The sequence below is a fragment of the Sinohyriopsis cumingii genome, chromosome 5, assembly GCF_028554795.1.
Source record: "Sinohyriopsis cumingii isolate HCF-2022 chromosome 5, ASM2855479v2, whole genome shotgun sequence".
NCBI lineage: Eukaryota > Metazoa > Mollusca > Bivalvia > Unionida > Unionidae > Sinohyriopsis > Sinohyriopsis cumingii.
In genome coordinates, this window is record NC_142965.1 from 134,557,214 (window position 1) to 134,627,862 (window position 70,649).

A 70,649-nucleotide genomic window follows, 5' to 3' on the forward strand; every position below is an offset into this window, starting at 1 on the left:
ATTCATTTGTTGGGTCAATCAAAGCCAAGATATAATCTATTCTAGAGACTTATTAAATATTCATGTCCGAGAGTTTTGTATCACTTGTTGGTGATTATGCCAAGCCTAATTCTATGAAAATATCAAGGGACATAGGAACTTCTCAGAGTATCTATTATTAAGTACAATGTCTTTGTCTAAGATGTCTTTTTCAAGGAAACGTTTTCCTTTAAATGAAGTAGAGTGCGGTTTCGCTAACGTTCCCATCTATTGTGGGCGTCATAACTTGGTTCCAGACAGTGACTATTGTAGCCGTGACTTATTGACGCATAGAAGGTATTCGTTTAACACTAGGCAATAATTTTGCTGGATATAAAGTCGACGTTATTCCACTAGAGCTGACAAGCCTTGTTTGGATAAAATGGTTAATCATATTTGCAGTGAAATCCCTGATTAGTATCCTACTTGTGCAGTTGCAAGAGCTCTGGCTAAGAAAGCTCTTGAAAATGATCATGATCAGGAAATCATTTCATTAGCTGTCATTCTATTGGTCTGTATTTGATGTGGTCGCTTTTTCTCTTGGTATAGATGAATCGAAATCTCTTGATCACAACCATTATCTTTCTATTACTGAATATCTCTATTATAATCAGGGTGACAAAAGATAGTCACTCGTCGAACAGAAACAACATCCTGAGATCTCATGTTTGTTTTAAATGGCGACACTGAGGTTACAAAGGATCCAGTTTGCTATTTTGTGACAAATGGGGTTATTATGAGAATATACAGACCACATGAATATTGAGACCATATGCTATGGTGACGGGTGGATGTAGAGCAAGCAAGTTGTCTTTCCCATGTCATATCGACAGGAAATTCTTTGTCTAATCCGTGAAACTCCCTTGGCTGGTCATTTTTGAGTTAAAGAAATTTATCTCAAGATGTTGAATCATTTTTATTGTTTAAAATTAGACTGACATTTCTAAATACTGTAAATCTTATGAAATGGTAGGAAAAACCCAGTCAGAAGATACATAAGGTTTATCTGCAACCTTCCCCAGCACTTGAATAACTATATAGCTCAATAATGCATAAGTGTGTCGACCTCTTACCTAAGACTAAGTTAGGTAATCAATAATAAAACTACAACTATAGTTAAAGCTTTGGTAAAGTTGTTTTACATTCATTGGCCTACTAAATCTGTCGAATACGATGGATGATCAAATTGTATTTCTGGAATTTTCCAATAGATTATGCACAAATTAGTCATGCAACAGTGCAAATCTTCTGCCTATCGCTCTGAAATGCAATGGACTTTCATCAAACTTTGAAGAGCATGACTGGGTCATAATGTTTTGATACAGGAAAGGAATGTGATGATGGTGTTCATTTGATGTTGTTTGCTGTTAGGGAGTCAGTTAATAATCGTCAGGGTTGTATACTTTTGAGCCGGCTTTTCTTTACATACTATAGATAGTAAAAGAGAAACTTGTATCAAATGAAGATTTCAAGATTAATCTTCTTGACCATGTATCTGCTTTCATATATAAGTTGACAAAGGATTGCAAAGTAGCAATAACTAATCAATACTCAGTCGAAAATGAAAGTAAAGTATTCGCTTGCGTATACTTCAAAATCCTTCTGGCTAGATTTTACGGTCTTTGTAAAGAACGTAAAGGACTTAAATTAGATCATCAACACTCCGGGGAGGCGGAAACAGAAACAACTGTTTCACATAAAAATGTTAAAGGAGTATTTTGGTTGATAAATCCCAGTTATTTATTCAGTCAGTTTAGACCCGCCATTCTCCCAGACTAAGTATCTGAAGGATGGAATGCAATCTGACTGTCGTGAGTGGTTTAAACAATCTTTGGGACTGAGATATATTAAACAATCCTGACCAGAAATTCCCACATCAAAAACAACATGAAATGAGTTAAGTAAAACAGCTATTATGTGAATATGAGGACGTGTTTCTTGATGTTCCAACACCACTTAGCAGGAATATTTGAAAAAAGAAATTCAGTGTTTAATGGAAAACGATTTTATAATTTTATAGAATCCTATAAAAGTAACTGGAGTTCTCTTTGTATTCTTATGCCGAAAACGGATAATATATTCCGTATGAGTACTGACTATAGGAAAGGTAACAGTGTCACCAAAATGGAGTAATTTCCTTTGCCAAGAATAGAAGATTGCATTGACTAAATTGAAAATGCAAAACATGTCACTAAGTTTAACCTTTTACTTTGATTCCGGCAAATTCCACTCATGGAAGGAGCAAAAGAAATGTCTGCATTTGTAACTCCAGATGGGCCCTATCTTATAAAGTGACGTCCTTTGGAATGAAACATTCTCCGGAAACATTCAAACGTCGAATGAGCACGTCAATATATGGTGTAAGTCTATGACTTCATCATCTACATCGATACCTGTGAAAACCGCTTGGAAACCATTCGAAGATTCTTCGATTGGCTCAGTCATGCAAATATGTCGGTTAATTTAGGTCAAAGTGAGTTTTCCGTGCTTGTCACTTATTTTAGAACATATTTTGGGACAAGATCGAGTTAAACCTGTAGAAATTAAGATCAGGCCTATCTATGAATTCCTAGTGCATATTAGTAAAAAGCAACTGATGCGATTTTATTGTATGGGTGGATATTATCGGAACTTTGTTCAGATGTTTTCATTACTATTGAGCCTCTGACAAATTTCTTGAGTAAGAAATCCAAATTCTATTTGTCTGACAATGTCAACAATGTTTTGCCAAATTAACGGCCATATTTAAAAGTGCTTCGGTTCTTTGATCATTAAAATTTTAGTCAATTATTTAAAATGTATGTTGAGGGAAATGATGTTGGGCTGGTGGAATGTTGGTTCAAGAAGATAAGAATGGTGTAGATCATGCAGTGTGCTTTTTTTAAAGTCACTAAATAATCACCAGAAAAAGTAGACCATAACTCAGAAGGAACGTTTGGTTTTGGTTTTGGCTTTGCTTTCTTCGGTTTTTGTTTTCAGAGGATATAATCCACTTACTGTCATCACAAAATGAAAAGTAATTACAACTGAAAACTACAAACCTTGAAAACACTAAAGGTCAGTGTTTGTGCAGATAAATCAAAACCTACTTTAGATTGAAATATATTTCATTTTTAAGACATCATACTAGAAATTGTTCTATAAATGGGCCATTTTCGCAAGTCATTGTGAGTACTGTTCTGCAAGGGATTGCTGCTAAAATCGGTACTATGCTATACTTTAAAGGTTTCACCCCTTACAGCAATCTAACATCAGGCATACTCATAATACCTTGCAGAAAATTGCACAAGCACACTTAATCGCGCATAGGTACTGATGCCTTCTTCACGGGCTGAGATTTTGGTGTTACGCTCAAAACGTCTGACAGGCTGCATATAGAACTAATATGGTACGAGGATCAGGAACATTATATATAAAATGAATAGCACCAATATATGACAGCCCCCACCCCCACGAACGCTTACACTGTATCCAGGGTGACCTGTGCATGTTAGTACCGTAATTTAAACTTTTCAACTGACAGGAGGAACTCACGACCTTTACATTATCGGTGCCACGGGAGGCCGAAAGGTCTTTTGGTGCATGCTTTACCAATCACTGCTCTGTCTGTGTGGGTTCGAGTCCCAGACACGGCCGAGGTGCGTATATGAGAATGCAGTCCAGTAGATATGCGTGGCTGGTGGTTCTTACCGATATTTCTAGAGTTCTTCCTTCACAAGTTATGCTAGCCTTCATGTATAGTATCGTGTGATGAAAAATGGCGTTAAACCAACAACTACTTTGACACTGTAGAGATACCTTCGCTTATAATTTTTGTAGCGGTGTACCAAAACCTGAAGCTCCCCCCTTGTCCAATGCTTGCAATTAGTCTAGGACAGGGTATATTAATACCGTAATTTATGGTCGTTCATATTGACATTACTCTGCCTACATTGACCTTATAGAGTTACCTCTATTTTTCTTTTCTGCGTAGGCATTTCTTAAAAGACCAGCAAGAAAAAGCAGAGCAAAACAAAACAAACTATAAAACTACGAACGGAAGAATTTTTATTAATTCCAAATCTCCCCAGCGGATTATGTTGATACATACACTAAACATATGAAGTTATTGTGCTTTAACAATATCAATGTATATGGAATACATGCTAACGATATGACTATTTTGAACAGTTGTCTGTGTGCGGGATATTATTATTAAATGGTCTCTCACGCGTGTTCGTTACCAATGAACTATTTGTTTTTCGAGCTAAGACCGGAACATTCTGAACCGTTGGTATAGAATAAAAGGATACCTTTCATGTAGCATTTCAGAATAGTAGAATTCAAGCTTGAGGTCAGAAGCCTTGTATCAGATGCCAAATTTGGATAACGAGGATGGAATTTTCATATCCTACACTGACGCATAACGAAGTCTTCTTGTCTTAACACAAATGATGGTCGAGATCAAAATCTCGCAATTCTGAATATTGTATGAAATAGTCGAACACCCATTGAAAATCTCAGTACATTAAAAAGTACTTAAAAACTTAGGTTTACACTACGAATTCAATCACAACAACGACGTTTCCTCTACTCGAAACTGGCCTACATGAATGAAGGTCGTTCAGTGCGAAATCGTGTGTTTCTGAAACACTTTACCGACTTCTCGTTTTGGTAACTAAATGTGTTACATATACTATTTTTCATTGGTTATTTGTTAACGAATGTTCAGTGATGGCTAAAATCGGGAAATGTTTGCTACTTTGTGTGTACTATGGTCGCAGCAGAAGGTCAAATTATTCACTGATATAAAGGTCACGTGTAAGGTAGGATAGAACTATCTGGCTCCTGTATTCATCGCTGGAAAACAATGATACCCACGTAGGAAGGTGTGAAAAGACCTTATCAAATCCAACGCAAAAACACTCTCCATGGAAATCGTGAATACTCTACAATACCAACACTGCATGGATATCGCGAGCACCCTATAACGCAAACACTCTGTACTGATATCCTGAAAACATATAACACAAACATTCTACATGGATATCGTGAATGCAATATAACACATACAGGCTTCTAATCATTATGTGTACATGATAAAATCAGTTTGAGAATGGTTCTCCAAAGCTCTTGGTATATATCAATTATACGTTGGACTACAAATTAAATTCACATTCATTGATAGGAAGTAAATCACATGGATATTAGAAAATACAAAATAAACTCGAAACTTCTTGGACATAAAATTAAAAGTCCATTCAATATATATCAATAAATAACTGAAGGAATACATATATAAGTCAAGTCGAGAAAATATATCGGACCTAATTGGGCCACACTGGGAATTGTATTCGGAATATGATGGCAGAAGGGACAAAAACTAAACATATTCGGTCTTTACTTTGGTACTAAATGTGGCGTATCCTGCCGGAGGGGAATCACCACAGCCATCCAATATATTTTTATTCCTGCAACTACATCCAAGGTTATTTCTCGACTTTACGGAAATAGTCAATCGATGTTCCGATCGGGTTTCGGATTATTGTCAGGAGTTCACCACAAATGATGTGACGAAGAGGCCGACCATCTTCTTTCGCCGTATATTGCGCCATGTTAGTAAAACTTTCCCGGCTCCAATAATCTTATATAGTTCAATCTTTAAAAATTATTCCAATTAACTATGTTGGGAGTCACACATTGGGGATTCCTACGTAGCACGTATTTTGAACAAACATTGGTAAAACGTCTACATGAACGCAATGTTGAAACTACGACAGAATTCTTGTTTTAGGGCCCTGTGTACCAATCACATTTTGTTTAACAACCATTTATGTAAGCCGAGGTACCCAAATGTGTAAACGTCATACCCGAAAAAGACATATGTTGCTAAAAGCGCTAAGAGACTTATATCAACGCGGCGACTTATGTCGCGACAAGCACTTTATGGGTTACACTTTAAATAAAAAGTGTATATTGCACAGAGTAAATTTCAACTAATTTGTGGAAGTTTTCACGAATAACTGATATCAAACTGCGCAAATGTGATAAAATCTTTACGCGATTCGCTCACGTGTGCGCAGCAACAGCATCTATGTAATCTACAAGTCATTGCAAAATGGGATTTATTTTCTCTTTTGTAAATTTAAAGAAGATTGCAATCTTTGACTTCTACACAAAGGAAGTCATGTGGTCTTTCTTCCAAAGTAAGTGAATGATTTGTCCAATGATTCGAGAGAGAGAGAGAGAGAGAGAGAGAGAGAAAGAGCCCATAACACTTGATTTTTCCTTTTTGTTATTAGTTGAACACCTCATGCGATTGAAGCAATCAAATAGATTTAAATTTGTAGAAAATCGGGAGAATATTGTTTAATCTCGGACCACCCAAGCGTTTGGTCACACCTGTAAAAATATTTCTGCTCGTTTCACGTCAATTTTCTGACAATAAAATCAACTATGAACAGCCTGACATTATTATGCCACTGTGACGTCATAAATCTCTATTTGATTTCGTGCCAGGGACAATTACATTTTCTGCTATTTTTAGACAACATTTTCAAACTGTTCCAGTAGACATAACTGTGCTGTCTTTTTAATTTTAGAACTCAATGGCTAGGTAGCGAAATTTAATTATCATCTTATTTGCAAAATCCCAAGCAAGGTCCGAACCCGTTCGGTGAATAATGTTACCTATTAAGCAGGGATAACAACGTTTGGTCTAAAGGTCTAAAATAAACCAATGATAAAGCTCTGATCGCAAGGATGTTTATTACATAATCTCATGTAATACTGAAATTTAAAATCATCATTTTGTGAAGCGTTAAGGTCGGTTTTCTGTCAATCTTTGAGATAAAAATATTTAATTTTTCAATCAACATAAAAGGTATACATTTAAAAAATAATCTTAAAACGTATATGGCAATATTTGTTCTTGGACATAAATCGATGCGTATTGTAGTTTGTTCTTTGACATAATTCTATGTGTATTGTATCTTGCTCTTGATCATAATTGTATGTGTGTTGTAATTTGTTCCTCGACATAAGCGTATGTGCTCATTTTATGTCATATTGTACAGACCTATTTCGTCGGCAATTTTCGTAAAACTGAACAATTATCAACTGAATAAAATGTGTGGCCTTTTTAACTACAAATTTAATTCATTTGATACTCTGAATTTATTACATCGATAAGAAATAAACTGCGAATTCTATGAGCACAATGGGATGCTTTTATCTTTTAACTTGCCGATGATTTCAGTTCAGAGGTCTGTAGTCTGTGACGTCGAGATTCTAGGATGAACGGTTTTACTAAAGTGATCGTTTGAATATCCTTGACCTCGGTAATGTGACGGGTATTGCTGCTGTCGACGATTGGCTGGTGACACGTATGACGTCTGCATTCCACCATATTGATTCCAATATTGTTGCTGTTGATGCTGTGGTCTATGTTGGTAATCATATTGACCTCTGGCCACATATTGATCATGTACAGGTTGGTGGTACTTCTGAGAGTAATTGCTTTTAATCACTGTATTATCATCGGTCCCTTGTGCAACCCCTTTGGCCATCATTGGGCCGTTTTTGTGTAGATACAGAACTGGCCAAACAATAAATACTTCGTACTTCCCGCTTTTCGTATATGCCTTGTAAAAAGCGTGGGAGAATGAGCCACCCGTGTTAGGGTCTGCCGATAGATACATAGGGGGATCCTGGACCGACATGTGTAGGCATGCGTCAACACACTTATCAACGTAGACATCAAAAATATCTCCTGGGTGTTTGAATAGGTGTGCTGCATCGGGGAATCGGCTTGGCAGACTGTATTTTATGTCCTAAATTGAAGTGACAGTTAAATAACATAATCAACACAGCTGACAAAAAGAGAAGCGTATTAAGCCAAACGTATGTTAACTTATGAACGGTATATTCTTTTACATAAAAGAAATGCTTCTTATTATTCAGATTTCTTCGACATTCTTTCAATTAATTAAAAAATATCAATTGGATTTGCCGAATGTTATGCATGTGTCTGACCTTAAATGCGCATTAGCTTTTCCGTTTATTTTCTACTGTTTCTATATCATATAAGGTTTTGTCTTTGTCATTAGAATTGTAATCCAGGTCGAGTAGAAATCGTTATTTCAGAAAACTATTCTTACATTTTATATCAAAGTATCATTACCTTGACTATAACAGGCATCTTATACTGTACAAGCATTTTGACAGCATCTTTCAGATTCTTGCTAACATCAGCTGGAATTTCCGATGGTTTCTACAATGAATGATATTTACTGATATGAATATTACAAGTTATTAAGCATATCATATCATATCCAAATCAGGATTCGACAATGGTGTCAGGAACATAAACACCATCACGATCAGATAATACATGAAAGAAAAATAATATTGACGTTGACTTTAGAACAAAAAAGTCAAAACGCATACAGTTAGCAACCTAATATCGGATTATTGTTTCTAACAGATAAAATAATTCTTAATATATGGAGGATATCTAAGTTTTTAGTAGATATAAGAAATATTTTGGAGTGGAAATTCTGTATTGCCGCGAGTCACATATTTCCTTATATCTACAAAAAACTTAAAAATTGAATAATAAATAAAAATATAGATTTATTTATTTTCCTTTTCTCAACTATATATTTGCTAGGCCAAAACAGTCCATTTTGATGAATCTTTTTATTCGTCATTCTGTAATAAGGTAATTAACGATTGCATGAACAGATCGATAACAGAATGTTACTACAACTGTGCAATACTTTTATGACACATTTAGCTCGTACATATAATGCTTTAAATTGTGGACTTTATCAAAAATTAATGAACGCTTTATTTATCGGAAAATGAAGAGAGTTCTTCGGATTGTAATATCTTTAAAAACTTTTAACATGATTCTGAGTTAAGGAATTGGTTCCTTATTTTGTTTATATCTGGATTCGCACTTAGCCTAGTTTTCATTCTAGTTTGTTAACGGACGTTGCACATACATTAAGATCGTCACTTAATTTCGGTTCAACACTCATCTCTTCCCAATTTTTCAATCGTTACAATACCTACTTAAGCAATTTTATTAACATAAACATGCCGTATGAGAGCAGTCATTGACAATTTGCACTAGTCATTTTGAAAACTGTTTTTTGTAAAGGTAAATACCTGCAGCCAACTTTTGTTGTTTAAAGTTCGTTTTAAAGAACTTTTCATGGCACCTCCTCTTCGATTACATCAAAGGATAGAACTCATACAGTTCTGACATAATTTAAGATTGGTTTATTCTGAGAGAGAGAGAGAGAGAGAGAGAGAGAGAGAGAGAGCATGCATAAGGGCAGGCAGATGTATTATCTAAATGGGAAAAGAAAGTTGTTCCAAAATTGATATCGCCACTGTAGCAATATAAATGTTCTCCCACTGATAGATTTCGAGGTCTCATCATATATATCATAATAAAATAATTTATTTGACCAGAAGGTTGTCATTTGGATAAAACTTTCAGAATATTACTTTTCATTTTTTCTAGATAAAATACTTGGAATATTATCCTTTATTTTACCACTAGGCTTCCATTCTTCGAAGACACATTCATATCTTTAATTTGTTACATTTGTTTTTCGGTAGATGACATATTTGGAGTATAATGTTTGGTTATTATTTTGCCGTGAAAAGTCACATATTTTCATTCTTTTTGATGATATCCCGCCACCGGAAATCTTGAAAGTTTTGATGTAATACAGTTTCTATAAGGAACTTATGTTATATTTTAAGAATTTTATAGTGTTTACCTCCTAATCGTTTAATTTTACGTAATGGTGACAGCTTGACCTTATGTCTTGTATTTTAGGCACTTCGTACTTACATTGGTTTCGAAGGATGTTTCTTCCTTAAATCATTTTTAATTCATTTATGATTTCAATTTAACTTGCATCTTATTGTACTTAATGTTTATTTTTATTTATAATATGTCATTTTATCCGTTTTTATATTTAAATATTTAAAGCTTTCCCTTCAATTGGCACTTGAAAACCAATCTTTTACAGACGTGTAGCAAAACTTAATTTATACATGCATGTTTCTGTTTCAAGTAGTTGAATCATTCGGTTTACTCGCACCTTATGATGCTATATCTTTCATTGAAATTCTCAAATGGTGTAAAATAGATCATAGGTGTCAAATCGTTGACGTTCGATTTTTTTTTTTACCGACAATTCTGACAATGTCTTCTTGAATTCTGTCTTCCCTCAAAACATATGCTGCTATCACAGTATGTTGATATTGCTCAGGGTTTAAAGGAGCAATGCGGCATAATATGAAAAAATACAAAAGTTCCAAAAAACTTTAGGGAATTGTAGTCCTTATAAAAATAATTTTCTGACCTATAAAGTACTGTCAAGCATTTGTGTATACATAGATAATCGAAGTCAAACTTCCAGATTTTCAAAAGCATCGATTATATTTTTGCCGAGTTTATAAGTAACGCACAGGAATAAGGTATCCATATTCGAACAAATGCGGCTGTTACCGTAGAAGCTGATGATTCCATACAAGCATTAGCGTGACGAAGACCAAATTGCAGAATAGGAAACGTGTTTTGTGGACTTGTCGACAGATTCTATATTTAGGTGAAGAAAACCCTATGTACGTCAAAAATTGACCGTCTTTAAACGCGATTTTCAGCCGTTTTAGATCGACAAACGCAAGGTTAATTTCAACATCTTTCATATTATGATTTCGACGATTACTACATGTGGTACGCCTTTTGGCACATAAAACACTGTTACTGTATTTAATGATATCTGTTGATGTGATGCTAGAAAACAATTGATAAAGTAATTAACTAGTAGTATTACATTTCTTAAGGCAAAGTGATAGTGAAATTAGTACACCTGTATCTTCATATCAACTTGATATACACTCGACATTTCGGTGAATTATTGCGTCTGGTCAACGTTTTAATCCGCTACGGTGAACCTGTAGTTAGTGTGGGAAAGCAGTTTACTGGAAAAATCCCTTACGCAAGTTATTTCCTACTTACCAGGGGAGAAATTACGTTGTTGAGCATGTTTTCCGATACTTTGTTGCACTGTTCATGAACTTCCTGTGTAAGAAAATTTTCACAAGTGGATCATTAGATAAATTTGGTAAAGAATCGGTAGGCATCATTGACGTGGAATTCTGTCTCCTTATTCTTAATGACAAAATATGTCATTATTTGGATTGCACTTTCTCAATAGTTTACATATAGGCAGCTTTAAAATAACAAATATCACATGAGCTAAATATGAAACTTTCCGAGTTAAACATTCCGTCTCATTGTATAAGTTTGGTGGAGGGATAGAGCAACAATTAAAATGAGACTAACTGTTCTTAAATATTACTCAACAAAGGGATAAATATTTTTAACCATGGCGTTTTTATGAATATGAATTACATGAGAAATATATACTGTACTAACACTCGTGTAAAATATATACTGTACTAACACTCGTGTGAAATATATACTGTACTAAAACACTCGTGTGAAATATATACTGTACTAACACTCGTGAAAAACTTTGTTTCTTTATGCAAGAACAGAATCATCCGGACCGATCCATGCACTACGAAGACTTCTTGAAGAGTACGGTCGTCTTTTTCCAGGTAAAATCTGCATACACTGTCAACCTCGAAGATCACGTGACTTAAAAGACTATGCGAATATAGTGGAAAACATTCTAGTTAAAATTAATGGCGATAAACATCGTAAACATATATTACTTACAATGAGAACATTAAGAAGCAGCCGTATATTGTCCTCTTCTTTTTCACTATAGTATTTCTCTAGGTGATCAAAGGCATCGGTCCACTCGTTATCATATATCTCAGACAGTTTCTCTGCTATTTTCGTCGGTCTGTTGGGGTCACTAAGGTCAGCTATATTGGGATTGTTGTCTCTAAGTTTGGATGATGCCATAGCACTTAACCTTGAAGTGAAAAACAAAATAAACTTTATTATTTTATTTGTGGGTCACTTCGGCATGATTTTTGCAATGTTTTGACTTGTGATTAAATGGGTCAGATGGTATTATATATCTGTATCAGAAGGTTGGATCATTGCATAATGTTTTCCGTCGAAACTAATTTATGTCTATGTACCGTATTTAAATACCCTTTATAATTGTTTCTCGTACGCTCGTATATCTTGGACGTTAAATATACAGAGTACATTTACCACAACTAAAAGCAACAAAAAGAGTTATCAGTTTCAGAATTAGTTATTATTTCCCGGCGTATGTGGAGCTTCTAGCTTGAATTTGATAAATCTAGGTGTTCATTTCGTCTTCAGTGATTCTTTTTATATGTACGCGTTATGCCACGAAATAGCAGCGTTTTGTTGCGTGTTTGTATTTCAATAGCATTATTCACACCATCTCTCCTGCTCAAGGAAGTGTTAAAGCAGGTAATCAAAGCCACTAGAGAATTATTTGGAATGAATATTGTCATCTGTGACCAAAAATGATATGATTTAACGTTTGATTATGACAGAAATAATTGCAGGACTGTGTCCATAATATGCTGTCTTTGTTTATTAAGGCAAGGTATTTACTGGGCCATGTATACTTATTTATATCTTGACAATATTTCCATTTTATGGAAGGAAAGAAGATTAAAGAAAGAGGACGCTCTGCTAAAATGAAAGCTAAATTATAAAGATACAAGTCTGGATTTGGAGAAATCGCAAAATGTATACTTCAGGATAATTATATTAATGTTTATTGATGAAGAATCCTTTGATTACCATCTGACAAATTACTCTTATATATCACCTCTTTCTATCATTTGTAGCAATATTAAACTCCGTTGAAAACTATCCATGAAATCGATAGTAAGTATCCATGCAATCGATAACAAATATCAATGCAATCGATAACAAATATCCATGCAATACATAACAAATATCCATGCAATCGATAGCAAATATCCATGCAATCGATAACAAATATCAATGCAATCAATAACAAATATCCATGCAATACATAACAAATATCCATGCAATCGATAGCAAATATCCATGCAATCGATACCAAATATCAATGCAATCGATAACAAATATCCATGCAATAGATAACAAATATCCATAACAAATATCCATGCAATCGATAACAAATATCCATGCAATCAATAACAAATATCCATGCAATCGATAACAAATATCCATGCTTTCGATACCAAATATCAATGCAATCAATAACAAATATCCATGCAATCGATAGCAAATATCAATGCAATCGATAACAAATATCCATGCAATAGATAACAAATATCCATGCAATCGATAACAAATATCCATGCAATCGATACCAAATATCAATGCACTCAATAACAAATATCCATGCAATCGATAGCAAATATCAATGCAATCGATAACAAATATCCATGCAATCGATACCAAATATCAATGCAATCAATAACAAATATCCATGCAATCGATAGCAAATATCAATGCAATCGATACCAAATATCAATGCAATCGATACCAAATATCAATGCAATCGATAACAAATATCCATGCAATAGATAACAAATATCCATGCAATAGATAACAAATATCCATGCAATCGATAACAAATACCAATGCAATCAATAACAAATATCCATGCAATCGATAGCAAATATCAATGCAATCGATAACAAATATCCATGCAATCGATAACAAATATCCATAACAAATATCCATGCAATCGATAACAAATATCCATGCAATCAATAACAAATATCCATGCAATAGATAACAAATATCCATGCAATCGATACCAAATATCAATGCAATCAATAACAAATATCCATGCAATCGATAGCAAATATCAATGAAATCGATAACAAATATCCATGCAATAGATAACAAATATCCATGCAATCGATAACAAATATCCATGCAATCGATACCAAATATCAATGCACTCAATAACAAATATCCATGCAATCGATAGCAAATATCAATGCAATCGATAACAAATATCCATGCAATAGATAACAAATATCCATAACAAATATCCATGCAATCGATAACAAATATCCATGCAATCAATAACAAATATCCATGCAATCGATAACAAATATCCATGCAATCGATAACAAATATCCATGCAATCGATACCAAATATCAATGCACTCAATAACAAATATCCATGCAATCGATAGCAAATATCAATGCAATCGATAACAAATATCCATGCAATAGATAACAAATATCCATGCAATCGATAACAAATATCCATGCAATCGATACCAAATATCAATGCAATCAATAACAAATATCCATGCAATCGATAGCAAATATCAATGCAATCGATACCAAATATCAATGCAATCGATACCAAATATCAATGCAATCGATAACAAATATCCATGCAATAGATAACAAATATCCATGCAATAGATAACAAATATCCATGCAATCAATAACAAATATCCATGCAATCGATAGCAAATATCAATGCAATCGATAACAAATATCCATGCAATCGATAACAAATATCCATGCAATCCATGACAAATATCAATGCAATCGATAACGAATATCCATGCAATAGATAACAAATATTCATGCAATCGATAACAAATATCAATGCACTCAATAACAAATATCCATGCAATCGATAACAAATATCAATGCAATCAATAACAAATATCCATGCAATAAATAACAAATGTCCATGCAATCGATAACAAATATCAAAGCAATCAATAACAAATATCCTTGCAACTGATATCAAATATCTAAGCTATGGGTGATTTCTTAAGTAGTAGTGATAACCGTGAAATTTAACGGAGAGAAAAAAACGAGGAAGGTTACGGTGGACTGAAGTACCAAACGCGGCTCACAAGAAATCATTGATCATTCTAGTTGATGATAGTCTGCTAAATATAATTGTAATAAGAAATATATTAACAAAACAAAATACCTAATCGAAAAACAATCCAAGGGGATCTGAAAAGAAACGAAAAAAGTCCCTATAGGTAGTTCCATCAGCCAACCAGAGCATGAAGTATAGAAAGTATCAAGTATAATAGTTAACAATGGCAAAAAGACAAAGAAGGAAAAAACAGCAGATGAATTTAAGTAGTCTGTCAATCATGACTCGCATTGAATGTACAGAAGATTCCTGAAATAATCCTTGGTTCAGTACACCTCACCCAGTGACATCTTCATAGAGTGTCAAGACAACATATTGGCCTTTTTTTGGAAGCCATGTTGTATCAGTGTAGCAAACTTACGTTTTTGTATAATTGTATAAGATTGGTAAATTAGGTTAATTTATGAAAGTAATTGTACAGACTCGCAGGAAGAATGAGAAATAAAAGAAAAACTAAAAGAAAAACAAAACAGTTTCCAATAGTTGGCTTTCGGACATCCAAACTTTGTACCTGGACTAGTTATACTACGAGTTATATGAGAATTATATGGGTTCAAGAGACTAGGAGACAAGGATTGGTTGGTGACGAATAGTACAAAATCCAAAGAAATGCATTCAGAGCATATCAGTCATGAAACTGCAACAGAAAGGATAAATGTTTTTAGAAATGCCTGGTCACCCTATTTATGGTTTTGAATCTAGCCATCTAATGCTGTAAGTGGGAACTGACTCCATCACTGCTATGTTAGTATGACCTAATTAGGCCAAGTTGTCGGAACGTACCTTCGAAGTGCATCTTCTTTATCTAATCTCTCTTTGGCAATCTGTGCCTCTAGGTCGGCTATCCTGTGTTGTAAATCTTTGACGTCATTTTGTGTTCTTAATGCAATATGAAGAAACACGACAAGTATGAGGATACTAAATTAGTATGAGAAATCATGTCCATTAATACGTAATTGAATACGTGCCATTGAATACTTATTTCAAGTGAGATATGGCTTATTGGCATTCAGATATTTCACATAAAGTTATATCTTATTACTTTTTAAGATATCAACAGTGCATTTAAATATTTTATTCCAGCCTCTAAGAATTGACAAGTAATGTTTGGTACAGCTAAATTTAGCATAAATACTTACGTGAAGAACCATCACTTTCAAGGAGATTGGAACATATGGATGTATAAAAAAATGTTCTCGTTTTATATTATTAGTGTAGTTCATCTGCACGTGTACACAAATGCACTCGTTTGATGTTACCTATTGTTGTTCATCTGCACGTGTATACAAATGCACTCGTTTGATGTTACCTATTGTTGTTCATCTGCACGTGTATACAAATGTACTCGTTTGATGTTACCTATTCTTGTTCATCTGCACGTGTATGCAGATGTACTCGTTTTGATGTTACCTATTGTTGTTCATCTGTACGTGTATACAAATGTACTCGTTTTGATGTTACCTATTGTTGTTCATCTGCACGTGTATGCAGATGTACTCGTTTTGATGCTACGTATTGTTGTTCATCTGCACGTGTATACAAATGTACTCGTTTGATGTTACCTATTCTTGTTCATCTGCACGTGTATACCAATGTACTCGTTTGATGTTACCTATTCTTGTTCATCTGCACGTGTATATAAATGTACTCGTTTGATGTTACCTATTGTTGTTCATCTGCACGTGTATGCAGATGTACTCGTTTGATGTTACCTATTGTTGTTAAAATACACGTGTATGCAGATGTACTTGTTTGATGTTACCTATTGTTGTTAAAATACACGTGTATGCAGATGTACTCGTTTGATGTTGCCTATTGTTGTTAAAATACACGTGTATACAAATGTACTCGTTTGATGTTACCTATTCTTGTCCTGCTTATCACGTTTCTCGTTGTCGACATGTGTAGTCAGTCTTCAAATGTCTTTCATGTAACTCAATAATAATAATAATAATAATAGTACTAATAATACAAATATTATTATAATTTTTGATAATAATAACTCTTCTACTACTATTGCTATTACTTAAATGATTATATGATTTATTTGATATGTTGCAAAGTGAAGTGTCTCTAGAAAATATGATGTAGAATAATCACATGATACGATAGTCTACTCGATATGATGTTGATTACTTGGCTATATTTGTTTCCAGCGTCCATCGTTTGATGTTACCTATTGATGTTCATCTGCATGTGTACACAAATGTACTCGTCTGACGTTACCTATTGTTGTTCATCTGCACGTGTATGCAAATGTACTCGTTTTGATGTTACCTATTGTTGTTCATCTGCACCTATATGCAAATGTACTCGTTTTGATGTTACCTATTGTTATTCATCTGCACGTGTATACAAATGTACTCGTTTGATGTTACCTATTGTTGTTCATCTGCACGTGTATACAAATGTACTCGTTTGATGTTACCTATTGTTGTTCATCTGCACGTGTATACAAATGTACTCGTTTGATGTTACCTATTGTTGTTCATCTGCACGTGTATACAAATGTACTCGTTTGATGTTACCTATTGTCGTTCATCTGCACGTGCATACAAATGTACTCGTTTGATGTTACCTATTGTTGTTCATCTGTACGTGTATACAAATGTACACGTTTGATGTTACCTATTGTTGTTCATCCGTACGTGTACACAAATGTACCCGTTTGATGTTATCTATTGTTGTTCATCTGCACGTGTACACAAATGTACTCGTTTGATGTTACCTATTGTTGTTCATCTGCACGTGTATACAAATGTACTCGTTTGATGTTACATATTGTTTTTCATCTGCACGTGTACACAGATGTACTCGTTTGATGTTACTATTGCTGTTCATCTGCACGTGTATACAAATGTACTCGTTTGATGTTACTTGTTACTGTTCATCTGCACGTGTATGCAAATGTACTCGTTTGATGTTGCCTATTGTTGTTCATCTGCACGTGTATACAAATGTACTCGTTTGATGTTACATATTGTTTTTCATCTGCACGTGTATACAAATGTACTCGTTTGATGTTACTATTGCTGTTCATCTGCACGTGTACACAGATGTACTCGTTTGATGTTACTATTGCTGTTCATCTGCACGTGTATACAAATGTACTCGTTTGATGTTATCTATTGTTGTTCATCCGCACGTGTGTGCAAATGTACTCGTTTTGATGTTACCTATTGTTGTTCATCTGCACGTGTATACAAATGTACTCGTTTGATGTTATCTATTGTTGTTCATCCGCACGTGTATGCAAATGTACTCGTTTTGATGTTACCTATTGTTGTTCATCTGCACGTGTATACAAATGTACTCGTTTGATGTTATCTATTGTTGTTCATCCGCACGTGTATACAAATGTACTCGTTTGATGTTACCTATTGTTGTTCATCCGTACGTGTACACAAATGTACCCGTTTGATGTTATCTATTGTTGTTCATCCGCACGTGTATACAAATGTACTCGTTTGATGTTACCTATTGTTGTTAAAATACACGTGTACACAAATGTACCCGTTTGATGTTATCTATTGTTGTTCATCCGCACGTGTATACAAATGTACTCGTTTGATGTTACCTATTGTTGTTCATCCGTACGTGTATACAAATGTACCCGTTTGATGTTATCTATTGTTGTTCATCCGCACGTGTATACAAATGTACTCGTTTGATGTTATCTATTGTTGTTCATCCGCACGTGTATACAAATGTACTCGTTTGATGTTACATATTGTTGTTCATCTGAACGTGTATGCAAATGTACTCGTTTGATGTTACCTATTGTTGTTCATCCGCACGTGTATACAAATGTACTCGTTTGATGTTACCTATTGTTGTTCATCTGCACGTGTATACAAATGTACTCTTTTTGATGTTACCTATTGTTGTTCATCTGCACGTGTATACAAATGTACTCGTTTTGATGTTACCTATTGTTGTTCATCTGCACGTGTATACAAATGTACTCGTTTGATGTTACCTATTGTTGTTCATCTGCACGTGTATACAAATGTACTCGTTTTGATGTTACATATTGTTGTTCATCTGCACGTGTATACAAATGTACTCGTTTGATGTTGCCTATTGTTGTTCATCTACACGTGTATACAAATGTACTCGTTTGATGTTACCTATTCTTGTTCATCTGCACGTGTATATAAATGTACTCGTTTGATGTTACCTATTGTTGTTCATCTGCACGTGTATGCAGATGTACTCGTTTGATGTTACCTATTGTTGTTCATCTGCACGTGTATACAAATGTACTCGTTTGATGTTACCTATTCTTGTTCATCTGCACGTGTATATAAATGTACTCGTTTGATGTTACCTATTGTTGTTCATCTGCACGTGTATGCAGATGTACTCGTTTGATGTTACCTATTGTTGTTCATCTGCACGTGTATACAAATGTACTCGTTTGATGTTACCTATTGTTGTTCATCTGCACGTGTATACAAATGTACTCGTTTGATGTTACCTATTGTTGTTCATCTGCACGTGTATACAAATGTACTCGTTTGATGTTACCTATTCTTGTTCATCTGCACGTGTATACAAATGTACTCGTTTGATGTTACCTATTCTTGTTCATCTGCACGTGTATACAAATGTACTCGTTTGATGTTACCTATTGTTGTTAAAATACACGTGTATACAAATGTACTCGTTTGATGTTACCTATTGTTGTTCATCTGCACGTGTATACAAATGTACTCGTTTGATGTTACCTATTCTTGTTCATCTGCACGTGTATACAAATGTACTCGTTTGATGTTGCCTATTGTTGTTAAAATACACGTGTATACAAATGTACTCGTTTGATGTTACCTATTGTTGTCCTGCTTATCACGTTTCTCGTTGTCGACATGTGTAGTCAGTCTTCAAATGTCTTTCATGTAACTCAATAATAATAATAATAATAATAATAATAATAATAATAATAAGAATAACAATAGTAATAATAATACAAATATTATTATAATTCTTGATAATAATAACTCTTCTACTACTATTGCTATTACTTAAATGATTATATGATTTATTTGATATGTTGCAAAGTGAAGTGTCTCTAGAAAATATGATGTAGAATAATCACATGATACTATAGTCTACTCGATATGATGTTGATTACTTGGCTATATTTGTTTCCAGCGTCCATATCTTGGTTTCTTTCTGTTGACATTTCTCACATTCTTCTGTGTCCATTTGGGGGAGATGTGGTCGCGATTTGGGCCTCTGTCTCTCAGACGCAATTTGCCTGCGGGTTTGGTTGTCATCTGGAGGACGTCCGGATGTTTCAAATAACTAAGGAGATAATACAGTTTGTGAAACTACCTCATTTCTAGAATTTTTGTAAACTTTCCATTTTAACATGAACTAAACAATGCGTAGTGTATGTGGTCTGTTTTCTTTTTTTTCCTACTTGAAAAGAACACTCTTAAAAGATTCAAAAATAGCCAATTGCAGCTAAAAGTCATCCTTTTAATTAGAGGTTTTACAGAAGTATAGTAAATACACATATGAAGATAATGCAGGCGATGGATATATTTTTATACATATTGAACTGTGCGTAATCGAAAACAGAGGTAAAAATCAAGTGAGGCAAGACGAATATAAGTGAAGGGCTTGACACCATTGAGAGCTAAACCGTGAATATTTTTTCTAGGTTTTTCTTCGGGAAATGTTGAATGACCTAGTTATATCGTGAATACTATAATTAACGATATGATCGATTTAAGCTCGCAAAATATAAAATCGATTTCTAACACAGATTGCATAAATTCGACAAATCGATAAATTCTGTTGAAAATGATATTTCATATTACACGGATCCACCAAGCGCCAAAATAATGCGTCCGTATTAAAAAGGTTCGTGCAATCGCACGTGATCAGATAAACTCAAGCAAGAAGATAATACTATTATTCGACCACTACACGATTCACACTGATTTCAGTTATTGTTTTATGGCATTCCAGAAATCATCTATGGAAATTGTTCCTTCAATAACGTATTGACTTGGAGCTGTGGCTCGGTGAAACTTTTGTTGCAACCTCTAAAAAAGAGACCAAAATACAATAGAAACTGGCTGAACAATAATAAAATTAAAATTAAGACTCGATTTAGCACGCGCTTAATGACTTAGTATCCAACGTATTACAAGTGTATAAGAACGGTATGGAGCATACATTTATGCAGTCGCAATATGCAGGAATCTGAAATACTCATCGGACAGATTCAACAGGTTTCACCTTGCATTGTCTTTTTTAATTTAAGATTTTTGCACAAAGAATAAAGTTTCGGATTTATTATTTCGGTTACTGACACACAACAAACTGATTGTTTCAAATATCAAGGAATGAAGTCAAGAATTATTATATAATCTGTACTGGTAAAATATGATGCTCTGCTCCTTCCTCCTAATATATTAATTAATATTCCCACAACAGTTGTGATATGTTCACTATTATGTTGGTTTAGAACACTTACGCTCTCAACAGCAGCCCGCTCAACAAGTATATCATTGTAAAGTTTTCTATACGCCTCTTTCTTCTGTTTGAAATCTTTGCTATCCTCCAGATAAGCCTGTTTCTTCTTTTCTTTCTTGGCTTTATTTTTCTCTTTTCTTTCAAGTTCTTTTCTTAAGATATTGAGCTTTTTGCAGGTGCGCTGTAGATTGGTCACATTAAGGTAAAGCTGAGTGGTATCAAGATCACGTGGGTTACTTCTACTTTCAAGTGGGTCACTTCTACTTTCATGTGGGTCACTTTTACTTTCAAGAGGGTCACGTCTTCTTTCCGGTGTGTGGTCATCTAATGGGTCATCTAATTTTCGTCTCTTGTTAAATCCACTGTCATCCCACGAGGTACTGGAAAGGATATGGTAAACAGTAATTTAGTTCCTTCCATTATTCCAAGCAGTACATATCTTTCCAAGCAGTACATATCATTCCAAGCAGTACATATAATAATAGATAGACAAGATGAAACAAAGGTCGCAAACGAAATTCTAAAAAGCTTTCTGCAAACATCACTCATATAATTTTCATCATCCGTGGTTTGAAAAGCATATAACATTTTTATCAAATCTAATTAAAATCAGATCTCCGATGTCTATCATGCATAACAGCGGAGAGTGATTTTAATCAGATTATATTTTTTAATTTTTTAAACCGAATAATCCAAAATGGAGCCGGCAGTATTAGTGAACATATTTAAGTTTGGTTTTGTAAATAGGCTTGAGGGTAGAAGAGGCTTTTTTAAAAAAAATTCCCAAATATTTAAAGTCCCGCCATGATACAATTTTAATAAAACTTTCAAATAATAAGCCTTACTCTAGATGTAGACAACGGGATTTATATGTATTGCCTCTACTGCATTACGAATATAAACAATCGTGTCTGGATGATACCGCCATGTCATAAGTGCACATCACGTACAACATTCACAATAAATGTTTGACATATATATTTTGTTTTTCATACGTTTATTTATTTCTTTAGATATTTTACAAAGTATTGTGTTACGAATTTCTAACGAAAAACAGTTATATGACCTTAAAGTTTATGCGAGTCTGACCCAGTATTTCCGGCCGGATCCTCTCTCTCTCTCACACACACACACACACACACACACACAAAAAAAAAGCGGAAATTAATATGTCATAAGTGCACATCACGTACAACATTCATAATAAATGTTTGACAGGTATATTTTGTTTTTCATACGTTTATTTATTTCTTTATATATTTTACAAAGTATTGTGTTACGAATTTCTAACGAAAAACAGTTATACGACCTCAAAGTTTATGTGAGTCTGACCCAGTGTTTCCGGCCGGATCCTCTCTCTCTCTCTCTCCAGTGTTTCCGGCCTCTCTCTCTCTCTCTCTCTCTCACACACACACACACACACACATACACACAAGCGGAAATTAATAAATAAACGATTTTATATTTCCCAAAACAATGGAAGTGTGAAAAATATGATCCTAACATTAAACATTACTGAGTTGAGAATATTTACTTCCTTTCAGTTAGCCTCTGTACGGTGTCAGGTATATTTGTTACACCTGTGATTATGGTCGGTTCAATGACCTACATATGAGGTCTATGTTATTACTTGAGTTCGGATTTGCTTATCCACCTTATGAATAATTTCTCCAATGTGCGCGCGTGTGTGTGTGTGTGTGTGTGTGTGTGTGTGTGTGTTTGAGAGAGAGAGAGAGAGAGAGAGAGAGAGAGAGAGATGACAACTTTCGTTTTGCTTTACTCCACCGTAATGACTGTCAGAATAGCATTTTTATGAAGCATTTAGTAGTGCAACATAACATATAACAGCCTGTAACTTTTGTTTACACGAACAAGTTGCCTCCTTACTGTGAAAAATCATTCTTTCTTCCATAAGAATGAGGTCTTGAAGCCATTCTTTGAGCACAGCCTACCAGGAAGTGATTTACTTGTGAGATAATGCATCTGACCTTTGAGCTTACAATGTATTTATCGTCCTTGATTCCCGGATCGACCTAGGTAGGGCATGTAAAGTCAGGTATGAGTTTATCATTAGTATTCACTGTAAAATATAGTTACTAAGTATCACCATAGCAAGATAGGACTTTCCTGGTGAAGATTGAAGTGAACATATAGAAAATGTTGGAAAATATTGCTAATACTGGGGCGGAAGTTATATAATCTGTTTGTAGGAGAGGTTAGCAATCACTGTGAAGCAAACATAACAGGTTGCATGCTGATTAAAGTCTTATCTGATATGTGTAAATTTATCCATCCCCCTATATGTGTGTGTGTGTGCGTGCACTGCATACATGAAAATAACTTGTCTTTTAAAGGGTTGGTATAAAGCTATTTGACAAATTAATTCTGTTGGTATATCAAATCGTGATGAGATCACGATGCATTAATGCGCACATATAAATATTAGGACATATTGTTTTAGTAAAAGTAATAAGATTGAAACTTTCTGTAAATTGTGTTAAAAGTAGCAGCAGAGGGGGTGAACCTATCTCATTTTAAAAGGACCATTTTGGAAAACTAAGGCTTTTACGAAAATGAAACAAATTACGCCGATAACGCGAAACCGAAGCTTCTAACTTTCCGAGAGTCTCCCTGTAGTGTCTCCAAGAGTCTCTCTTACAGGTTAGTGTTTTTGTTACTTTTTTTCGCGTTAGTGTTTTTTCAAGTATACACGGCTTTTACTGCGTTGACGTCTCACTGAGGTCGCACCCTCTCTGATGCTGTCTCTTATCCAGATATTTTATCAAGGCCTATACGATATCGTGATCGGGGGTCATATAAGTTTACTGTTATTAATCCATGCCGAGTTAACTGAGCCTGACTAAATACATTTCTAAATTTAATTATATACATGTCTCCGCTACATCAAGTCTGGTGAATATTTCTCAGCGTATGTGTATCAACTCCATTAAATACAGCAAAAATATTACAGTTATCCCTGATCACTTTAGATATTTGTGTGTAACGTTGAGTGACATAGATCAAATCTGTGTTTTTATGTCTTCCGCGGGAGAATATCCGAGCTGGATTTGACTGTTTGTCTAGCATTACATCGTCGTGTACAACTAAATTATTAATAAACTAATCAAGGTCATCTACGGACGGTGCTTCATTAATATCAGTAATAAATTCAAAAACGTCTTCGTTTAACAACTTTGCATTTTCATTAAAATCCGAAAGTACCTCATAACACCACTGATCATCTACAGATGGTGCAACTAAATACAACTTATCCCATTTGATCCATCTCAGTATTAAATTAAGTCACAGTTGCGTTTTACCAGACCCGGACGGTCCAATTATAATCATTCGGACAGAATTTGGTAGCGCTGGATGATTTTTAGCCAGTTTCCGCGCTTTTGTTGCCGAAAAATCAGTTACAGCCATATACTTATAATATGGATTTATATTGTGTGAAATGCAGTGCGCGTACCTCCACAAGTGGACTAACAACTACAACTACGAAAAATAAACGACAAACACTTACGGGCAAAAATGAACGATCTGGTACCAAACAATTTAAGTTTATTTCCACTGACAAATCAACAGGCAAAGTTTTTGAAAAAGAGAGGTGATATTGCCGCGCAGTTAATAAAGTTACCAGGAACTCCGTGGGCTAAGTTTCCAGGAGAACAAACATCTTCCAGGATATAACTACTGCGGTCATGGTACCAGACTTGCTATCAGGCTTAACAGCCAAGATCAGCCAAGGCCTGGTGAGCATCCGGTAAATGCTATTAATAAAGCGTGTCACGCTCATGATGTAGCTTATAAAAGTAAAGATCTTCAGGAGCGACATATTGCAGATGTGAAATTAATTCATGCGTTAAATTCCATAAAATATTCAGTAATGTTACTGTGAGATATTTATATGAACCCGGTGAATTTAAAGGCGGTAAAAAAAGAGCGACTAATCCTATTTGGAGTATTACAACACATACAGTTTCTAGCGTGGTAAGATCCACGGGTAGATCTGCAATCTACAGACTAGATTCAACTGCTCCTCAACGTGGATTTACACGTGAACAATTACAAGTAATTCCTGAAGACACACAATTACCACCGCAATCACTTAACTAGCACCCCTACAACGATTACAGTCAAGACAGGTCAGCATCACATTTTCGCGTTTATGACCTAGACTACTATCTTTTCTAACCACAGTAAATTGTCTTGGATTATTACTCGAGTACTGTCACAACATTACTGTGCTACAGCTTGCACAATGATTATTTTGCTGCTGTCTCAGCTCCATGACAAATTCAACATCGAGATCAAAGTCTCTTTATTTTTTGTCACATTGCTTATAACCAACTAATATTTTTCTTATTATATTGCTGTCAGTAACATAATCAATGGTTTCTGTAATGTCTATGATAATTGTTCGCAGCTGAGATATTTTTCTGACTCGAGACACTGCGAGATATACTAAGTTTACCCATTCGACACGATCATCGACAATCCAAACAACTGTATCAGAAATAGTTAACCCCTGAGATGAATGAATTGTCGTTGCGTACCCCAGTGTCCATGTAGTCTTGTTCGCTATCAGCGCATCCTCAAGAACACTAACATCAACTACGGCAACATCATTTAATACGAGATTTTGTTTCTCAGTCTGTCCTGGTATATCAACGTCGATATTCTGTTGGTCTATAACACAATGATACACGTAGATCTGAAAACCTTTCTTTATGCAACTGAAATAACCGCTGTTGAAGTGTATCACGAAATATCATTTTACTTGCCATTATTAAATCATTTGGTCTCCACACTTGCAGAAAATCGTTCATAGACGTTTCTGAAATTATTTTACGCATTATTTCACACTGAATTTTATTCGTTTGTAGTCTGATTAATTTTTTTAATTCCCTTAATTCTGGATCAAGAAATCTATGATCGTCAATTACTTCATAATAATCTACAAAGTTCTTTAGCCATTCATGCGGACATAACCCAACAATCGGCGGTGGTTGACCATGATCGGCGCACAAGACCACAGCTGTATTTTTCAATAACAGCCAATCGATAAACATTCTTAATGTATCTTTAGAATCTGTGCATACCTCATCCCAAATGATGATCCTTGGAATATATTTCTCGCCCATTCGATCAGGAGTCCATTTGTCTCACTTCCATCGAAAGAAGCTATGATAAGTACATGATCGCACTCCTCGTTGTTTCATTTCTCTCGCAAGTCCGTGTGTAGGCGTTAAAACAACCATATCATCTGAACTGTTCCGAAATAATTCAGTAACTCGCGTTGTTTTACCAGAACCCCGCGCTCCGTTTAAATAAACAGTCTTGTGTCTAGTTACCGGATCGTATACAAATGCCGCAGACGATAATTTTAATATTTGATTATTTTTGTAATAAATATCTTTGATTTCAACATCGGCGGATTCAGAATAATTATGTAACATTTCTTGTTTTATTCTCCATTCTCCCCATGATACATCGTAAGTAGTGCTTGTAAACTGAGCCAGCAATTCTAAGTATTTTCATTCAATATAAAATGAATCCGTGGCAGCTCTGACCGCGGTGTCTGGAAATCTGTTTACCATCGATAATAGATTTAATAGATTTATCGAAACATACGCGAGCATTGAGGATCTTAAATGAGTAAACTGAGGCGACTCGCCATCAATATAACCAACAATTGTACCTTGTCGTGTTCCGTTAGACAAGTAAGCGTTTTCTCGACTTACAAATATATTTCTCTTCGTTGCATCATCAATTATAAAATCGAGTTCAACATCGTCTATAATTAATTGTGTATAATGTCGTTTATGATCATATGCTCCGCCTTGAGTAAATTTACCAATTATTCTTCTGCCAAGATCCTTTGCGGTTTTATTTTCATCATCATAATAATTCTTCTGTGGTGGTGACCAAACTTCTTTCTGAGGACGATATGATATAATTTCATCACTTACAATCAACGATATCAGTATTTTTGCATCAAGCATATATCGTAATAAAACTATTGGTGCCCAATCTTTTTCTAAAAAGTGCCTACCAAACCAAATATAACAGATCGAATGAAGACATTTAGCAAACTCGAATGACTCAATACCGGCGAATCCAGTTAAATCAAAATCGGGTAGGGGTCCGTTGATCGATACTCTAGTCATTTCGTGGGTGGGGTGTCCAAATCTTTTAAAATAACCAGAACACTCTCCCATACCAAGAAAACTTCCCGGATAACACGCGACCATATCAACCGAGATAACATCGTTGTGGTCATACTTAGTATTCGAGAATCCACCGTGTCTGTATTCAGAGCAGCTTAGCTGCACGTCTTCAAGAATTTCAAATCGTGTTGGCTTCCACGAATATTTATATCCTGCAAAGTGAGAACCAACTGAAGGAACGGAGAAACAATTATTTAGCAATTGCTCAGTATTCTGCGATGAAAATTTCTGCGCAAGAATGTTCATTTCTTCGTGGCGAGATTCTTTACGATATATTTCGCCGTTTTAGGTCGTACAAATTGATCATATTTTTCATCATCGGAACTTTGAAATATCCATACTGATGCAGGATCGTTTTTACTTATTTCGTGAATAAAATCAAACATGTTTCTACCAGAGTCATTCCCTAGGGGGAAAAATCTTACGGTTCGATCTCGTGGAAATATTGTTACTGCGATAGTCCACGCGTGCGCATTATGATCAACAATATTTATCGGAGCTCCTCTCTTTGTATCATGTTTCGAATCGTGTAAAATCTCTTCTGTTATCGTTTTTACTAATAGTGGGAATTTCAGTGTTTTTTCTAACTTACCGACATCATTTATTGTAGTTCCGGTATCCTTGACTAATTCAGCCCATTTGTTTATTTTTTCACGTTGCTGATCCTTTAACCCATTTCCACGTATCGCGTTTGTAAAATGTTCGATTAATCGTTCGGCTACACAATTTAGTCCTGACAATTTCATTGGCGTAAGAACACCGACGTTGAGTTTATTATTTATCGAATAAGTTCCATAAATACCGCTGTTATAGGATACGCTCGTTCGTAATATGGTTTATCAATACCATCAACATTCATGGCTTGGAATTTTCACTTAATACTGCGGTTTTTTCATTTGCAAGGAGAGGGTCACGTTTGTCACGGATAATCCACCCAGCGCTGAGATTGTCTGATTCGGCTAGCACAATAAACTCTATTATGAAAAAATATCTTTGATCGTCAAGATAATTAATAATCGTTTTCGCCCGCTCGTCGTTCATTGTAGCATCATTGACTTTGTCATCGCGTATAATTTTGAATGTCGACCATACGTGGGATGCATCATCGTCGCGAAATTCTTTTGTAGCATCTCGAATCTTATTAATCAGATTATTCGTCGGATCAGCCAGAGTTCGCCTCCACAAGTCAGGGGTTCTTCTGTCAAGATCGAATCTGGACTCGGGAAACTTCGTTTTCCAAGGCTGGATTGTAGACAATCTCTAATACTCTTTCATATTATATTTTAGACAAGTATTTAAATTAAGATAATATGTATACGATGACTCAAACAAAGAACCAGTGCCAGTGGAAGATGATAGGGGCTGCAACTACTTGTAATAAATCTTGTGTAAATGAATTCTGCAAGCAACATTCGCAAAGCGTGCGTCGTGGAAGCCTTGGTCCAAAACCGTGCATACAGTTTGGTGTTGGAGAGGGAAAACACAGTTGTGCGTGCGTACCTCTGGTAAAAAAATATAGAGAACTGAAGTGGTATTATGATAAAAAAATAACAACCTCGACTCTATCAAAGAATCTGCCCTTTATCAAAATCTACACGATAAGGTTGTAAGAAACCCTGAAGATTATATAACAAGATCTGTAAAGACAAATTATAATTTAGACAAATAATATATATAAAATGGAGCAAAATGAATTTATCAGACATCCTATCATCAATTATGAAGCATTTCGTGATGGTGTAATCAGACACTGTCGGCTAAAAAAATCAGTTGTTTTGTTGATAATGCTGGTCATCTTAGTTGTACCGTTGGGAAGAAAAGGTAATACAATCATTGGTTTGTATACGAGATATTTCACGGGTTTTCAAAGACGGTCTTGTGATCGATCATATTGACGGCAAAAACTCAATAACTCTTTGGATAATCTGCAAGCTATCAAACAGAGCGAAAATTCTGCACGTGGAAATACTAGGAGATGTTAAACAGTTGCAAGGAAGGCAGTTAAATCTGTAAATACATAAACTGGTGAAGAAATAATATTTCAGTCAATGACCGCGGCTGGCAAGTATTTCGGTATTAACCCGCGCAGGGTACAACGTGTTGCAGATAATATAACCAAATCGGCGTTTTCGCTGAAGTATGAGCAATGGATTTTATTTTACTATGTTCCAATAGTGTTAGATAAGAACGACATCCTTGACAATCAAGGGGGATAATTCTGCAGTAGATATGTAACGCGGTTAATAGATTTATCGTTGTCCTTGACTCTCAAGGAGAAAGATTTCACAATAATATTGACTAGTAAATAAATAAAAATTTGTGTGATTAATTCTCTCCCCCGGAGTGTAGCTCCGGAGTTCCTGTCCAGTGTAGCTCTTGTCATGTATTCCTAAAGTCACATAATCTAACTGTTGGAAAAAACGAAAGATTCTGTATAACAAAAGACACGCCTGACTGACCGAAATTGAGCGAGGCAGTAAATTACTGTGGTCTCAATAGAGCATTCTATCGCAACAATCTAGCCTGTGTACAGGAAGAGTATTATATTTCAGGGAAGTACAAACAATAGTATCTAATTCAAGGGCTGACAGATTTCTCCGTTATTTTTATAACATTATTTCCCCTTGTTAAAATCACAGACAGAGTCAAGGACTGTCAGTCAAAATAGATGTAATCGTTTTTTTAAGATAAATGGAGTTTTTTTTTTAAAAAAAAGAAACAATATTCTTGTTTTACTGAATCCGTCCGGTTTCCTGGTTCATCTGCATTTTTCAGCCATTTTAATTAATAAAAAATAAAAATACAAACAGCAAATAAGCCACGCCCATCATAGTTCCAAGTATTGGTTACCTTATATACCATACGACCCGTTATATCATTGGGTGTCCTCCCTATATGCTCAAAACTCAACAAACACCCTCCAACCATGTCAATACGTGGCGAGTGCTCTTTTGCACTCTCCCGGGGTTGACTTTGGAAGAGGGTTTGCAAAAATCTGTTGACCGTGGAGAATGGCTCCCGCGTATGTTGTGTCGTCCTTAGAATTAATTTAGATAAGATTAATGTACTGTGCCGTCCTTAAAATTGTATATACTGTAATTACTATATGTACTGTGCCGTCCTCCTTAGAGATCTAAGGAATTAAGGTTTACGGTAAATATATCCTCATGGACTTGCTAGAATGTCATATGGCAAACTAGGAGTTCACATGGGTCGTTGTGCCTTCCTCCTTAGAGATCTAAGGAATTAAGATTACTGTAAATATATCCCCTGAGCCTGCTAGACTGTCATATGGCAATCTGTGTTCTCACATGGGTATTGTGCTGTCCTTAGAATTAAGTTAGATAAGCTTTATGTATTGTGCCGTCCTCTACTAAACACGCTCTCCTGAGCCTGCCGGACTGTTGTTTCACAATCTAAGGATTCACATGGGAGTTGTGTTCCGTGCCTCCTGAGCCCGCTAGAATGTCATATGGAAATCTAGAGATTCGCATGGGAATGTGTCGTCCTTACTGTAAAACACCCTTCTGGACTTGCTAGAATGTCATATGGCAATCTAGGTGTTCACATGAGTGTGTAAACATTTTTCTTTTAAACGTATATTTAGTATATAATTAACTATGAAAATATCAATGATATCATTTCTGCTATTAAAAAAGTAAAACACGACGGCATAAATATATCTGATGAAATAAATCCTGAAAGAATTATTTCCGATTTTGAAACATAACAAAAATGTAAATTTGAAGGGGGATACACACTACCATTAGAATACAAATTTGTAAAGCGAATTGAAAGGGCTATGTTTCAATCGTTGGCTACAGTAAAAAGAAACTGAAGTAGAGGAATTTCTCTCTCTCTCTCTCTCTCTCTCTCTCTCTCTCTCTCTCTCTCTCTCTCTCTCTCTCGCAATAGAAAATATTACACCAGCAAAAAATAAGATCAACACTCGCATGCGAGAATTAAGAAAGATTATATCAGAAAATGAAAGTAAGGGTCATTCGTGAAAATGAACGTGAAAGTGTGTCAGATTCATCCTTTTTTAATACTGATTTTAGTCGATTTGTCAGTAAATAAATATCCCCTGAATCAAGGCTGGGATTATTATGCCTTTTATATCTTTTTCTTCAAGTATGTGTTGTCCTTGACACTCTACGGTTGAAAATCATAAAGACCTCATATATAAATTCAGACTTTAAACTTCTCCACGAAGGACAAGCAAGTGGCCTGTGTGGTCAGTTAGTTTGAAATTTATTCTTGATAATAGCGGGTTATGACATCGCAAGTAAACCGGAATAATTGGTTCTTGCACAATCAGATATCAGTGTGGTAATTGCGGTGTAAACGTATAAAGAATATATCCCTGCTGCGCCTGATTTGATATATCCGTATTTGTCTGACAACTTCCATCAATTGTATCACAAACAAGATTGACCGCAATCATTGAGGTTATATTTTCAATTCCCGGCGAAAAATGACGACCTCCACCGTGTTGATTATTGTTATATTTGAGAATACTTGGTGGCTGAGATATTTTACTCCATTCAGCAAGTATTTTAGGAAACAATTCATCGATGATACCATTGACGGATTTTTTATAACTCGGTTGAGTTAGAACCAGGAAAATTAAAATTCATTAGATCAACTTCTGTTATTGAATAACGATTAGGAAATATTTGTTAACTTTATTTTCTGACTGAATTAACCCTTGTTTCAATTTTTGATACGAAAGTAGAAGATCAACTTGTATTTGCGACTAAATTAATATTGAATTCAGGAAAGGTTGAGCTTACTGATGTGACCCGGGACTTGCGTCGTGTGCTAATGTGCGTGGTTGTTGTGAGAGAGCGAACGAGTGAGCGATCGATCGCGGTGCATGATTCCCGTGCGTCACGTGTATGAAAACCACCTCTCCGCGATACTAATAAAAGGCTAGGGAATTACTAATCGAGGCTAGAGAGAGAGAGTCATACAACACCTCGAGCAGTGCGGAGATTTGTCTTTCGCGCAAGTGAAAGACAAAGGGATTGAATACGTAATATATTTCGGGAAAGTAATACTCTTCGAGTCTGGTAAGGGATTGCTTTTATTTTTGTGATAAAATTATAAATGCCGGTGGGTGGGTTATATAATGTGTATTGTATTTGTTATATTATGTATTATGTTCGTCTTGTATTCTAAGTATGTGTTTTGTATTGTTTTAGGTTTTTGTGTTGCACCTCATACCGACTGTCATAAATCCCACAATCGACAACAAGAGTACTTATTTCTTTGCGAGAGGAGTGAGAGCTCACATTTGGCGCCCACCGTGGGACCCGTGGGATAGAGAGAAGATCCTATTTGACTGGTAAACCAGACCGAAGGGCTGCAAGCAAGGGATCCCAAAAAGGAGTCCACATTGGAGAGTGTAAGCGTACTGGAGGATGCTAGCGCGCGCTTCAAAATGATTTGGTAGTGTTCTTTTCTTGGCCCGAACAGGAAACATTTGCAGTACTTTCAACGTTCTTGGCAGATGAAACTGATCTTTGACGACAGATGACGTCACGGTTATCTTCACAGCTGATGACATTTAACTGTGCATATATATAGGACGATGAGTAATGCGTGTTTTGTGTTACGTGTTATTCGTTTAATTAGTGATAGTTTCGAAAGGAAGGATTCTTGGATTTTGAAATGATGTAAGTGTTATTTTCCATACATTTGTTAGCTATTCAATATATTATTTGTCGTTTGCAAGTAATAGTAATGACATTCAAACTCTAGTTGTGCTTATCGCCAGCATTGCACGAACAGTATTCGTTTAGTTCAACACGTGGTAGCAGCACGGTTTGACCCACTTGTTAGACACTACGTAGAAATCGCCGTGTCAAATCGAGGTCAAAGTCATTGTTGTGAATTCAGCCTGTTGACAGACTGGCTATAACGCACATGGCATAATCTTTAGCAGTTGCAAAGGACTTACTTGTTATCTGAATATAATTTTGCGTTAATTCAATGGAAATTGCAATGACATTTATGACAATTACCATTATTTTGCATATGTTTATTTTCTGTTTACATTATTGATATAGTATGTCAGTTTTGTTTATTGAGAAATACATGTATACAGGTTGGTGTTGATTATTAGATTATCTGGCCACCACATATAAGAGGGTTTTATAGATCACTGTGTGAAGTGTTGTTGACTTAATGAGACAGCTTTGACTTCTTTATCTAATATACCACTATGCTTTATACCACACTCACAAAATTTTACAGCGCTCTAACGCCCGAGTAAAGTTGCAGAAAGCGAGGTGATAGTACTGTTTACATATTTGTTTTGGGGTTATATAAGTAACACCATTATGCGGTTATTATATGTATAAGCTTGCGCTTCATATTTTAAGGCGTACGAGACGGTTCCTATTTAGAATTTGTCAGCATATTTTGATAAAGTAATTTTGTAGTGATATTAATATCTACCTTGAAGACTTACGCCTTTATTGACTTTTTGCGTTGGTAAATAGTTTCTTGACTGAATCGTGGTTATACAACCGATCGCTGTCGTACGATTTGTTTGCAGTGTCAGATATACGCGCGTTTTCTTTAAAGGGTTCTTTTCATGATGGCTACAAGTAAGAACCCAATGACAAATGAGGAAATGATACAGGCATTGAATGCCAGTGGGTATGTGGTAATGCCCGTCGGTGCCTCACTTAAATCCACTGTAACCCCAGCCAGATCTGATATACCTCAGTCTAACCCTTGGTCGCAAAGCACTCCAGTTGCAGGAATTGGGAGGGGCTCGCTCATGCTGTTTGGTATACAGAGTACGGACACCAAGCCCAAAGTTCAAGTAGGTGCTTCAGCACTGTTTGGTGGTTCCCAGGGTACTCCGCCAGCAGCCAACGCAACCCCCACCCCGTCCACTTCTGTCGTAGTACCTAAGATCCCTTTCTTTTCGGGTGATGACCCAACACATAAAGGTGACGTCACATATTACGAATGGAGATTCGAGGTAAAATGTCTTATACCTGAATATCCCCCAACGATCACGACACAAGCTGTCAGACGGTCTCTGCGTGGCAAGGCGAGACATACCGTTATAGCGTTAGGCGAGAGAGCATCGACTGACGACATATTAAGGCGCCTAGATACTGCCTTTGGAGATATGTCGACTCAAGGCATGATTATGCAAGAGTTTTTCAACTCTTTCCAGAGAGAAGGGGAATCTGTGACTTCCTTTGGTTGCAGGCTGGAGACCCTTCTCCAAACTGCGATCGAAGCGGGCCACATCAAAGAAGAGGATAAGGATGGCCTCTTCAGACATAAGTTTTGGTCTTCACTGAGGAGAGAACTCCTCAAGAGCCACACTCGCCATAAGTTCGACTCAATCACTAACTGTTACGAGTTACTTCGAGAAATTAGGATGGTCGACAAGCAGCTGAACTTGCCGAAGGACACTAACCTAATTCCCCCCAAGAAAGTACACCACCAGCCCATGGTAGAAAGCGGCCACGAGCGATGCAAGATGGAGAAAGATTTCGACTTAAGAATCCAACAAACTGAGGAGAAACTAGGATTTCAAATCGACGCCCTTGCTAAACAGCTGCAAGAACAATCGTTACTCCTCAGAGAACTGTCTGTAACTAAAAAAAGGAGGGATGACAGTAACAGACAAGCCCAAAACTACAGCGATGACAGCCGACGCCACTATGGCAATAGGGGCCACCATTACCGAGGAAGTCGGGGGAACGGTTACAGAGTTAACGGTAACCGAGGGCGTGGTTATGGTGGGGGAGAGCGAAATTTAAGAGTGACCGCCTCTGTAGATGGCCATACGGGGGCTGGTGACAAACCTAAATGCCAGAATACGCTATTTCAGCGCTTGGTTGGTTCTTCCAACACGGCTCTTTTTTGAGTTAACTGGGATACAGTGATTGCCCCATTAGGATGCCGTTTGTATCTGATTTTGAACTCAGTGTCCCCATTTTAGTTGTACCAGAGACACAGTCCAACCGCACTTGTCCTGTCGTTATTGGAACAAATGTCATTCGTTTGTGTAGGGATTACATAATTGATAATCCTCCTACAGATGGAATCCCTGATACATGGAAACTTGCTATTGAAAGCATGGAGTGTAAGTCATTTACAATGAGATCTACTAATATGCATGCTAGTCAATGTTGCGCCGTATGAAACCATTACTATCAACGGCATTGCCCGCAATGTTGATGCTCATATAGCAGAAGCAGTTACAGAGAACTTGGGAAACTCTAAACAGGTTACGGTCTGTCCAAGGGTGATCAGGGTTGATCACAAGGGATCATATTCCAGGGTTCAGGTCAGACTTTGCAATATGTCCGCCAAAGGGGTGAAAATAAGACCCAAATCAGATATGTCTTATAAGTGAAGTCAAAGTTGTGGACAACTTCGCTTCTAACTTCACCCCTGACATGTCCAAAGACAGTGGACATTCCGCTCTGGAAGATTTGAAAGTTAAGATTGGTCTTGAAAATCTGAACCCAGAGCAACGGGACAGACGTAGGCAAGTATTGGGCAGGTGGGATTCCATATTTTCAAAGGGCTCCACAGATTTGGGAAAAACGATTTAGTCAAGCGTAAGATTGGGCTTAATGACGATAAACCGTTCAAACAGCCATACAGGAGGATACCGCCGGGGATGTATAAGGAGGTGCGTCAGCACATTAGAGAAATGTTAGATGCTGGCGCAATTAGGGAATCTCAGAGTCCCTACTCCTCGAATGTTGTGTTAGTCCGGAAACGCGATAACAGCTTACGTTTCTGTACAGACTACAGGATCCTCAATGCAAGGACCCGGAAGGATGCTTTTATGCTTCCACGGTTTGACAATACAGTCGATGTCTTACAAGGGGCCAGGTTCTTCTCTAAGCTGGACCTTAGGTCTGGTTATTGGCAAGTTGAGATAGAAGAACAACATAGGCAATATCTCGCTGAGTTCGCTCGGGTTTTACGAGGCGAACCGAATGAGTTTTGGTCTGTGCAACGCTGGGGCTACTTTCCAGCATCTCATGGAGAAATGCATGGGAGAAATGCACCTCAAAGAGTGCCTCATCTTCATAGATGACATTCTCATATTCTCCAGAACGTTCGACGAGCACATAGAACAGTTAGAAGCTGCGTTCGCACGCTTACATCAGCACGGTCTTAAGCTGAAACACTCTAAGTGCGAGTTGTTCATGTCCTCAGTCTTTTATCTGGGCCATGTTATATCGGAGGAAGGTATCAAGACCGACCCGGAAAAGACCTCTGCGATTAGGAATTGGCCAAAGCCTAAAAACATCAAGGAGCTACGTCAGTTTTTAGGGTTCGCAGGATACTATCGCCGCTTTTTCGAGAGATTCTCGCAAATAGCACAAACATTAAACGCTCTTTTAGAGTGCCATGTCACGATCAAGTCGTCTCGAAAGAATAAGTCAAAAACAAACAAGCAGCTCCTTGGACTTGGGGCAGTGCTCAAGAAACCGCTTTTTTAAATCTTATAGATAAGTTGACTTCTACCCCCATCTTAGCGTTTGCCGACTATGCTAAACCATTCATAGTGCATACGGATGCTAGCGGCTCTGGTTTAGGCGCAGTCCTATATCAAGAGCAAGAGGGGGTGAAAAGAGTAACTGCATACGCCAGTCGGGGGTTGAGACCTAGCGAACGACGCTATCCAGCTCACAAGCTCGAATTTTTGATGCTGAAATGGGCCGTGACGGATAAATTCCACGACTATCTCTTAGGTTCTTCCTTCGAGGTGATCACGGACAGCAACCCATTAACATACGTCCTTTCAACGGCAAAACTGGATGCTACAGGGCATAGACGGGTTGCGGGGGCCCCGAGTGGCCGAGTGGTCTAAAGCGCTCTCCGCTACGGATCACTGCCATCTCACCTCTGTCTGCGTAGGTTCGAATCACGGATTCGGCCAATGTGGGTATGTGAGAAAGCTTGCCAGTAGCTTCTCGAGGGTCGGTGGTTCTTTCCAGGGTTTTCCCGGATTCTTCCTCTACCATTAATACTGGCCGCCATGTATAGCCTATCGAGTGCTGAAAAATGGCGTTAAACCCAACAACAACAACAAGATGGGTTGCGGCTCTGGCAAATTACAATTTTTTCATCAGGTATAGAGCTAGCAAAAATATCGCTGAGGCCGACGTTCTCTCGCGTTTACGACAAATGTTCCCAGACGTGGTGGAAGCCATTTGGCATTCAGCCACTGTTTCTGCACTCTTGATTGGGAGTATTTCGGATGATCCAGCACCTCGGTTCCGATGAGGTGTTTGCGTCTAAACAGTATAATAACATAAGGTGGGACAGGGAACAGTTGACTGATAAAACTCTAGCGAGAATTATTGACCTCAAGAGTAAAGGTTTTCGGCCCAGGGAGGGAGATCTCCGGAGAGAAAATTCGTCGGTGCGGGAATTTCTCCGTGAATGCGACCGCTTTGTGGTTGAAAACGGCGTTCTATACAGAACCACTTCTCTTGATGGTCAATCAATCAAACAGCTTGTGATCCCAGAGTCATACCGGAGCCTTGCCTTGAAAGGTATCCACAACGATATGGGCCATCAGGGCAGAGAGAAGACACTCTGGTTAACTAGGCAAATGTTTAATTGGCTGGGTCTGGAGAAGAACGTGAATCGCGAGGTGGAGTCTTGCGAACGGTGCATACGCAGAAAGACCCGGTTAAGGCAATGGCAAAATTAACCCCAATTCACACCACCCGCCCAATGGAACTCGTCTGCATAGACTTTTTGTCTCTTGAGCGACCTAAGGGAGGGTTTGAGAATATCCCGGTGATAACTGATCATTTCACCAGGTATGCTCAGACCGTTCCTTGCCTCAATCAGACAGCTCAGTCTACCGCTAAAACCCTTTATGAACACTTCTTTCGATATTATAGTTTTCCGGAAAGGCTACACAGCGATCAGTGCCGTAATTTCGAGGGTGGAGTTATAAAGGAGTTATGCAAATTAGCGAACATACAGAAGTCTCGCTCCTCCTCGTTCCATCCACAGGGAAATGGTACTTGCGAGCGTTTCAATGGTACGCTCTTAAAAATGCTAGGGACATTGGAGGAAGAGCAAAAACAAGATTGGAAATCTTACATTGTTCCAATTGTCCATGCATATAATGCTACTAAAAATGACTCCACTGGATTCTAGCCCCATTTTCTTATGTTTGGGTGGCACCCCAGGATTTCTGTCGACGCCTATCTGGGCACTACACCAGATAGTGGCGAGGCTGCTGAAGAGCCTCATGCGTACGTGGAAAAACTGAAAGACCGCCTCCAATTTGCTTACACGGCCGCGGAGAGGGAGTCTAGCAAGAGCCATGCTAAGAACAAGGCCCAGTACGACAAAAGGGTCCGCGAGTCCAAACTTGAAGTAGGGGACCGCGTCTTAGTGCGCAATGTTGGACTGAAGGGGAAACAGAAATTAGCCGACAAGTGGTCCAAGGATGTATATCAGGTGATATCAATCCCAATTTAGATATACCTGTGTACAAGGTAAAGAGGGTCGAGGTTTCGAAATTAACGCGCACATTGCATCGTAGTATGCTTTTGCCATTTGACTACCTTCCTTGTGATCCAGTCCCCATGAAACAGGTTCAGAAGAAACCGGGTGTACCAAAAGCTACACGTTTGGAGTCGAGCTCTGAATCTTCCAGTTCTGACTCGGACTCCGACCGGTATGTTATACCACAAAGACGATCCGGATGGGCCAGAAGAGATAATGTTCAATTCCGTGAACACCCTATACGAACTGCCTCTGATAATAGATCTCACTCTATTATCGATCCCCATATTAGCACGCCTCTTGAAAGCGTAAACTTTCAAACAGGTAGTTCTAGGCAATATGGCAGTAGTTTAGGTGAACCCACGAGTCATTTTTCTACTCCCTCTCACGTTTCGCCTGAGAGTACTCAGTTCAGTTCCCCAGAGATATCTACCGAAGGGTCAGTTCAAAGCCCGACTAGATTAGAGGAAGACCCAGACCGCCAGTCTGTGAGGTTGATCGTAAGCCCACCGGCGCTACAGGGGTCACAATAGGACGACTCAGGGCAGCAACCACTGAGGCGTTCAACCAGAGACCGAAAACCACCCGACCGGCTAGGCCAGTGGGTGTGTTCGCAAACGGTTTACTACGTGTGAATTACTGAGATCTATAGATTTCAGGCTGCTTGTAGCAGTGGATAGCTGAAACAATGCAGTAGAGTCCCTTTCGTGCAAATTAAATACCGCAAGGCATTTGACGACGACGATTCAATTATGATTTTAAATTATTAATTAAAGCTCCGTAATTTTAAACATTTCGTACGTATGATAGTTTTTTTTAACTCTTTCCAGACTTGAAGGATGGTTCAAAATGGTAGTTGTAGTTATTGTATTTTTTTAAAGCACACTCTTGCTAAATGTCGGGAGACATTTACCTGTAGGGAGGGAATATGTGACCGGGGACTTGCGTCGTGTGCTAATGTGCGTGGTTGTTGTGAGAGAGCGACGAGTGAGCGATCGATCGCGGTGCATGATTCCCGTGCGTCACGTGTATGAAAACCACCTCTCCGCGATACTAATAAAAGGCTAGGGAATTACTACTCGAGGCTAGAGAGAGAGAGTCATACAACACCTCGAGCAGTGCGGAGATTTGTCTTTCACGCAAGTGAAAGACAAAGGGATTGAATACGTAATATATTTCGGGAAAGTAATACTCTTCGAGTCTGGTAAGGGATTGTTTTCATTTTTGTGATAAAATTATAAATTCCGGTGGGTGGGTTATATAATGTGTATTGTATTTGTTATATTATGTATTATGTTCGTCTTGTATTCTAAGTATGTGTTTTGTATTGTTTTAGGTTTTTGCATTGTACCTCATACCGACTGTCATAAATCCCACAATCGACAACAAGAGTACTTATTTCTTTGCGAGAGGAGTGAGAGCTCACACTGATATCATCGTGGTTTTCAGCGGACTTGTATTTGCGACTGTTGAAGTAGTTCTGTCATTATTCAAACGACCATGTTCTAAATCAATAACTTCGTTGTATGTCTTAAGCATTGTGATTAATTCAGAATCTGATATCGTTTCATCGGTAAGGCTTGATGATATCAACGACGATACTTTAGAATACGCGTGTGTTGCCGTGTGTAATTTTACAGAGTAATCGTGCAATTTTGTGCTCGTGCACGTGGATCTTTTCTCGCGATACTATTTAAAACCTCATCAATTGTTGCTGATAACGAAACGCATATTGTCACTGCTACTGCTGCCGTTAATGGTGTTAACGCTGATAATACTACGCCAGTACCAGCAGTGACAGTAGATACAGAATATACAACAACATCAATGAGAACCGCATGTATTCGATATTTTTTTTACTTTTGTTGTAAACTTGTCAACGATGATTTTTAGAGGGGTTTGCCATTCAAGTACTTGATCATATCTAAATTTTTGAACGCTTAACTCTGTTGAGGCCATTATTATATTTTACACAGTAACCAATTGAAGCGTTTCAGCAACAAATTCCAGCAATCACCAGTAAGATGTTGCTGTTAATTTCTTATCAGTAGATTCTAGTATAAATGTTTCTTCGTCCTCGCTATTTAACACAATATACACAACCCCAGAAGACTTATCGTTTGCATGACGCCAGGGATACGTAGTGTATATACTGAATTTTGCAGCGCTGAACACAGATAGTCTATACACACCTTCCGCGGTATGTTTGATGGTATTAATTTGCGGTGACCATGTTGAGAATCACGATGACACTGTGTATACTAAGTTGATGACCTGTTTGTGGGGAATTTTAATCAGATCAATTTTTTTAACGATATCACGAATTCAACTTATGACATCTTCCAGTGTTTTTTTAATCGTTTCACGTCAGCAGTCAACGGGTTGCTAAAATGTTTGAAAATTTGTACGTGTCTTCATGAACATATTTACGTGAACGTCATACTCTGCCGGTAGCGTGGATAATTTAGTATCTACGGTGCTGTAATTAACGTCTACATATTTTGTTGTTGCGGCATCTTCGTCGGATATTGGATCTCTTAAAACAACTATTTTATTTCCGTTCATGCTGAGTCAACCTGTCATTGTGTCGCCGGTATTCTTCAAATGATTTGCAACGCTTCTTGCAATTTCATTTCTGATAACCGCGATTGATATACTTGAGTCGCTGATCTTACCGTCGCTGGTAAAGACTGGAATATTATCCGTGATAGCACCAAGAACTCTAAAATCTATGCCATTCCACTTGACATTACTCGTTTTTAAAACACCGTATTTATCCTGAAAAACAACAACTTCATCTCGGTCAACTCCAGAGAGGTTCATAAATCAGCGAGTTCATCCTGTGTTGCGTAATTTGACAAATCTATTTCGTCGCATTTTAAAAAAAAAAAACGCTTAGTAGATTCACCGCGAGATATTCCGTAAGTAGTTAAGGGGGCACATTAGGGACAATGGGACTTAGCATTAAAAAGACCCCTGGGTCAGATTAGGGACAATGGAAATTTAACATGGAGAGAAATCGTGGGTCACTTTAGGGACAATGGGAATTTAACATAGAGTTTGGGTCTGTCTAGGGACAAGGGAAATTAACATGGGGAATAGAGTTTGGGCTTTTGGGATTTTTTTTTTTTTTTAAATTTTTTAAATTTAAATTTAAATTTAAATTTAAATTTTAAAAAAAGGGGTAGGCAATGGAAAGGCTATCTCTTTTCGAGAAATATGGCTGGCCCTGAAAAGGGCCTTTGGGTTTATGTTAATGTATTCATTAACATAAATGGTACCGCATTGGTCTTCTTCTTGTCCTTAGGCTACGTCTCACTGTTGGTCCGTAAATCAGCACTCTTTTCAGGCATCCTTGTCTTTCTACGTAGATCCTACGTATCCACAGGCTGGTGTTTGTCCTGTGGACAACGGTCCACTTGGATCGGACATACATGGGTATGTCCGTCCGGAACATCATGGAAGACACAAGCGTAGAAGATTGCACATCGGTCCACATCTTGAAGCAACGAGAACAAGTGAATCAATGCACTGAACTGCGCTTATTTATAGGTAGAGGCAGGATTGAAACGGATTGAGTTCATTCACCAATCCAAACACGCGTTACAAAATTCAGTCAGCCCGCATCCAATCCGAAGAGAGTAGTCTGTGACGTCAGTTGGTCTATATAGATTCGCTAGCGCTTGTGTGCAGTCAATCTATGCGACAGTGATTCAACATGACGGAAACTCAGAAAACGATCCATTGGGGTGCACCAGCAGGGGAGACTGCCCAAGGGAACCCGGACTTACTTTCAGAAGAGGTACACTGGGATTTTGTGGATTTTCTTACCTCGCAAGAATTTGTTCCAGAACCTTCGTTACCTTCTTCATTACCGCAAGTGGAGAATTTTAGACAGAGACAGAAAGAAGAATTGGAGAAATTTATGCAACGACAAAAGGAAGCGGAACAAGCTTTTCTCCTACAGCAACAGCAACAGCAACAAGAAGAGGTAAGAAAAAAACAACAGCAACAACAGCAAGAAGAAGTAGCAGCAAAGAAACAAGAGGGTGAAAATCAAACGGCTACGGTACTGTTGGACATTTTAGCGGAGTTAAGAAGTCTGAAACAAATGTATCAGACTTCTTTATCACGACCGAAGAGAATACGACCTTCCCGAGCTAAACACGCCAACCCTGTGACTAGGCCTGTCGTACCACGCTTAGTGATTTCAACCCAATCATCAGAATTAGGCCTTGGCCGTGGCAAAGGCTTAAGGCAGTTAAAGTTGATTGGTTAAACTCACTCCTACACCAAAATAAAAAGGCCCTTTTCAGGGCCACCCACATTTCTCGAAAAGAAATACAATTTCAATTTGTCAATAACTCAAAAATAAACCCCACCCATTTTACCCTTATAGTACGTGTCTGTGTATGAGTGCGTGAGTGTAGCTTCTTATTTTAAAATCAAAACTCAAAGACACTTACCATATATCATTCATGTATTCTTTTATCCATTTTTTACAATCCAATTCACAATTCACCACAGAACACTTTAATTAAAAGTTCATTGACTTCTTCTTTCTCCTTGTTTAGTCTCTCTGTTTTTTGAATTTCTTCACCGTTTTTTCCTCATTTTCTTCCCTTCTTCTTTTCTTCTCCTGTTTCTTTGCTTCTTTTAAATAGAATTGTCTTCTTTCTTCCTCTTCTTCCTCTGAAGAATCCCTCTCTTCTTTCGAAGAATCCCTCTCTTCTTCCGAAGAATCCCTCTCTTCTTCTGAAGAATCCTTCTTTTCTTCTGACTCCTCTTGTTTCTTTTTTGGGCAATCTTGAGACCAATGTCCTTTTTCTTTACAATAATAACAGGTATCTTGACTTTTGTCTTTTTTAGCCCCTGTTTTTTTTCTTTTTTGACGGTCTGGACACTCTGAAGACCAGTGCCCTTTCTTCTGACATATATAGCAAGTATCTTGACTTTTATCTCGAAAGGAAGGAGAGTAGTCCGTGGGCTGGTCTGAAGAGAATTTTCTAATGACCCCTCGCAAAGCTCTGACGAAACGTTCCATCTGGGTAGTCTCTTCCATCGTTCTCCTCGGTTTGAGAGTGAAATGAATAGTGAAAGGACAAGACACAAACTTTTTATATACGCTGGTTTGCCATGACTATAAATTAGTCTATGGTGTTTGAACTTGAGTCATTTGACGTTTTGCACTCAAGATGAAACGATCCCATTCATTCGAGAAGAAAGAAGAAGAAGAAAGTAAGAGGCAGAAACGTGATCTATCGCCTCGTACCAGGGCCGAAATCTTGGCACAAATTCATGCCAGTGATTTTGAAGAGGACATGAGTGAACCAGAATCCGAACCCTCTAAACCAAGTTCACCACCCTTAGTCAACCCTGAAAAGTACTATTCCATTCGAGAGACGGAAAAGCGCTCCTCTAGAAAATTTAGAACCACGGCTTACACCTACACGGTGAAGTTTAAAGATTTCAAGGCCGACGTACCCTTGGAGAAAGCAGAAGGGTTTATCACCGAGATGTGGGATTCTTTGCTCACCGCACTCAAGCGACAATGTCAACCCAAAGAAGACGATCGCTTGACACTATCCATAGATCACGACGGTTTGAAATCCCCTGTTTGGATCGAGTTTAGCAGACCCGCAGAACTAACCCCTTCCAAAGGCATGGACAAGATTCAACACGTACAACAATCTAATGACCAGTTTGACATCACCGATGGTAAAGCCACACTGAAAATGGCTCACGTCTCTCTTCCTCAAGGGACAGGACGCAAAAAGGTCCTACTGGTGAACGACCTTCGCAACACCAAAAAGAGTCTCGTCCGAATTAACAACCCTCAAGACCAGATGTGCTTAGCCCGTGCCATCGTGGTGGGACGAACCTATGCCAACAAGAACGACACGGTAGAATGGAAAAGAACCTGGGAGAACATTCGAAAATCGAACCGGACCAAACAACGAAACGAAGCAGAACTCCTGTTGCAACAAGCTGGCCTGTCCAAAGACACACCCTGTGGCATTCCTGAGATGCAAAAATTGCAAGATGCCCTAGCTCCACGCTACACCTTGAAAGTGCACCCTCAAGAAATGCGCGGGTCACTGTTGTTTCGAGGCCAGGATTTTAAGGACGGAAAATACATTCACCTTTATTATCACGATGACCATTTCGATACCATTACCAGTATCACCGGATTCCTGGGATACAGTTATTATTGTGAGAAATGTGATTATGGTTATAACAATCGAGAGCAACACAAGAATTGTGGATTGAAATGCCCAGGATGTTTGGCCTCTCCACCCTGTCTGAGCGAAGAACCAGTGCCTTGTTCGACTTGTCTGCGCACGTTTGTCAGCCCTGCCTGTTACCAGCAACATTTGAAAACACAAGGTTCACAGAAGAAATGTGCTTGTCAACTCCTGAGATTGTGCCCTACGTGTGGACAAGGCATACTTACCAACAATGCCAAGGCACACGTATGTCGAGGAAAGAAAAAATGTCACATTTGTCACCACATCGTGGACTTGGAACACGAATGTTACGTGCAAAAATACCAACCCCCACCAGAGAAAGAGGACGGTCACAAGAAGAAAGGCAATTTCATCTTTTTCGATTTCGAATGCATGCAAGAGACTGGCATTCACATTCCTAATTTCTGCGTGGCTCATCGAGCGTGCGAGAAGTGCATTCAAGAACCTATCTTCAGTCATTGCCCTCACTGCAGCAAGATTCCTGGAGGGCGTGAAAAAATCTTTCGGGGACCGAACACGTTAGCCGATTTTGCCCAATGGGTCTTAAACCCCATCGACAAGACGTGGAGCCAAGAGGACATCGAACGTTACGGAGATTGTCATCGTCATGCCACGGTGATGGCTCACAATTTCTCCGGATACGATGGGCAGTTTCTTTTGAGGTACTATACGGAACATGGCACCGAACGTCCTAAAGTGATTTTGAACGGAGCCAAAATCACTTTCATGCAAGTGGGACAAGTGCAGTTTAAAGATTCAATGACTTACTTGGCCATGCCTTTGAGTCGAATGCCTAAAACGTTTGGAATGACAGAAATGGCTAAAGGGTACTTTCCACACTTTTTCAATACGGAAGCCAATCAACACGCCGTTCTACCCCATTTGCCTGAGGCTCACTATTACGACCCCGACAACATGCGTACCGAACAACGAGAAGCTTTCTACGCTTGGTACCAGGCTCATGCCTCTGACCCCTTCGACTTTCAGGAAGAAATGTTAAAGTATTGTCGTTCCGACGTGGACATTTTACGACGTTGCTGTGGAAAATTTCGAGAACTGTTCATGGAACACGGAGGGGTCGATCCTTTGAAAGAAGCTTGCACCATTGCCAAAGCGTGTTCCTTAGTGTACCGCCAACGATTCATGCCTGAAAACACCGTGGCTGTCATCAGTCCTCAAACGACCCACTATGTCAAGCGTCAATACTCGGTCAAAGCCCTACGTTGGTTACATTACTTGGGCGACAAGGAAGACAAATGGATTCAGCATGCCCGCAACGGAGGAGGCGAAAAGACCATCGGAACGTATTCGGTAGATGGCTGGGACTTAGAAAACCCCAAGATCGTGTACGAGTTTAACGGTTGCTTATTTCACGGATGTCCCGTCTGTTACCCTGACCGTGACACTAAAAATCAGTTTTTGCAACGAACCATGGAAGACTTGTACCAGGACACTTGTCAGCGACGCCTAAAGTTAGAACAGCAAGGATACCAAGTGGTGGAAATGTGGGAACACGAGTACGATCACCGTTTGAAAACCGATCCCGAGTTTAAACGCCTCGTGGAAAGTTACCAGTTCATGGACCCGCTGAACCCGAGGGATAGTTTGTACGGAGGAAGGACCAATGCCACCTGTTTGCTGTACCAAGCCGACGAAGAGAAAGGAGAAGAAATCAAATACTTGGACGTGTGTTCGCTGTATCCCTACGTGTGCAAATATTGTCGCTTTCCTGTAGGGCACCCGCAATTGTTCACGGAACACATCGACCTGAAAAACATTCGACAATACGAAGGCTTGATCAAGTGTAAAGTTTTGCCTCCCACGAACCTATACCATCCCGTCTTACCTCACCATTGTCAAGGCAAACTGATGTTTCCCTTGTGCCGTACTTGTGCCGAAACGTGCAACCAGGACCAACCTTGCCATCACAGCCAGGAAGAACGTGCCTTGACGGGAACCTGGGTCAGCGTGGAATTGTTCAAAGCTCTGGACATGGGATACCAACTGCTAGAAGTGTACGAAATTTGCCACTTTCCCAAGACACAACAGTACCACAAGGGTGACCCTACTCAGAAAGGCATTTTCGCTGACTACGTGGATGCCTTTTTGAAACTGAAACAAGAAGCCAGCGGCTATCCTTCCTGGTGTCACACTCCCGAAGACCAAATACAATTCAAAGAGAAATACTACGCACAAGAAGGCATCTCTTTAGACCACATCGAAAAAAACGAAGGCAGGCGATCGTTTGCCAAAGTGATGTTAAATTGCTTGTGGGGTAAAATGGCACAACGACCGTGTTTACCCAAGACGGAATATTTGACAGAACCTTCCCGCTACTTCCAGTTGATTCACGACAAAACCAAATACATGAAACACGTGGACGTCGTTCGAGAGGATTTGATCTTGGTCAATTACGAAGAAGATCTGGACTTTGTACAAGACGACCCTTTTGGAAATGTCATCATTGCGGCTTACGTGACAGCTCATGCTCGCTTAAAATTGTACGAAGCTTTAGAACTGTTAGAAGAACGCGTCCTGTACTTTGACACGGACAGTTGCATTTACATCCATCACCCGATTCAACAGCACCCTGACATCGAAGGAGACCGTTTAGGAGCCTGGACAGACGAGCATCCCGACGACAAGATTCTAAGTTTCGTCAGTGGTGGTCCCAAAAATTACGGCTACGAATACCGGGACAAACAAGGAGAAGTACACACGACGTGCAAAGTGAAAGGACTGACTCTGAATCATCGTACCAGTCGAGTGGTCAACTTTGGGGTATTGAAAGAAGCCTTGCAATCGGGAGAGGATGGAAACTTTAAAGTGACCACCTATCAACCGAACAAGATTGTACGTTTACCCACTCACCATATCGTCAGTCGACCCTTGGAAAAAGTCTATCAAATTGTATACCAGAAGCGAGTGCGACTTCCCAATCACTTCACCTTACCGTACGGTCACGTCGGTATTGGTCTGTATATGAAAAGGAACCCTAGGCAAGATCGATAGTTCATTGTTCATTGAAGTAACTTACCATGTCGTTGACGAAGAAGAAACCAGACTGGTTAGGAGTCAAATGTTGGACATCACCGAGACCAGGGTTTTGAGGCTTGGACACAAGAGGTGGCCCAGTATGCACGAGAGTTATTCAAGGAAAAAAGTTACTTTTCAACCTGTGTTAGTGACGGTGCCAGAAGAACCCGTCACCCAGGACAGGACTGTCGTGGACAGGCCTGAAAGACCCTTTCGGGAGGACACTTGTGTGACCTTACCCCTACTATAGAACTGGTTAGAACTTTACCCAAAACATGTTGTACAGACACTTGTGTTTATTCCACGTTCATGGTTATCATGTGCCTTTTATTCTTGTACTTAAGCCTTTGGCTTTTATGCATTTTTGTCTTTCGTATTCATGTTTGAAACATTCAATAAACGTGTTCTGAAAAAGTATATAAACTCTTGTCTTGTTTGTTTTTCGTGTCACAAGTGACATTTCTCACACCATGGCTACCTCTGCTGTCTCTGCTCCCTCTTCCTCTACTGTCAAAGTCATCGACGAACACTTAGATCGTGCCAGTTGGGAGGCTTTGTATCTTCGCCATCCCTTTAACATGCTCATTGCTGGACCTAGCGGTTCAGGCAAAACCGAATTCGTCAAACGTTTGATCGAACATAAACATCATTTGATCGATCGACCCCCTCAACGAATCGTGTGGTGTTACAAAGAGTGGCAATCGGCGTACAGCCTCTTGCGAGAAAGTCAAGGCGATTCCATCGTGTTTGTGGAAGGCATTCCTAAGGAAGACGACGGCATCGTCTCTGACTCCCGTCTAACCCATTTGGTCATTTTCGACGACATGTTAGGAGAAGACGAAGAAGAAATTAAACTGTGGTTCACGCGCAAAGGGCATCACCGTAATGCCAGTGTCGTTTACATCACCCAAAATTTGTTTCAACAAAGTAAAGCCCATCGCACCATCAGTCTCAATGCGCATTACGTGGTCTTGTTTAAAAGCCCTCGAGATAAATCGCAAGTGCAAGTCTTAGCCAAACAGTTAGGAACGCCTTGGCTGACTCAGGCGTACGACGATGCCACTCAAACTCCACACGCCTATTTACTCGTCGATTTGAAACCTACGACTCCCGAGGATTTGCGATTTCGTACCCACTTGTTTCACCACTGGTGCCAAGACGGAGGGCCTGTCCTGTACACGTCTCTGTCCTCGACTTCATTTCACTCCCCATAAAAAAATCTATAAAAACCTCAGACCCTTTCTCGTCTGTCTCACTCTCAGTGCGAACATGACGTCCCTTCAGTCGCATCTTCCCGTCAAATTGATTCGTGCCTTGTATGGCATCAGTCGAGAAAAAGATCCACAAACACGAGCTCGTGTCTTAGAAGCTAGTCTCAAAGAAGTCTTACGATGGTTCACGGTGACGGCACGTCAATTACTCCAAGGAATCATTCAGATTCCTCATCAAACCAAACGCTTTTTCGATCGAAACAAAGTCGCTTTGGTCCAACTGGCCGATCCCCGCATCGACACTCAAACCAAAAAACAAATCATTTTGAAACCTGGAGGGAGCGGTACTCTAGGAGGGGTCATCATTCGCTCACTCTTAAGATGGGATCCTAATGCCCCCAAAGTGATCCCTAAGACAAAAGTCCAACGAATCCCCAAGAAGAAAAAGACCAGGTCCCGAAGGAGAACTTCTCCAGTGGCAGGACCCTCCTCTGACCAGACACCACCACCACCCCGGAAAAAGAAAAGAAGCCCCCAGAAAAAGAAAAGTCCACAGAAGAAGAAAACTAGTCGCAAGAGAGGCACTTCGGCCAGGACGCAACCTTACACTCGCAAACCACGACCTGCCACGGCAGTGACTGCGTCTCCGGCAGCTTCACGTTTGTCCACTTCTCCGTTAATGACACCCAGAACTGAAGAGTACTTGAAGACGTTGATCACACCAAGAACTTCTCCGTTGATGACCCCCAAAAGAACTTCCCCAGTGGCAGGACCTTCCAATTTAGTGGCAGTGGCTGCTGCTCACAAAGTACCTTCTCCCAAAATCAAAGTTCAAGAAAGATCGGGCATGTTACAAAGTTTACTGGATTTGTCCAAGCAAGAACTGGCTCGATTTAGTCCGTTACGTACCCCTGCACGACGTGTCATGCCGGTCCTCAAACTAATACGACGTCAAGACAATCAGTGGCGACGCGTTCCAGTATAAAAAAGGCCTGTGACCAAGTCGGGTATCAGTGTTTTTTGGTGCTCCTGAAGACTCAAAGATGTCACCCTCCAGAAAACCCCAAGGAAAGAAAAGGAAAGGACTGCCACCACGTTTAGCCAAACATGGGGACATGTTATCTGTCCTGTCCAAAGCTTCTCCACCCCTACGAAAAAAACTCATTCAAACAGCCTCCAAAGAGGTCATCGATACCGTGTGCGAATGTTGTTTGAACGTTTTGAAAGGCACGATCCCTTTGTCCAAACACCAGAAACAATGCTTAGGCAAACATCGTCACGTTCTTCGCCAAATGGTTCAAAAGAAAATTCCCATTCGTCAAAAAAAGAAGATGTTACTGCAACGTGGAGGTATTTTACCTCTCTTGTTAGGCCCCATACTGAAAGGAGTCTTGGGAACCATGTTGGGAGGACTGGTGGGAGCAAGATAAAAAGGCCTCGGAAGTTCCAAGATCTCAGAATCGACCCCTGACAACCCCATGGAAGGACGAAAACTAGCTTTAGTGCCTTACAAACGATGGATGGAATACCATCGGTGGCAAGAACAACACACCCCGCATTTACCTCCCAATCCCCATTTGAGCGAGATGTCCCAGTTACAACACGAATTGCAGTCCTTGATGGATCGCCAAGATTTGTCCGAAACAGAAAAATCACAAAAGTACGGTCAACTCTTGCAACGACTGCAACTCTTTCACCAGAAAGCTTTAGACGAAACAGCTCTACCCACTCTGAAAGATTTTAAGACCTTGATGAAAAGTCCAGCACCAGTACCAGTACCAGTACCAGTACCACCAGTACCCGTGACCAAGACAGAAAAAGGAGAAGAGGAGGAAGGGTTTCAAACTCCACCAGAAAAAGTACGCAAGTTAACAACACCACCTACCTCCAGAATTGGATGGATTAAAAAGATGATGGCCACCCCTTCTTCCTCACAAGAGAAAAAGAAGGTGAAGACAGAAGTGAAGACGGAAGTGAAACAAGAACCGATATCCCCCGCTCAGACATCCTTCTCCTCTTCGACACCTATTGCTGGCCGCACACGCAAAGCATTGCAATCCAAGAAAGTACCCCAAGAGAAAAAGAGTAGCATCCTCCAAGAGTGGGTGTCTTATTAACACACCAACCAACACAAAAAAATGGAAAAAGTCTTAGCCAGCATTTACTACGATCCCTCCCATCCCGCAGGTTACGCAGGAGTTCAAAAATTGTATCGTGCTGCCAAAACGCTACTGAAAAGTCTCCGTTTACCTCAAGTGCAACGATGGTTACAAGAACAAGCTACCTACACTTTACACAAACCCATTCGACGCAAGTTTGCCAGAAGTCGCACCCGAGTGGAAGGCATCGATCATCAATGGCAAGCCGATTTAGCCGATGTCTCTCATTTGGTCAGCTACAATCGTGGCTACAAATATTTGTTTTGTGTCATCGACGTCTTTTCCAAATTTGCTTGGGTCGTACCCTTGACTTCCAAATCGAGCAGCGAGTTAGTGCGAGCCCTGCAACGGGTGTTGAAACAAAGCGGTCGTCACCCTCTTCGATGGCAAACGGACAAAGGCACCGAATTTCTGAACCAAGCTTTCCAAAAAGAATTAAAGAAACGTGACATTCATTTTTTTACCACCGAGAATCCCGAAACCAAAGCCAGCATCGTGGAACGTTTTCAACGCACTTTGAAAGAACGCATGTGGAAATATTTTACGCATCACCACACTCTGAAGTACATCGACATCTTACCGCACCTGGTGCAAGCGTACAACCAATCTTACCATCGAAGCATCGGACGTGCCCCGCAAGACGTGACTCCCGACAACGAAGTGCTGGTGTTTGAGCGTCTGTTTGGTACGTCCCCGACGAGGGCTGTCCCCAAGAAAAGTGGAGTGTTGGTCATAGGAGATTGGGTGCGCATTGGCAAAACCAAACGCACTTTCGACAAAGGTTACTTACCTAACTGGACGACCGAATTGTTTCGCGTCACTGGACGAGTGCATGGCCGTCATCCTGCCGTCTATAAATTGGAAGACATGAACGGAGAAGTGCTCAAAGGAACGTTTTATTTGCCCGAGTTACAACGTGTCACCAAAAAAGAAGACGACGTGTACGACATCGAAAGCATTCTCGAACGCAGAACCCGTAAAGTGGGCAAACGACGTATCAAAGAAGTCAAAGTACGTTGGAAAGGATATCCACCCAGTTTTGATTCTTGGATCGACGCTTCGCAAGTCATCGACTATAAAAAGAAGTTACCATCATGCCCTTTCACACAGCAGACGCAGCTACGTCGACCACTCCTCCTTCACCTAGTTCTTCTGTGCAAGATTTACAAAAACAACCCTTGTGGGTGTGGTGTGGAGAACGTGTGCCTAAAACGCAAATCGTCTTTTTCTGCCAAATCTTCGTGGTGTATTGTGTCATCGGGGCAGCCATCGCCAATTTGAGTTTGCAACAAGGAGACAAACAATTGTGGACCATTTTATTGAGCAGTTGCATCGGTTACCTGCTTCCTAATCCCTCCCTGAAATTCACCTCGAACGGGAACCCCGGGAACCTTGTGTCCAGTGCCAGTGCCAGTCACCACTTCAATCACAACCAGAACCCTATTTTAGACGGAGACACGCCTCTGACGTCCAGTAACCCCTCGGACAGCCACAGAACTCTGGAATTATGAGTCACCAAAACCAATTTTACTTAACCTTACCCAGTGACAGTTCCATGGAGGTGTTTCCCAAGAACACGTTGTGCTGTTACACGGCCAAATTACCTCAAGCCATCCAGTTAGATCACGAAGCCCATTGGGAAGTGGCTTTAGTAGAAATGATTCACCCGACCCAAGTCCTCAATGTCCTTCCCAATCAAAATTTTTTTGATGTGGAAGTTCATGACGAGCAAATGCAACAGTGGATGGATAGCAATGTCAAATATGACAAGAAAACCCGTACACAAAAGTACACCACCTATCACTTGTTCATTCCCCCAGGCTATTATTTTAGTGGTCAACATTTGGTCAGCACCATAACCTCCAGGTTTAATGTCGTGTTTCTGAAAGCTTTGGAGCATGTCAACAAAAATGTCACCATGGAGTACCACAAAACAGCTCGTCGCTTCTTGATGAAATTTGAACGGAGTAAAATCCTGTCCATTTTATTTTGTCCTGAATTGTTTGACATGTTGGGCGGAGACATGGACACGAGAAAGACCATGATCAAGAAAAACGAATTACCCATCGTTTACGACAACGAGTCTTTTAGCAAGTTATTTCGTGCCCCGGTAGAACTGAACCAAGGACTGAATTTGATATTCGTGTATTCCGATGTGGTGGAGTACAACGTGGTGGGACACACCTCCGTACCATTACTGCGTGTCATTCCTTTCAAAGTGGATTCTGCCACGAACACTGACGAGGAAGGTGGAAACACTTACCACGTCCACCGCGAATTTGTCCATCCTCACTATTTGCCTGTCAGTAAGTCGTATTTGGACACGGTCAACATTGCTATAAAAGGAGATCTGGGACAAAATATTCCATTCACCAAAGGAAAAGTCACGGTGAAACTCCATTTTCGAAAACGGTTCTCTCACGACTCTTAAGTCATGTATCCAGTGTACCGAGGGGTTGCTCGACAGCGAGGACACGGCTTAGGAGATATGTTAAAATCGGCCTTTCGTTCGGTGGCCCCGGTGTTGAAACCGATGGTGACACGCGGATTGCACGCCTTGAAAGATGCGGCTTTGACGCAAGGCAAAGAATTTCTCCAAAATGTCATCATCGACAAACAAAACCCTAAAGAAGCCTTCATGAGGGCAGGCAAAAATGTCTTGCTGCAAACGGGCAAAGACATTTTAGGCCAACGAGAAACACCTATAAATGCCCTGCACGCTACCGAGTCAGGCATTCAGCAAGGACAAGGCAGAAAGAGACGACGAAGAAAACACCCTTTCACCAGACTTCAAGCGAGAAAGGCCAAGAAAAGAAGAACCGTTCGAGACTTAGACGTTTTCGATTATTGAGAAAAGAGACAAAAAAATGATGCACCGAGAATCTTGCGCTTGTTCCAAGACGGAACTGGATCTGTTTGCCATGCCCCCCACGATGATGACGATGCAAGAATCCCAGTGGGTGGAATTTCACCCCGTCTCCTCACTGACCGATTCCGCTCCCATCGAGTTTGAAATCAAAGGACAGCCCGAAGATTACATCGATCTGAATAGCAGTTACTTGTACCTGAAAGTCAAAATTCTAGATAAGACTGGAGGTGCTATAGACGATGAAGCAGTAGCTCCCGTCAACAATTTCATGCATTCCTTGTTCAGTGGAGTGGACTTGTATTTGAATAACAAACTGGTCAGTAGCAGCATGGATACTTACCCTTATCGTGCCTACCTGGAAAATCTCTTGACGTACGGAATAGATGCCAAGAACACTCATCTCAATGCCTGTGTGGTATGGGAAGCTGACGAACCTACCAAGTTTGAAATATTGGAAACTGATGAAAAGAAAGACAACAATGATGGATTTCTAGAACGAAGAAAGAGAATCACGGGAGCCGACACAAGTTTAGAACTGATGGATCGTTTGCATTTGGACATGTGGTTGCAAGAAAAGTATTTGCTGAACGGGGTGGATGTCCGCCTGAGACTGAATCGTAGCAGTGCCGCTTTCCATTTGATGGCTGATAGTGACGGTTACAAAACCAAAATCCTAGAAGCCAGACTCTACGTACGCCGTGTGGAAGTGTTACCTAAAGTGGGAAACGACATCAGTCAGACGTTGAGCAGAACGACCGCAAGTATCCCATACGACGCGTGGAAGTGAAAACCTTCACCATTCCCAAGGGACAGCGATCCATGATCGAAGATCATCTGTTCCAAGGACAGTTACCCAAACGTTTGATCGTTGGTATCGTCGAGAATACAGCCTTCACCGGAGCTGCCGAAAAAAATCCTTTCTACTTTCAACACTTTGGCGTGTCCAAAATCGAAGTCAGTCGCGATGGCAAGACCTTGTGTACCCGACCTTTCGAACCTGACTTTAAAAAGAAGAATTACTTGAGATCGTACTTGTCCTTGTACGAAGCCACCGGACAGTTAGGAACCAATACCAGTCACGGTATTACGTACGAGGATTATGCAGGAGGCTACGCTTTGTAGGCTTTCGATTTCACTCCAGACCAAGGCAGCGACGAGGGACATTTCCACCCTATAAAATCCGGCCAGATTCGTGTGGAAATTCAGTTTAAAGACCGAGACCCTGATGAAACGGTGAACGTCATCCTGTATGCAGAATTCGATAATACCATAGAAATCAACAGTTTGAGAGAAGTCATCCTAGATTACTAGAAACCATGGAAGACTGTTATCCCTCTTTACCTAGTGGAGAAACTTTTAGTGTTGCATTGTTGGTAAAAAATGTTAGAGTTGTTGTTGTTTAGTGTTAAGTGATTTTTGAATAAAAAATGTTGTGTTTTGAAAAAATTGTTTGATGATATATTGTTGGATTATTGTTAAAAATGTTAGAGTTGTTGTTTAGTGTTAAGTGATTTTTGAATAAAAAATGTTGTGTTTTGAAAAAAAAATGCCTTTGTCTTTTGTTTAGCTATAAGAATGTTGGATTGATGCTCTTTCATTTCTTACTATCCCTCTCATGACACTCACTAAACGTTGCGACTCAAAAACCGTGTGGGGGATGTTTTCCTTCACGTCCGCGCTTTGACTTTAAGAACCGGGTTGTTTCCAGTCTAACCATCCATTGTCGACTCATCCTCCTAAGAAGATGTGCTCCAAACTAGCTAAACTCAACGAAGCCTACGTGAATTTGCATAGGGTCAGACACAGTCTGATACCGAAGCCAGAAGAAATAGAGAATGTGAGAATGTTAAAAATCACTGAAGACCTGATAGAAGAGCTCTTCAGAGAAGAAATGAACAGGGAAAAAGAAGAATGGACAGAGAAGTACAGACTTCAGAGACAGCAGCAACAACAACAACAAGAGCATCAGCAGCAACCTGAAGCTGACAGAGGCTTTGTCGATTGTCGTATCGACACCAAAGAGTTCTTCTTCTCTTTCCGAAGAAGCAGACCTATCGCCAGAAAGTCTATCCTCAGAGGACATCGCATTCTTAGAAACTAAAAAGAATGCCATAGCAAACAAAAAAAAACAGCCCTTTTCAGGGCTACCCAATACTCTAGAAAAGAAATAACAATAGATTTGCCAATGTGTGTAGGTAGAGTAGTGTGAAAATAAACACTAACTCTTTTTTAAAAAAAATGTGAGGGTATGTGTTTGTGTGTTTGTGTTTGTAAGTGGTTAAGTAAGTTGGTATGGATAGTAGATTAAAATGATGTCTTTTTTTTTTTTTTTTTTGGTGTTTGAGGTGTAAATTTGGGGTTAGATTGGATTGCTTTGCGTATGTGGATAGTCTATTGAAGTGATTTATAAAAAATTTTAAAATAGTGATGGGTAGCATAAAAAGTGAGTGAGTGTTTCTTTTAGGTCCACGCGTTGTTGTTTTTTGGTCATGATGTAGGTAAGAGCAATTTTATGTTTTTTGGGGATGTTTTCCTTCACGTCCGCGCTTTCACTATAAATTGAAACTCGTTCGGCAGTCCAGCTACCCTTGTTGATTGATCAACACCAAAAATGAACACGAGACTGGAGAAACTGTTGGAACTTCATGTGCATCTGGAATATGCCAGGCGCATATTAAATGAACTGGCCGCGGAAGCCATTGTGGAGGAGGGAAGGATAAGAGAGGAGGAGGAAAGAAGAAACAAAGAAGAGGAGGAGAGAAGATATAAAGAAGAAGAGGAAAGAAGATACAAAGAGGAAGAGAGAAGATACAAAGAAGAGGAGGAGGAGGAAAAGGAGAGAAGAAGAAGAAATTTCAGAATCCCAGAGAGCGAAAATTGGGATTCTGAAGCGACATATCCTGCCTCTGCTCTCTCCCCCAAAAAGGTAAAAAGTAACTGGGGGACAAGATGTGTATGCGGCGCCAGGCCTGGAAGGTGCCACCATTAACCAGGTGTCCATGAAGTTCCAAACAAAAAAACAGCCCTTTTCAGGGCTACCCAATACTCTAGAAAAGAAATAACGATCGATTTGCCAATGTGTTTAGGTAGAGTAGTGTGATTATAAACACTAACTCTTTTTTAAGATAGTGTGAGGGTATGTGTTTGTGTGTTGGTGCTTGTAAGAGCTAAGGTATGTTTGTGGGAATAGTAGATTATGGGTTTCTTTATTGTTTCTTAGCGTAGGTGAAGAGTATAGTTAGGGTTCTGTAAGCGCTCACGTACGATTGTGTGGATAGTAGATTATGGATTAGTTTATTGTTCTTAGCGTATGTGGAGAGTATAGTTTGGGTTTTGTAACCGCTCACGTACGATTGTGTGGATAGTAGATTATGGATTCGTTTATTGTTTCTTAGCGTATGTGTTTGTGTGTTTGTGTTTGCGTGTTTGTGTTTGTGTTTGTACCCGCTCACGTACGATTGTGTGGATAGTAGATTATGGATTAGTTTATTGTTCTTAGCGTATGTGAAGAGTATAGTTTGGGTTTTGTAAGCGCTCACGTAAGATTGTGTGGATAGTAGATTATGGATTTTGTTTATTGTTTCTTAGCGTATGTGGAGAGTATAGTTTGGGTTTTTATTATATGAAATGAGAAAGTATAGTTTGGGTTTTATTATATGAAATGAAAAAGTAGGGGGATGTTTTCCTTCACGTCCGCGCTTTTCGTATAAGAACCCACAGTATTCGTCGTTCAAACCATTCTGCAAAGAATAAAAAAAGAAGATGGCTTCTAACCAAATGGACAAAATGGAAAAATTGCAAAACGTCCTCGACAATTTAGGAATGATAGAGCAAATGTTGGTTAACCTAAACGAGGATCACTATTCTTATAGTCCCCATCGAGTGAAGATGGAGATAAACAATTTACGAAAAATGAAGGTAATCATCAGTGATCTGTTGAAAGAAATAAAGGAGGAGAAGGAGGATGAAGAGGAAAGGATAAGGATGAGAGCATGGAATGAAAAAATTGAAAAAGAAGAAGAAAATGAAAAGAGGAAGAAAGAAGAGGAGGAAGAGAAGAAGAAAGAAGAGCAGGAGAAAAAAAAGAAAGAAAAGAAGAGAAAGAGTGTTGGAGATAAAATAAGAACTTGGTGGAGAAAAAGAAGAAACTAGAAGCAAAAGAAGAAGAAGAAAACCCAAAGGCCCTTTTCAGGGCCAGCCATATTTCTCGAAAAGAGATAGCCTTTCCATTGCCTACCCCTTTTTTTAAAATTTAAATTTAAATTTAAATTTAAATTTAAATTTAAAAAAATTTAAAAAAAAAAAATCCCAAAAGCCCAAACTCTATTCCCCATGTTAATTTCCCTTGTCCCTAGACAGACCCAAACTCTATGTTAAATTCCCATTGTCCCTAAAGTGACCCACGATTTCTCTCCATGTTAAATTTCCATTGTCCCTAATCTGACCCAGGGGTCTTTTTAATGCTAAGTCCCATTGTCCCTAATGTGCCCCACTTAACTACTTCCGTAAATATCTACTATTATTCGTTATAACGTCCACTTGTATACTTGTGCACGTCTTTGTGAGGTGGCAACGCAATTTTGATACAGCTCGAGTACAGTAATTGCTTCACGGCCGCATATTGGTGGATTGGTTAGTGTTTCTGTTGGTAATGTTGAATACCAAACCGGGATTTTGTGTGGTGTAACATAGTTGATAAATTCCTGCGGTGGAGCCAACCCATACAAATCGAAATAAACAATTCCACGGGGATCAGTCGCGTATGCCACCTAATAAGTTCCTACACCGGCACTATTATCAAGAATAATAATACATCTATCGGTGTTGTTTGGTCGTTGTTGTAACTGATCGTGCATAAAAAAACACTAGCAGCATCAAGTATATCAAAATTTGACATGGGTGAGATCAACGAAGTGTTCCTGCAAGTATTAGACCCTTTCCTATTTGTTTTTTTAAAATGTCATTACAGCAGCTGTTCCAACAGCACCGAATGCAGCTGACTTTGCAACGGCTGGTGCTTCAGCGGCTATCAGCGCTGGGTCGCCACGAGAAGTGGAAATACACTGCCGGTTTTAGCAGTATCTTTAATGACTCAGGCAGAAAGTTCAAGTCGTATTACAGTCTTGGATTGTTTAGTAAGCTGTTTAAGCTGACGTTCTGTCAACGATAATTTATTTGACCTCCTGTAATCTGACTGCTTTTTAGCGTTATTGTGGTTCCGGATTTTTTCATTGATGCGGATTGTAGTTTTTTAATCTGACCAGGAGTCAGACTGACACGAACATGATAATATGATGACATTTATGACAATACTAGTATTTTAAAATCACTACGCGGTTACATATTCAGAACACTGTGCATTGTTAAAAACAATGTTACATGTTTTCTACTGGTCCGTCAGCTATTTTCATTCGGCCACCAGCACCTTCAAGCAACACTGCTTTGTCGCTGAATATAACAACGATTGCTCTGCCACCACCAGATATAGCCGGTTGGCCAGGTACTGCTGCTACTATTCGAGCTACACGAGCTCGGAAGTTTATATCAACAACAGATTGTCTGAATAAATCCAAGTGTTTCAGCGAAAAGTAGTAGATTGGATACAGCGTTGTAAAATCACGCTGAGATATCTGCAACCCGTGTCAACATTTTTATCACTCCTGATATAAGACGTCAATCGATGATAAGGGCGCGCAATATGATTGTGTTAAAAATCCAACAATACTTCTTCAGAGGGTTCTTGGTGTACGTTTAGGAAACTTAAGGAAATCCATGTGAGTCAAATGCCATTGGATTTCCTTGTTGATTGTCTACACTTGTATTTGCCTGGAGAGCGATAAATATATGTCGTGGTGCTGCCACTCTCTGTTTTGATGCTATTTGCCACGTAAACAGCAGAGCGGCTTTAATTGGGGCACTGTATGTGATCATTGTCAACCATGATAACATCGACTTTCCATCTGTGTTCATAAAAGAAAGTAATCGCTGTTCTTCAGCAAGTGATGGTGTCATTACTGGCTTCCACAGTGCTAGTTTTATTAGCATTACGCTACCAGGATCAACTCCATTAGGACGTTATATTGCATCATTGTCAGTGGCTTTTCTAACAAGTACTACTGTGTGTTTAGCGTCAAATATAACCTTTCTAACATCTCTGCAAAATTCAAAAATAGAAGACAATAGAATCGCGCATGAAAACTCCTCGTCACCGTTTAACATTGATCGGCGTGCGGCAAGTACCAAATTATAATTTTCATTCATTGATGCAACTTCAGTTCTGGCTGCATTCATTGTTACGTTTCTTTTTTCTTGATGATCCGATGTGTTTTTTGCAAACATCATTATTGGACCGGCCGATCTTGTATAGTCGTCGGAGTATCTTGCAAGACCATTTATTGTCGTGGCAACATCGACGTTTTCGAGAAACGACTCAATATTTTTTCTCATATATGTAGCGCTGTTAAATACCGCCATTGCACCGTTGTTAACAGAACCAACTCGATTGCCAATTTCGTATGCTGTATCATCTGCTTTTACGAGTCTACCTTCAACTTCGGTAAATGCATCAGCGGGTAAGAAATATCTACTTGTATCCTGAACTTGTAATTCAAATCTTCCACGTGAGTTGGGTACACGCGCTTCATAAGAATAATATCGATAATCCCATACAGACTCACCTTTTGAACTGGTGCGCCTATGTCAAATGCTGGGTCAGATATGCGTTTAAACATTTTATTATAATTGCCCATTTTCCAAATGGTGGATGGACCATTTACTGTCTGGGTCTAGCTCGAAGACCACATCCTGCTGTCAGACTCAGTTTCATTTTTTCTTTTTCTTTTTCTGATTTGACGGATGTCAACGGTGGTACATCAACTTGCTGATATATCAACGCTACTAGCTTTTGATTTGAGGCTTGATTTATTATTTTACTGACATTTGCAGGCATAGCTTCGGTAGACGGAAAACCGTCCTGGTTAGTTTTACCGGTTGTCGTGGTTTTTGTCGTATTAATCGTGCTAGTTTTTCTTTGATTGCCAAGACTGCTTTACCAGCAACGTCGCCGATCGCTCCAATATCTTTATCACTAACAACGTCAATAGCTTTCATTGATAATTATTTTGCAATGGGTGCTACATTTGAAGCCATTCACCTGAATAATCCCAATAATAACATCACCGAGTCCATCTCCGTAAATTGCTTTGTGAACAGGTAAACGTGAATTTAATACTCTGACCATTACGGGTCAACGTTGAGAGTTGTGTATGATCATCTTATTTATTATTCATTTTCTAATCACTGTAGTAGGTCATCAACAATTTCATCGATAAGTTCCCGATAAACATTAATATCCATGATGCCGCCTTGAAATAAGCGTCGACAAATATCAGCTGCTTCAGTGATTATTTCAGGAGAATTATTACAAGCACGTTTTCCTCCTTTGGGAACTTCTAGTTATTGCACCTCATCGAGAATATTGTTAGAACAAGCAATAAGACCGCTTCCTTGAGTAAAAAAATCACTTCCTGTAGTATCGGTGTCAGATGCATCATGAAATTTTTCTTCTGGAGGTTCTCCATATAGTCTATACAATTCATCGTCCATTTCTTTTCTTTTTTTTTGCAGAGATGGAGGAAGTTGATAGGAAGGCTCTTGCTGGTTGTTTTTTTTGTCCTTGCTTTTGTTCTTTTTGTTTCCGTTCTTTTTCTTTTTGTTAGCGTTCTCGTTTTTGTTCTTGTTCTTTTATTTCCTGTTAAAATTCACCATGAAGTATCACTTCCTCTAACAATTTGCTATAAACATAATCTTCTTTATATATTTGATTAATACTCTGGTTTAGTTTAAACACCCAATCGATCCACATTTCACGATGTACACCTTTAACATATTCAGGTTTTAAAAATTTATCTCTCGAAGAATAACTTGAAACAGCAAATGAACCAATCTCGGCTAAATCCCAATTGGTCTTTAGTAGCTTATATTTTTATTGTTGTGTACCATCTTCAGTAAATACCTCCGTAAAACTTAATTCTCTTTTCTTTTTTTCTTTTTGGGTTCTCCACCAGCAGTACCTTCAAGTGTTTCTTCTTGTTGAAAAGGTTGAAGTTGAGCTGCAGTTATATTAGCCGGAAGTTTTCGTAAAATCATTTTTGCTTGTTTAGTTCGTTCTGCGTTTTTTCAGTTTGCTCAGCGGTTTATTATAATGCTGGAAGAAGACCCTCCTCAGTAGCTTTTGCGATTCTTTCAGTAACCACTGTAACAGGCTAAAATAACTGTTCTGCACTTTCTGCTAATTCAACTTGGTATTCTTGAAGAGCTTGTAATTTTTCTTTGACAGAATCACGAACTGGAAGATATTTCTTAATTGCTTCGTTCTCCAACTAATATAGCTGTGTGAGATTCCAACGATGGTGCCATTATCTGATACAATTTTATTTAATTGATAGCAGCAAAGGGGGTGCGACCACAGATGATCGTCAACGCAGTAAACGCCGTGTATACTTGAAAAAACACTAACGCGAAAAAAAGTAACAAAAAGAATTAACCCGAAAGAGAGACTATTGGAGACCCTCCTGAGAGACTCTCGGAAAGTTAGAAGCTTCGGTATCATGTTATCGGCGTATTTTTTTTCCTTTTTGGTAAAAGCATTAGTTTTCTAAAATGGAGCTTCTAAAATGAGGTGGGATTACTCCTATGCTGCTAAAGTAATTTTTCATTAAATTATATTAAAAGTAATTTTCTTTTTAAATATATTGAGATTAAATTCGTTTATTTCGGTATTACAATTATATACTATTTAATCAAGATTGCGCCCTTATGAGAAAAAAGGCAAAACTCTCTTGCACTATATATTTCCCTTGTATCGTAAAGTCAGCAAAAAAACCCAACTTATTTGTGTAAGTTGTTGAATTAGCGGATTCCTAAAATTCTCTGACAGACTAAGCTATAAGCTCCACGCGATGATGCGGCAAAATTGTCTGTCTAATGACATACATAGACTCAGACGATAGTCTGTAAGAAACTATGAAGCCTTACTTTGAGATTCTGGCGGACCCCAAGAACTAGACGTATGACCATATTTGGCTGCGTTCTAAGAAACTGTATAAAAGGCGACGATATTTGTTTGACAAATTAGTCCAATCTTAAAGGAGTTTGTATCTTCTTCTTCTTCTTCTTCTTCCCTCTCTCTCTCTCTCTCTCTCTCTCTCTCTGTAGTCATGAGAAACATCATTGCTAAGAGTTTATGAGAAAACTATTCTCATAAAAGTTGGTGGAGAACATTTTCATAAAATAAACATTAGTTACACAATAGGCTATCTCTTCTTTAGATCAAAGATGAATTAATTTCCTCTAATTATTAGCGTCGTAAATAAACAACGAAAAATTACTAATAACCCCCGTTTTCTAAATGATACATGATACACACTTTCGTGGAACTCCTATCTGATTTCTCTTTATAATGAAATAAAATAGAGACAAACAGTCATACATATAATTATATTGTTATAAAGGATATACAATATATCAATTTAAATTATATAATTTAATATAGTGCATTAGCATTACGTGCATTTGGCATGAAAGAAAAATCAAGTAGAGAGTGATTATTGGTGTTAAAGTGTGTTAAACTATTAGAGGAAAACTGGGGATCTCTATAATTTATTATATGAAAGCGATGATTATTCATTCTCTTAGAAACTTGTTGTAGTGTTTGTCCAGCATATTGCATGCTACATTTTGTACAGGTTATTAAATAAATCACATCAGTTGATATGCAGTTAGTGTTATCACGTAGAGAAAATACCTCTTTTGCATTGGCACTACTGAAAGAAGTACTTTCTCTTATGTTTGCACATTGAGAGCACCATTGTCTGTTACATTTAGATGACGAAAAGTGTACTTTTTTCTGTCTGTTTAGTTCTAATTAAAAAATCTTGCAAATTCTTGGGTCTTCTATAAGCGAGAATTGGTTTACTTTTGAAAAGTGATTTGACGCTGGTTTTATTGGATACATTTAGGAGACTATACTATTTATTAATTATACAACCTATATTAGATAATGAAGGATTATATTGTATTGTGAAAGGAATTACATCTCTCTCTATTTTACATTCTGCTGTGTTTAAAGCCTCATGCTGAGTAAGATTACGGGCTTTGTTCAGCGCTGAATCAATTATATATGTAGGATAATTTCTATTTTGGAAATAAGTTCGTAATTTATTCAAAGAATTTTGTAATTGATAATCATCTGAAATAATCTTTTGGCCTGGCTATATGGTATACCGTTTTTACATGACATGGGATGACATGAAAAATATTCTACATATTGGTGGATATTAGTTTCCTTGATATGAATATTTGTGGAGATAGTGTTATCAATATTTTTTATTACATTGACATCTAAAAATAAAACATGCGTACTACATGCAGAATAAGTAAATTTAATCGTCGGATGAAAATGATTTAGGCGATCAATAAATTTTTTCACCTCTTCATTTGAATGGTTCCAGATCATAAATATGTCATCTAAAAATCTGAACCAAACAGATGGATTAAACTTTTCGTTTTGAAGAAAATCTTTTTTCTAATTTACCCATGAAAAGGGAAGCTTATGAAGGAGCCATAGGACTACCCATTGCTGTACCCATTATTTGTATGTAATTCATATTATTAAATTGAAAATAATTGTTTTCCAAGATAAGTTTTATTAGTTTACAAATATCTTCACTAGATAGTGTGCTATTATTAGGATTGTTATCAATAAAATGTTTACACGCTTCAATACCATCTGCATGCAGAATGTTGGTATATAGTGATGTTACATCTAATGATATAAGGACTGAGTTATCGGATAGCTGTGGAATAGACTTCAACTTTTTAATGAAATCAGTAGTATCTTTAATATATGAAGGAAGTGATTCATTAAAAGTTGTAAAACACTATCAATAAATTTGGATAGGTTTTCAGTATATGAATTATAACCTGATATAATTGGTCGTCCTGGATAATTTAAAGGTAAATTATGGTCAGGATTTATGAGTTTTGGGTAATATGTAGAATTGAGGTGTACGTATATTAAGAGGGAAAGTATCAAATTCCTCATATACGGAATTATTACTTTTAGCAATCTCATTAATGCATGTTGAAATTTTTGATTTAATTTCTTTTGACGGGTTTTTGTTAATATGTTTGTAGTATTTTTCATCATTTAATTAACGTTCAACTTCTTTAACATAATCATCTTGATTCATATTATTAATAATAGTGTTTGATTTATCAGCCTTTTTAATAACTATGCTGTCGTCATTCATTAGATTATATAAAGACTTAATTTCGTCCGTAGAAATATTACAATGATATTGCTTTTTATGATTATCAGTTAATATCTCTTTTAAGATTGCATCGATATAAAAATCTAAATATGAATCACGTCCACTAGGTGCTGTAAAAGATCATTTATTTGTGTTAAAATAACCCACTTTTTTCGAATGAAAAGAAATCGATTTACTCTCTGAATTGTTGTATGCTTTATCATAAAAAATTATTTTAATTTTAAGCGTCTAGAAAAATTAAAAATTTCTTCAGCTAATTTTATTTTATTGTGACATTTTGGTTGGGACAAACTTTTATCTCTTTGCCTAACAGTATATAGTCATTATCTGTTAATATTCTACGTAAGAGGTTTAAGGCTGCTTCTTTACCTCTCTTAATTTTGTTTTCTTCGCTTTGTTTCTTTTTTCCACTCTCTTCTACTTTTGAATATTTGGAACCTCCTATTCTTTTGTCTTGTGATGTCGTCTCTATTAGACCTTGTTAAATCTTTATCAGGTTTGTCAGTGTCTTTCTCATGGTCACTTTTTCTGATTCCCCCCGTTTTACGGCTTCTGCGTATGTCTTCTTTGTTGTGCCCTGGGGAGTCAAGTTTTTTCGCTGTTGTTCATCCTGTTGATTCTTGTTTGAATTTACAAAATTCCTATTTCACAGATTCAAAAGTAGAAGAGTAAAGAGTAAATACACGAGTAAATAGGCGTATGGGGTTCGAGTACGCATGGGTCAGCCGAAGAGTTCCTAACTGTTTGGCTAACACTTCCACTTGCGATTTATCTCTATGACGTTTAAACAAGACCACGTAATGAGCTTGAAACTGATGTTGCGATGGACTTTACTTTGTTGAAACATATTTTAAGTGATGTCAGTGACACTGGCATTACGATGATACCCTTTACGTGTAAATCTCAGCTTAATTTCTTCTTCGTATTCTCCTAACATGTCGTCAAAGATGAGCAGATGGGTTTCACTGGGGTCAGATACGATTCCGTCGTCTTCGTCAGGAATGACTTCCATAATCATGATGGAATCGCTTTGACGTTCTCGCAATAAACTGTACGCCGATTGCCACCCTTTGTATCACCACACGATTCTTTGAGGTGGACGATTGATCAAATGTTTGACAAATTCAGTTTTGCCTCACCTCCTGGGTCCAGCAATTATCATGTTAAAGGGATGAGAAAGATACAAGTCCTCCCAACTGGCACGATCTAAGTTTACATGATGACTTTGAAAGAAGAGGAAGGGGGAGCAACGACAGCAGAGGTAACCATAGTGTAGGGAATGTCAGTTTTGAATCGAAGTCAGACAAGAAAGGAGTTTTTATACTTTGTTCAGGACACGTTTATTTCAAACGGTAAAGTGAACAACACGAAAGACAAAAATAAATAAAAGCCAAAGGGTTAAGTACAGTGATAAAATACACATCACAACAATCAAAGTGGAGTATAAACAAGTCACTGTACTACATGTTTATGGTAACAAAGGTGTCGTAGGGACAGTGTGCATTGTTCTTAGAGTCTATACACTGGACACAGTCACAAAAGGGTCCTCTAGGAATGATTTTCTGGTTTTCGATGACGGTCCTGTCCTGAACGGATTATGTTTCCTTGGTGGCGGTTTCTTCTTCTGACACTGTGGCTAACATAGGTTTAAAAGTTACTTTCTTCACTGAACGTTGGACTGTAGAATTACAAATCTTGTTCCAGGTAAGCGGAAGCTTCCTACTCTCACCGTTGAACTGACATCCCGCAACTGCAGCACTCGACTTTATCCCCTTCGCCCAAGTAGATCAATCCGGCTCTGGCTAATTCTTCGTGGGTAGGTCCTCCCAGATATTTAGGCCACTTTCCTTCGAACGTTTGAAATCGATTTTCAAAGTCGCAGTATCCATACAAATGTACAGGAAACATATATTCTTTCACAGAGGCATTTTTATGAAGCGGTTGTAATACCGCAGTAGTTTGCTCAGGCATGGATGCCATCCTTAGGTTGGTAGCTGTACAGTAGTATTACGTTGAGGATGACATTGACAATGAAAACCAGTAAAGTATCCACAATAACGAGTGGCATGGCTTTCGTATATGGCAGGTTTGACACGCACAACATGACTTCCCATGGTAGGTATGGTAGTAGTAATGGAAAAGTTTCCATGATGTTCTACTGAAGTACTAATAGCTGAGATCCCATGATGTGGTACTGAATCGCTGAGGTCACAGCGTATTGTATTCCTACAATCGCAAGGTACAGGATCGTACTCTACTTGAGAATCATCGAACTTCAATGGTGTCTGTTGGCTAGGATTCATCTTTCTGGTTTGGTATTGGTAGTTACAATGAACTATTTATATGCTGACCAATATCGGCATGTCCGTACGGTAAAGTAAAGTGGTTAGGAAGCCGTACTTGCTTCTGGTACACGATTTGATACAGTTGTTCCAAAAGCTGACTACCAGTTTGGTGTGTGGTTAAACGTACAATCTTGTGAGGTTGGTAGGTGGTCACGTTAATATCTTGATCGTCTCCAGATTGCAAAGCCTCTTTCAAGACTACTAAGTTCACCACTTGACTGGTGCGATAATTCAGAGTCAATCATTTCACTTTGCACTCCATGTACACTTCTTGAATAGCCCGGTATTCGTTGCCGTAATGTTCAGGACCTCTACAAGCAAAACTTAGAATCTTGTCGTCGGGGTGTTTGTCCGTCTAGGTTCCTAAACCGTCTCCTTCGATGTCAGGGTGACGGTGACCCAGGCGCTAGATGTAGATGCAACTGTCCTTATTAAGGTACAGCACACGATCTCCTAACTGGTGTAACGCTTCGTACTATTTTAAGCGAGCATGGGCTGTCACTTAGGCCCTAATGATGACATTTCTAAATTCGTCAGCTTCTACAAAGTCCAGCTTATCTTCGTAATTAACTAAGATCAAGTCTTCACGAAGGACGTCCACTTGTTTCATGGTTTTTGGTTTTGTTGTGAGGCATCTGGAAGTAGCGGGAAGATTTTGTCAAATACTCCGTCGTGAGTAAACACGGTCGTTGTGCTATTATGCCCCACAAGCAATTTAACATCACTTTGGCAACGATAGCCTTCCTTCGTTTTTCTCCACGTGGTCTAAAGTGATGCCTTTTTGCTCCAAGTATTTCTCTTTGAATTTCTTTTGGTCTTCGAGACTGTGGTACCAGGAAGGAGAGCCGCTGGCTTCTTGTTTCAGTTTCAAAAAGTCATCCACGTAGTCTGCGAAAATGCCTTTCTGAGTCTCGTCACCATCGTGGTATTTTTCTGTCTTGGTAAAGTGGTACATTTCGTAAACTTCTAACAATTGGTATCCCAGGTCAGCAATTGTGGGTGTCCTGCGGGAAAGTGAAAAATATTTGCACACATAAGGATACAGCGAACACACGTCCAAGTATTTGATTTTTTTCTCTTTTCTCCTCTTCGGAGTGGTACAGCAAACATGTGGCATTCGTCCGTCCTCCGTACAAACTTTTCAGTGGGTTCAGTGGGTCCACCAGCTTGTAACTTTCCACGATGCGTTTAAAATCGGGACGGTTTTCAAACGGTAATTGTGCTCGTATTCCCACATTTCCACCACTTGGTATCCTTGCTGTTCTAACTTCAATCGATGCTGACAAGCGGCCTCGTACATGTCTTCCATGGTACGTTGTAAAAACTGATTTCTGGTGCCACGTTGAGGGCAACAGTGGAGATATCCGTGAAATTAGGAACCGTTAAACTCGTATACGATTTGGGGGTTTCTAAGTCCCAACCATCCACTTAATACCTTCACTGGTCTTTTAGCCCCTTCCCTTTCGTAGAAAGCATCTCGTTGTTCGTTACGCATATCTTCGGGGTCGTAGTAGTGAGCCTCAGGCAAATGGGTAGAACGGTGTGTTGATTGGCATCGGTATTGAAAAAGTGCGTAAAAAAGCCTTTGGCCATTTTTATTATTCGAAACGTTTTAGGCCTTCGGCTCAAAGGTATGGCCAAGTAACTCATCGAATCTTTAAACATGTAAACAGACACAAGGCAGGAAATAATTATGATTGAACATTATCAACGTTTACAAATCACAGCAGATAATTTCAAGATGGATAGCTGTTGTTGCCGCTAAGTAAAACATATAGAAGTTTGATGTTGAGGACCAGATAAGTGATCTTTCACTCACACATATAGAGTAGTGGATTCTTGAAAAATATATCCATGTATTGAAATAAGAGGTTACAAATAATTTTAGCAATCTCGCAAAAGAAGAATCCATACATTTATACAACATAAGAGGCACCAAATTATTTTAGCAATCTCGAAAAAGCGATATAATATAAACTGCGTGACAAGGATCGTAGTCTTCAAATAATTGTACGCACATTTGATGAAGAGATGCACGAGGATATATGTTATAAGTCTGTTAGATGTGTAGCCTGCCTTGGAAACCTAAAGCTTTTCATAACGGCAAGGTAAATATTACTTATTGATTAAACATCGCTGAACATTTATACAACATACTGCTAAATACTGTCTAGGTATAAACTTCAAAACGAAATCAAATCATATATGAATTATAACAAAGCTTACCAAAATCAACAAAAGCTTGAAGACATTTTGTCACATAACCGGAATGTATTTGCCAAAGTCTCGGT

General features: G+C 38.7%; 1 protein-coding gene across 2 annotated transcripts; it reads right to left on the reverse strand.

Annotated features, from left to right (window-relative positions):
* Positions 1–6,746: 6,746 nt before the first annotated feature.
* Positions 6,747–23,404, reverse strand: LOC149800282 (uncharacterized). Of its 2 annotated transcripts, none has more exons than XM_089959870.1 (8): positions 23,283–23,404; positions 21,397–21,775; positions 20,041–20,213; positions 15,690–15,752; positions 11,771–11,972; positions 11,045–11,107; positions 8,180–8,269; positions 6,747–7,829 (listed from the first exon to the last, which is right to left on the reverse strand). In XM_089959870.1, exons 1-8 carry the CDS (start codon positions 23,327–23,329, stop codon positions 7,257–7,259), a joined length of 1,590 nt encoding a protein of 529 aa, XP_089815996.1. In that variant the 5' UTR covers positions 23,330–23,404; the 3' UTR covers positions 6,747–7,256. The 2 variants fall into 2 exon arrangements, with proteins under 2 accessions (XP_089815996.1, XP_089815995.1); XM_089959869.1 differs by having other exon boundaries at positions 15,690–15,785.
* Positions 23,405–70,649: the final 47,245 nt, after the last annotated feature.

What these genes read in the sequence shown, in the direction of transcription:
- LOC149800282 (XM_089959869.1), bottom strand. Translation starts at nt 23,329, where the DNA reads ATGGCTTCAAGACCTCATTCTTATGGAAGAAAGAATGATTTTTCACA. An exon ending in AGAAAGAATGATTTTTCACA is followed by an intron (nt 21,776 to 23,282) that starts GTAAGGAGGCAA and finishes TATCCTTTCCAG; the next exon opens with TACCTCGTGGGATGACAGTG. An exon ending in ACAACGTAATTTCTCCCCTG is followed by an intron (nt 8,270 to 11,044) that starts GTAAGTAGGAAA and finishes CATTCATTGTAG; the next exon opens with AAACCATCGGAAATTCCAGC.